We start from the raw sequence: 60948 nt of genomic DNA on the forward strand, positions 1-60948 counted from the left end.
CTCTCCCGAGGCATCTGGAAAGCCTTTGTCTGGGGTCTCTCTCGCTTGCCGTGTTGATACTGCCGGGACTTGCGGTGCTTTTTCACGCCTGCTTTAGAGGGATGGGGATTCCCGATGGTGGAGCGGGTCCGTGATGATGTTTGACTGCAGGATGTGCTGACGAGGGAGGAGAAAAGAGTGAAGAATGAATCAAAGGATGGTAACTAAACCTCAGAGGTTGCTGCAAGTGTCTGAGTTTGTGTGTGTGCGCGTGTGTGTGTGTGTGTGTGTGTAAGGTGGGGGGAGATGATGGTGTATTGTTTACGTGTCTACAGTGACTACTACATCAGTGCACCATAAATCAGGAATTCTGTCAAAATCCGCATTTTCACTTCTGCCGCAGTTTCCTCTCTAATCGTTTCCTTTATTGAAAAAGTGGAAGAAGCTGGTCAGTGGCTGTTTTCCGACTCTGCGATCTGCCTTTATGTGAGCCAAGCAAAGGGCTTCGCTGAACAAAAGCCCCCTCTCGGCATGTAGCTAATGGATTAACCAAGCATGATAAACACCCACTTCTCTGCCCCGCTCTCCACTCTCCATCACAGCTGAAGCGTTTGTTTTGCACAAAAATGTTGGACGGGTCTTCTTTGAAAATTCATCTACAGGAATATGACTTTTAATTTTTTTTATCCTGGCATGCGTAGAATATTTCTTGGGTGTCCACCCAGTTTCCTCTCTGATCTCTTCCCTGCTTTTTTGTGATGAGGAGTGTAGCTCCATCCTTTGGTCCATGGTTGACCCAAAAACCCACGCGGCTCCCACCCCTCCCCCTGACCTCCAATCAAAACACAGCTCTGCTTCCCCTTCTATTGTTTCATTTCTCAGGCCTCTGCATCAAATGGCTATGGCCGTGTGAGAACTTATGTTTTTTATGCATATTATGTGACAATAAAATATCCTCGAAGTTCTAATCAGCTTAAGTTAAATTTGCACAAAGAGAATGAAACATAAATGTGTTTGTTGGCTCGATCCGTCTGATCATTTGTTGATGTGAGTTTTTAACCTGATGCTTCTGAAGAAGATTGCGACCCGATATACAGCGTGGGGGATTTTATATTCTGCGAATGTGTTGCATTTTATCAGTTGCCTTGTTTTTATTTCTTACTGTGATTTATTGTCACTGTGTTTTCCATGGCATGATTTTATTGGGAAAACTGAAGACAAATTCTTCCATTGTGGAAAAAACTATTTGTCTTTATATTTGCACTCTAAGTGAGAAGATTAATACTACTCGTATTTCTTTATTCTCAGTGCTGTGAGAGCAGTGGCATTAATGTTTTCAACCAGCCTTAATATTGAGAAGTGGGAAGACGCCAGAGGAGCGGAGAGGAAGTGTTGATTCCCATCACCAAGAAGAATGGAGATGAACTAAAAAACAAAAACAATACAGATAAATTGTACATTTTTGTATTTCCTAGAGGCTCAACAATCATGCTGTGGGATGCTTCAGCCTGAGTGAGCTCTGTCACTCCCTTTGGATAGAGCCAGCCTCACGGTTTCATCCTCTTTCCACTGTTTTGCAGTGCCAGGTTATTAGCAGCTGACATGAGAGCACTATTGATCTCTCAGCAAAGGAAGCCGACATGCATGTTTTTTTTTCCTTTAACACATGGAGTTTTTGATACATCGCAAGTTAGAAATGGCAATTCTTCAGCATTTTCAACAAGGTCTTCAACAGAGCAGATCCTTGGAGGCTCTCGCAGGCTCATTGTCAGTCTGTTGGTATTTGCTAATAGAGCAGAGGATCAGCGAAACCTTTTGCGGCTGTAGCTGACATTTCATTTCACAGCAAAGCTTTTTTTTTATGAGCTTTATCAGCTCATTTGCATTGCGTCTTTGCGTTTTATCTCAACACATCTTCGTTTCGCTGTTTGGTCTGTGTCGTCCTGCCGCGTCGTTTCGGTTTTTATCTTCATCTTGCATCACATTTGTGATTGAATCCTATCGTGGAAGAGGAATTGTGCAACCTGTCAGAGTTTTCCGTGAAATCTCACTCCAATTTCTCATGACATTTAGGAGAAAATACACTTTAATGAGTCAGCGATACAAACAAACAGTGTTCGTCCAGACTAGGGGGTCGCAGAGTGGGGGGAGCTGATCCCAGCTGGCGTGATTCCGAAGGCCGGGCACACACGGAGAATTTTGTGAGAAAGAAAACACACAATCACACCTACGAGCAGTTCAGGATAACCTTTTACTGTGATGTGCCGGTCTTTGGATTGTGGAAGCCTGAACAGGTGCTGCACTGTAAACCCGAATCAGTTTCCACAACTCAAAAAAATTGAGGCAAATGATTCCCTCAATTTTTTTGAGTTGCATTTACTTAAAAGTCAAAATTTCTCTTAACTTAAAAGGGTTATTGACTTGTACTTGTACTGTTTGATAACAGTTAACTCAAACAAAACATTCAGCTCAACTCAAAGACTTGCAGTTAGTAGGACTTACATTTTTTGCGTTAAGGTAACTCAATTCTTGTCAGTTATTTTGACTTCAAGTTTTAAGTTCTCCAAAAACTGGATTAAATTCACAGAACTCAGAAAAATACCACTTCATTACATGTTCCTCTAACTCAAAATTTATCTGTTTGTGTTATCAATGTTTTAAGTACACAGATCACGATCACATCAAATACACTGCGTTTGTTTCCTAAAAAAACATGCCTCTCCAAAAATGGAGTTTAACTAACTTCTTCCCTTTCGGGGTTGCGGGTGGCTGGAGCCAATCCCAGGTGCTGTGGGCGAAGGCGGGGTCATCAACTGACATTTACAGACAGACAACCATTCACTCACAGCGAGGAGCAATTTAGGGTAACCAATTAACCAGACAAGCCTGTTTTTGGACTGTGAGGAGGAAGCCAGAGTACCCAGAGAGAGAACACACACACACACACACACACACACACACACACACACACACACACACAGAACATGCAAACTCCACAGGCGGTATTTGAACCCAGGACCTTCTTGCTGGGAGGCACAAGCGCTAACCACTACGCCACCATGCAGTCTAAACCAACTTAAAGCAACACTAAGGAACTTTCAGTTTTCGTTGATTTTGGCGGCGCCAGTGGACAAAAGCGGTAGTGTTTTGCCTGAACGAATACTACAGTTCCCATGAGGACTAGCGCGTGGCGTCGTAAAATGCTGCTCCCAGTGGCGTGCTGTCGGACTGAACTCACCTACATTTGTTTCCAGTGGCTGTGTGAAGGACGGATAACGACGAGGCAATGAACCTAATGGTGGCTTAACAATGTTATATCATGATGTGACGCATGCCGTAAAGCAGTCCGCACATTTGGAGTTTTTTAGTGTGCAGGGTTCCTACCACCCTCCTCACAATTGCTTAGTCCAAGTGAAAGCAATACTGATGCCCTCAGCCCATGGCAGAGGGTCATTCAACTAGTTGTAAGTCGATGTATCATCACAAAAGATATTAAAATGTTTTATTAAGGTTGAAAAGTTCCTTAGTGTCGCTTTAAGTAACAACTTTAACTAACTGAACATTCCAAATTCCTTGTTCAGCCTTCTAAATGTGTCTGGCCACTTCAATTATCACAAACAATAATAAAGATTAAATAATGACAAAATTAGAATCTTTCATTACAGTTAAAGAAAAAGTGTGTGCTTTTAGCATCTATTCCTGAGTAAGGCAACAGAGCAGCAGTTCAGTTCAGCAGCAGTTTTTTTTGTTTTGGTTTGGTTTTTTTACCCTGTCGTGGTAGTCAGTGCACGGAATAAAAAATTCTGGATTGCCTTCAACACATAAGTAATTGATCATAGAAATCAATTGTAATCACAGCCTATAAAACAGTAACTGATTGGATAATGAAAATAAAAAAAATAATACAATTAATGCTTTCTCTTTCACTATCATCTATGCATGTGACACTTTTTCGTAATTGATTTGGAATGTTAAATTACTTATATGACAAAGACAATGTTTTTTCTTTAATTATCCGTATTTAAAACAATATAAATAACAGGATTTTATAGCATGTAATTAAATTACTTTTTTTAAGTTGACCTTAAGCGATATTTTTGAGTTATGCGTACTTATATATAAGTATAGTTCAATTAACTCTAAGGTTATCAGTTAGAGACACTCAAAAGGAAGAACATGTTATACCAACTTAATACAATTAAGTCAGAACAACTTTTTCTAAAACTTTGAGTATACTCTACTTAATCTATTTAATTATTTTGAACATTCGGGTTTACAGTGTGCTGTGAGGCTCCGCTGTGACGTCCTGAATTACAAACATACAAAACACAGCCTGCGCTCCACAGTCACTGGGTTCTATACTCAAGCGGTCTCTTCCTGCTCAGATTAGAATGCGTTAATCCCAATTAAGATCAACATTCGCTCAGGAATTTGCTACTTCAGGAACTCCCGGTTTCGGGCACAACGCTGACTCAGATTGAAGGATGAGACTGATGTGAATGTGGTTTTCAAAGGTTGAGATGACTGGCATTATCGGGATGAACATTGTATTCTGTGTTCACAGTGTAAACAGTGTGGTAGCATTAGCTTGTAATAAAACAGATCACATTTCAATACTGGTTCATCTGGACTACCATTTTTTTTTTTTTTTTTTTTTTGTTCAAATGAATGTATTGACTAAAATAGAGAAGACATAAAAAACAAGGAGTCTCTGAGTTGGTGTCTTCACATTTCAGTGTCTGTGAACTAAAGCTGAGGTGGTGGGCGTTGTCGCTGAACACCTCACAGCCTGGATGAATGGATAGATGGAGGGATATAGTTTCATGCTGCCCTCAGCTCTTGTTTCATTTTAATAATCATGTCACAGCTATTGATTTCTGCAACAGCTGTTCCTCTCGGGCCTTGAGTAGCATTTAGCTGACCAGACTGGGCAAAGATTACTCTGCAATTAGCTAACGGAGCTCTGGTGAAGGCTGACTTGAGTCGGTGCTGCTGAAAATTAATAGATGGTCATTACATCTATTAACAGCGTCGTCTCGGGGGAGCGGCGAGGCAGACAGCTGGGAACGCTCCAGCTGTGAGGGTGATTGTTCTTCAAGTTGGATCTCACCTGATGATCATTGTGGAAGGCCTTGTGTAACTTTTTATATCCACCAATAACCTTCAGCCTGTCACTGACCCTTCACTTTGGACTCTGGAATCATGGATTTTACCAGGTTGCCCACAGGCCGAGCATGTCAGTGTCTCCGGTTGAAAGGATGTTTTTGGTTGCATCAGCTATTTGGTTTTTGCATCTTGTATTGTTGCTTCTTTTATTCCAAGCAAATTACAGAGGACATTTGTCTCTGTGGTGCAGTTAAAATGAAATATTTCTATTCAGCAGTGACTTGACTTTTCTTTATTATTCTTTATACTTTTTAGTATTTAATACTGATTTAATCTTACTGTACAGACAATCTCATAATATAGGCTACGTATAGATGTTGTGGACTGTACTAGTTGTCCACATTATCTACTCTTGTGCAAAAATCAGTTTTGCTGCATTGATTTAGAGTTCTTTATGTCCTCTAATCATATTTTTTCGTTGCACAAAAATAAGGATTACACAAATTACTCATACTGCAGTGAAGGGCTCCTACTATCCATCCTGATTTACATCAGGATGCCGTAGCAGCACAATATACAGTTATGCAGGTTTGATTTTTTTTTTTTTTTTTTTGTGAGAGTTTTAATTCCTCTCACGTATCTCACCGATCACACAGCTCCTGCTCTGTGTTTACATTCCTCTGTGCTCGTCTTCTCTTCCAGTGCATGAGGAACATTATTCTGCCGCAGACCACCACAGCCTGAAGCCACCCCGCCAAACTCTGGGACCATGTCTGGAGCCTACGACGAGTCCGCCTTCCAGGAGGAGAGCACAGACAGCTTCTGGGAGGTGAGGCCGCGGGAACGCTGTTTGACGCCGCCGGCCGATGAAGTCTCAGCGAATCTGCCTCGTCTCGTTTATTGGCCGTGCATCGACGCGCGTTTCCACGTGAATCAGGGATGTTAACAGGCGTCAGATGACTCCACCACAGATCAGTTAAAACTACCTTGTTTTTCATGCTTTTACTCAAAAGTGGAAGCCAAATAAATGCTCTTTTTGTAGGATTCAGCTTTTAAAAACTTGCTTGTCTTACTCTGTCTTTGTCTCTTTTTTCTGGCAAACGCGTTCAATCGCTTGAGTGGTTCGCATTCCCTGTCTTAATGAAACTTGGATATTTTTTTTTCTGACTGTTTTAACTGGAGATCTTGACAGATGAGTTGGGATTTGTCTGCAACATGCTTTCATATTGAACTTTGGCATGAGCTGTACGCTTCAAAAAAAAAGAAATTCCTCCCACTTTAGCAACTATATGGCACTGGTTCTTTGCATGCTTTTATTTTTGTGGCTTTTTGTAGACTGAAGTGCTGCTTGCAAATAACAGGAATCACTCCATCGTCAAAGGGAAATAGTACCAAGTGGATAATGGGCACATTAGAGAGAAGGTGAACACAGCAAGCAGATATAAGAAAAGTTCAAAATGGAGGTTCGTTTCTCAGGGGCAACACCTCAGCAGCCGCATGTTATAAATCACATGACCGGGAAAGGTTATCGGGCCTCGGATTTCTCCAGAGCAGGTGGGAGTGGCACGATCCGAGATAACATGCTTCATGGTTGCATCAGACGATATATCAGCAGAAATAGTCGTGTCAAACAAATCAGATTATCTCATGCTATTCCATCTTCAAATTTAAGACGGGCTAAGTGGCTTCTCGTGTAGGTCGAGTTTGTGAGTGTATGTGACTGGGAGAATGTTGCTAACAGTGTAATGTACTTATAAGATATGAATGAAGCACTAATTGAAGTCGTCTGGAAGTCCTCCGCTCCTTTCTCACAATGAAGCATTATTAGATCGTCCTTGTTTGATGTAAAGATTATGTTCTCCTTATGAATTGTCTGTTTTGTTTACAATTTATCAATAACTTGGAAAATATCAGTTGCAAGATTCAAACTCCTGCATGATGTTGGGATTTACTTGTCTAAACTGTTTGAACTTATTTAAAAAAGAACTTACACATCACATTATTACAGCTGAAATTTGTAAGTTTTTTCTAAATTATTGTGGGACTGTCAAAGAATCCATTAGCTGTTTTTTGTTTTGTTTTTGTTAGACTTTTTGTCCTGAGATAACAGGATGTGGAGCTCGGGTTCTCCCACCAGATTACACCACCACCGACCTCTCACAACACAAACGGCGCTCCGTAATTTGAGCAACAAGTTCCCAGAAGCCCATTCATTATATATGAGAGCTTCTAACTCTTTACGGCGTTGAGACAGGAAACCTCCAGCTCACCTCAGGCTGCAGAGAGCACAGGCTGTCGTGTTGCTTTATCTCCTGCAGCGCTGTGAGTGATGAGTGTGCTCAGCAGGCTCTTTAGACAAAGGGGAGCTATTGTCACTTCATACATGCGTGGCTTATAATCGATCTCCTCTCGGAGCGGCCTGCGGTTCATCCTCATCGTGCCTTCCCCGGCCTGCCTGCATGCTGAGGAATCAGCTGGAGCAGCAGAGGTGTTTGCTTGCAGCTCGCCGCTCACTCCATCACCGTCAGTGGCTGCGTTAGCGCCGAGCTGCTGCAGTGCTGCCTGCTGATCGCTGACTCGGCTGGCTGCCGCCGCTGCCGGGGCTCGATCAGGCCCTGTGTGGAATACAATCAATTTGTCCCACAGCTGCTCTCATTTGGTCCAAGCATCAGGTCTGTTGAGTGTGAGTTATGGGTAAACATCTGTCACACACCCAGCAAAGATCCCGCTCTTTGTTTGCCTTCATAGAGTGAAATGGTGGTAGTAACTTGGAGTTTCAACTTCTCTCTCTCTCTCTCACTCTCTCTCTCTCTCTCTCTCTCTCTCTCTCTCTCTCTCTCTCTCTCTCTCTCTCTCTCTCCCTCCCTCTCTGTCTTCGGGCGAAGCGCTCAGCTCCCTGGGAGGCTGTCGCTCCGGTGTCAGAGGAGAGTTGTAAATTACGTGACATTAACCCACCCCCTGCTTTCATTGCATAACTCCACGAGCAGCCGCCTCCTCCCTGCTGCTCCCTTTTCCCCGTTCTACTCCCCACCTGCAGGCTGAGACGAGAGTTTAGCTCCAGCAGCTCTCACAATCATGCAGCCTTAATGTTCTGACAATAGAATACAAAAGCGGCTGTTTCCTGTAAGTCCAAACAGAATGCGATTAGAAGCTATGCAGAAGCGTATTGTAATCACATAAGAAAATATGCTGGTTCTGTTTTCTTGAAATACCATGATTTATTCATTTTTCCTTGAAAAACAAAACACTATTTATTTATTTTTTTTATTTAATCTTATGTTGTTTGGGGAATAAAAGATCTGTCCATCCACTGGAGCCGCTGCCATATAAATGCAGGCAGTTTTTTTTCCCATAAAAAGCTTAATTCAGTATTAAAAAGAGAAAAAAGGAGACCCTGTATCATTGAAAAAAAAGCTAATGCAATGCAACTCATTCAAACTCCTCAGTGTTCCAATTCAACAAGATAGTGAAGCATCGCTGTTGTCGTTTTCAATTAAATGCCTTTATATCTATCTTTTAAATGTGTCAAAATTGCAAATGCATTGTTTTAGGATGCAAAAGGTAAAATAAATACACAGGTTAGAAAGTTGTGAAGTTAGTGTGTTTTGTTTTAGCGGCAGCAATCAGCTGTTTTGTCCCAACAAAATGAATTCTATAGAAACCAGTAAGTAAATGCATGAATCCCCTGCTACTTTTGCTTAACCCCACTGTATTTCTGTCTCTGTCTCTGTTTCTGTATCAGGTTGGGAACTACAAACGCACGGTGAAGAGGATTGACGACGGTCATCGGCTGTGCAATGACCTGATGAACTGCATCCAGGAGCGTGCCAAAATTGAGAAAGCGTACGCACAGCAGCTGACCGAGTGGTCCAAAAGATGGAGGCAGCTGATAGACAAAGGTGTGGCTCACACACACCGTTTTTTTTTTTTTTTTTTCTTTTTTTGCCATATGCTTTTGTCATTCCAAAAAACACCAGGGACATAGACAATAAAAAAACCTTAAAGCCTTAAAAAGTGGTGGCTGTGGCTTAGGCTGTTTTGTTCAATCCCATCTCCATCTGTCTACATGTTGAAGTGTTCTTTGGTAAGATTCCTAATCCAGATTTGCTCCCAGCAGTGGGTAAAGCACCTTTTGCGACAGCCTTTAGCAGTGATTGAGTTTGAATTGGTTAATGTGAATGATCAGTGTAAAATTCCAAAACAAACATTGAAAAAACTATTTTACCTTCTGCCTTCTGCAGATGAAAGCTTTTGGTCATTCCTAGGTGTGTTTGGAGCCTCTCCATATACGGCGCTAGATCTGAGCTCAAACTGCCATGTGTCCTCCAGGGCCTCAGTATGGGACCGTGGAGCGAGCCTGGGTAGCGATGATGACGGAGGCAGAGAAGGTGAGCGACCTCCACCATGACATGAGGACTAACCTCATGAACAACGACTTCGAGAAGGTGAAGAACTGGCAGAAGGAATCGTACCACAAACAGATGATGGGGGGATTCAAGGAGACCAAAGAGGCGGAGGAGGGCTTCAAGAAGGCCCAGAAACCCTGGGCCAAAAAGCTAAAAGAGGTGAGGGAGTGTGTGTCGCTGGAAACATGTTTTTGTACGTCAGTGGTTTTAAAACTCCATATTTGGGGTGAAAATTTGAGAGTGGTATCGTTCTTTGTGTTGACAAAGCTTGTGTTATATGCTATATTTTGCAATACTGAGCTTAAATATCAGTGTTACTTCATTAAAACTGAAATAAAATGGAATACGTGACCAGCAAAATCATAACACTGTCAGCAATAGAAGCTATTCTGTTGAAAAAAGAATTACTTATTCCTCTGAGACTTTTTTCATTTTGTTGACTTTGATGCCCGGTTCAACTGGAAGCTTTGCTTAATGTCTGTGTTTTCTGTTCCCTTCAGCTCGAGGCGGCCAAGAAGTCGTTCCACATGGCTTGCAAAGAGGAGAAGCTGGCGTCGGCCAGAGAGGCCAACAGCAGAGCAGAGGCCTCGGTGACGGCCGACCAGCAGAAGAAACTGCAGGAGAAGCTGGAAAAGTGCAGACAGGACTCCCAGAAGGTAAAACCAAGCAGCAAGACTCTAAAACTCTGATTATCATTCCCTCCCTCGATCCTTCACAATTCTGAACCTATTTCCTTTTGTTTTTTTTTAATCATTGCTTCATTGTCTCTTTGTCAGGGTTGTTTTCCAGTGTCTCAGAGGGGCAGAGGCAAATTTCTCATCTAATGTTGGACTGGAGCTGCTAAATAGTCCCCAGTTTAGTTTTATGATGCATTAAAGTGTTTCCTCTCCAGGCCTTTCCTCAGATGCTCCGAATTGATTAGTTTTATGTTCTGTCTGTCAGAGATTCGCACTTTTATGATGAACATTTTACTGAAATGGCTCTACAACATTCAGATGTTGGTTTTTTTGTTTTGTTGCTGATTGGAAAAGCTGTTCACAAGAATCTCCCTTTTTCTTTTTTTCTTTAATATTCATTTCACATTACTGATCTGAGCGTAATGGACCTAAGTGGATGCGAAGTGCTGTTGGTTTTGTACATGCCGCATACTTTCCATCGTAGCCGTCAAATTCAAATAAGCTATATTTGCATCTTTTTTAGATTTACACGTTGCAACCAGAAAGTCAGATCTGAACTGAAGTCCAAAGAGATCAATGAGAGCCACGTAAACTATGAAAGACAAGAAGAATCTACCTGCAAAGTGAAGTGAAGTCAAAACAGAGAAAAAAGAGTTCTGGGGCTGATTTCAATAAAATGATTGATTTTTCTTCTTTTCATTTCTCTTGACAGGAAATAGAACATATTCTAAAGTGATCCTCTGAGAGTGTGTTCTTGTTTGTGCTTGATTCCAGGCCAGGGAGAAGTACGAGCGGTCTCTGGAAGAGCTGAATCATTGCACCCCGCCCTACAAGGACGGCATGGAGCTGGTGTTCGAGCAGTGCCAGCAGTTTGAAGACAAGAGGCTGGACTTCCTCAAGGAGGTGCTGCTGGAGGTCAAAGGCCACCTCAACCTCGCCGAGAACCAAAGGTTTGACGGCTTTTCGGAGCTCCCTTCGTTAGATCAGACGCCATCAGCCGCGAGCTGAATCCTCACCGTCTGTCCACAGTTACGCTGCAGTGTACAGAGAACTTGAACACACCATCAAGTCGGCCAGTCCGGAGGAAGATCTCAAGTGGTTTGACAGCATGCACGGCCCCAGCATGCATATGAACTGGCCGCAGTTTGAGGTACAGCAGGAAAAGCCTGCTCCACACGCTCCAGAAACACAAATAGGAAGATTTCTCCAAACGTATTGTTCATATTAAACTAGATTTTTGACAGTAAGTCGTACGGAAGTATTTATAGATGCTACAATTGAGGTGTAAAAATTGTCCAAGTTCTGATGTTTGGAGTTTACCTAAATTAAAAGCAGCGTCTGATCAATGCCTCTAACTCAAACGTATCCGTTTGTTTCGGTATTTCCACAGGAGTACAACCCAGACCTCGCACACCACATCTCAAAGAAAGAAAAGTCCAGGAAAGGGACTGACGGCATCATGCTGACTCACGTCACCTCCGCGGTGGATCACGCTCAAGCAGGAGACCGGGGAAGGTGCCGTTTCACCACTTCACTTTCTCTCAACAGCAAAACTCACTTTTGACTTGTCTGACATCACCATGAAATGTAAAATGTGTTAACGACATCCTTGGAAGCACATGCAGGTGTTAGTAGATGCAGCGGAGCCGGCAGGAAGTTAGACAGTCACCGTCTTTCCGAATGATTGTGGTTTCAGTGTGAGCAGCTACGAGAAGAACCAGGCGTACACGGCCTCCACGGAATGGTCGGACGAGGACCAAACGGCCGCCGACTCGGGCAACGACACCAACGGAGGGTCCAACCCTTTCGACGAGGACGTGGGCAAAGGCGTGCGGGTGAAAGCGTTGTACGACTACGACGGCCAGGAGCAGGACGAGCTCAGCTTCAGGGCGGGTGAGTCAGATTTCCACCTTTACGTGAAGAGATCGGCAGAACAGAGTATTGCTGTCTCACCTCATTCCCCACCGTTTTTTTTTTATTTGCTCCTCCCGAAGGCGACGAGCTGACGAAGCTGGAGGAAGAAGACGAGCAGGGCTGGTGTAAAGGCCGCCTCGATAACGGGAAGCTGGGCCTCTACCCGGCCAATTACGTGGAGCCCATCTAACTGAGGGCAGAGGTCAAACCCAGACTGAACCGTCCGCTCATGCCTGCACATTGCCAGAGACTTCAAAAGCAAAGCTTCCCTTCCCTGTCGGGCACCGTGAGCTGTCTTCAGCTTCACCGCGGAGACGACTCGACCCAAACAGGACCACGTCACCTCCAGACACTGCAACTGAAGCAACACGTTCCACCCTCCTCTGTGTGTAGCTGTGTTTGAGATCAGCCGTGACGCTAACATGCCATGAAGTATGTTCTCTCATCATGATACGGTATCATCAGTCGTGCCTCGATAGCGAGAATGAGCTATGCATCGTGCATTTCATGTATATATTTTAAACTTTTTTTACAGTCTGGATGCTTGTACAGTTTTTGTTTCTCAATGAATACAGTGTTTTTTTTTCTTTCTCGGTATTTACATGTTTAATCTTAAGGGAGTGTTTCGTTCGATTTGGGAAATGCACATGTTGTCCTTTTTTGAGAGATGGATGCAAATATTTCTATCACTCTGATTTTAGATCCACAACACACTTGGTATGTAATGAACTTATCTCAGCACGCTGATTTGAAATCTGTTGTGCGGCCGCCCTTTATTTCCATGAACCTGTAAGAGACAGAGCGTCGGACCTGAGCCTGAACAGAGCAGCGTTAAGCCCCGTTTTCCTCTGAAAATGCAAAAACTTTAGTTGCTCCATGATTCGTTTCAACTTTTTACTGGATTAAAAAAACTATTCTTCCAGCCTCTCTTGATCCAACTAAAAATGTGTTTTCAGTGTAAAAAAAAACCCCGAAGTAGTCGTTGGCTGAAGTGACAGCAGAAGCAGAGCCACTGAGACGAAGGCTCACGAATTGAATAAAGCTGCTAAATATAGCCGAATAGATCTAGTTACATTTTAATAAGCTAATTTACTGAGTTAAAGTGACACGGTAGCACAACAGAAAACCTAAATGTACTAATTGAGAATTGAAAGCTAAATTTCAGAATTGTTTATTTAATTGAACAGGAAATCAGCAAGTTAAATCTGCAGCAGGCTAAGCTGTAGTTATCTTCCAGCAGTGTGTATAAACCAAGCCTGCTGAGAAGGCGGACTAGTCTTTAAATCTCAAAGTGTGTTTACTGGCATATTTCATGTTGTAGAATCAATTGGAAAAACCTGTTAAAACCTGTTAAAGCTGTTTTTTTTGTTTTTGTTTTTATGTTCCCCTGATTGATGTTAAGCTAACTGTCTACCTGCTGAACTCTAAACAGAATATTGTCAAAAAGTTAATTTTTTTCTCTTAATTTATTTCAAACAGTGGAACTTCCATATATTTACATATATTTAAATTTTTATTGTACAAACTGAAATATTGCAAGCCTTATTGGAGGGATTTTTTTTCCTTTTGTAATATGAGCTTATAGAAAGCAAAAATATCAGGTGTTTTTTTTTTTTTTCATATTTATTCACCTGGAGCTCACAATTATCAAAATTAGGATTCAAAGATATTTGAATATATATCACAAGAGTGAAATTACTTGATGATTTTTGAGATGCACCTGGCATCCAGAGTTGTGTTTGTCCTCATCTACTGTTTTTTTTTATTTATTAACACTACAAATTTCCCCGGAATGCGGCTCTATTGCTTCAGTGGACTGAGTTGTTTTTGTTCTTCTCCACAGCATAGCGCCGCATTAGCATTTTGAATGGAGATAAAAGACGGCCCTCCATCAGTATAAAAACACACACAGTGGCTCTGAGCAGAGCTCATCTTTGAAATGGAAATATGTACTCCACCCAGCACTGCAAGCTTTGTTTACATTAACCTCTGCTGTCCCACCCGTCTGTGATAACGTGCCTATTACCCCAAGTTTGGCTCTTTTTTTTTTTTCTTCCTGTGTGTTGATTGAAAATCTGCCTGGAAACCCAAATTTGCAGCTGGTTGTCGAGGAGATCGGCTTGATTTCACATCCAAGGTTTTGAATTCATCTAATGAGACTTGTTTGCTACGGGTGAATGTGAGTGACTCTGCATTATGGGCCCTCGGCCTCTCCTCTCTGTGATTATGTGCATGCTGATGCTCCCTCACACTGTTTACCGCTCTGATCTGAGCCGATCCAGCGCATGGCCTTGATTTGTTTTCACCAAATTATTGACTGAGCCTTGATGAAAATTAAAACCCCTACACTATGATGGTGATGATGATGATGGTGATGTACCAAAAATACAGACTGCTTCAAAACAGGGGGTCTTTTTTTTTTTTAATGTGCATTTGTTTGCTTTAATCAGAAAATGTGAATCAAACCTGAGAGAGCGGGGTGTGTGTGGCTGTGCGGTACGTGTTAAATGAGACTCCTGGTTACCACATGCGCAGATGAAGCCTGGCAGGTGTTGTCTTACTGATGCAGACAAAAAAACTGCAACAAGAAAAGCTGAAAGAGAAGCCGTCTCTGAAATATTGATGAGGCGATTGCCTTTTTTTTTTTTTTTCTGCCCGCAAGAAGCAAGTTCACTTTTTCTTTTTTGACACGATCCAGGAGGGAAATGTCTTGTTTCTGTTGCTGTTTCTGCCTCTGTATGCTTCCTGTAAAAGTGTTGCTTGTATTAGCACCGGATTCAGAGTGGAGAAATATATATTGCCTTATGAAAAGCCGCCACAGAAAAGGCTCCGTAGCACCAACTTGAACAGAGTGAAAGAGAGCTCGCCTGCACAGAACCTGACTCCAGCTTATCTGGATCGGTTTACAGCAGCAAGGCAGTGCAGGCCCTGTTTGACTGGAAACGACATGAATTAAAAGACTCCAGCATCTTAACTGTGTTAATGACTGTATTTGAAACAAACTGGGACTGTTTATAGTGTAATAAGAGTGGCATCCACTGTGAAACTCCTGGAGGATGGGAAATCATATTTAAAAAGCTCCACTGCTTATTTTCTTCTTTTTTTTTCTTTCTTCTGATGTACATGCTTGAAACATTTATCTACAATGTGAAGGAGAACTTTCAAACTCACAGGGATCTCTCTCTCTCTTTCTCTCTCTCTTCTTCTTCTCTCTTGTTTTTAGATTAGCGCTGTAATTTCCAAACTGTAGTGCCTGTTCATCTGCAAATGGAAAATAAACGATGTCATCATGAAACTGAGGAGCTGAGCTTTGAGCTTAAAATGAGGAAATGGAGTGCAGATAGTGATTTCTAATAATCAGAAGGATTTAATGAAACGTAATTTCAGGTTTTCAATTAAAAATAGTGTTAAGTGCAACTTGAACTTTTTGGGAATAAAGTTGCTGTTGTGAAACTACTTCATGGTTTGAGCACCTTGGAACAGAGTGAGGGATTAGTGACATCTAGTGACATTACTTCAGATTGCAAACCAAAATATAGTTTGTGTCATACAGCTGCAATTAACATGATTTTGCATAGTTGAATTTCTTGGGAACAGTGTCATTCAATATAAGGCCCGTGGGCCAAAACCAGCAAACACGAGGATACAGCTCAGGAACCGACCAAGCAAACACAGCGTTGGATTTTCAACACAGGTTTATTAAAGAGTATAGTGAACGGAACTCAACACTGAGATCCATGAAGACGAGCACAGCCATGCTGTCAGGGTGAATCTGTAAAAACATGCAAAATACAACAGTTGTAGACGTTTTTGTTTTTTTACATTTCATTGTTTTTTGCATCATTAAAATTTACTTTATGTTGAGATTTCAGTATATTCTTTTTAAACTAATTGTCCAGATTTGGAAAAATATAGAGTTTTAAAAATGGCATATTCTGCACCACAACAAAGAAAAACGTTACAATGTAAATTTACAGGTTAATATGTCAGCCCACCAAATATGGACAGAATGTTGCTTCAGAACTAAAATGGGTTTGACACTTCTGATTTAGATGCAATTTCATGAAACTTTTGCACTTTCTAATCTCAGTGTGGACTCTGAGTTTCCCATCATCATGACTTGTTTTGACAAAATCCATATTAAATACATTTATTCTATATATGATTTTGAAGCATTGCTCCAGGGATATGTCACTGACCATATGAAGGATTAAAGATTAAATGAAACTGAAACTACGTCCATCGTGATTGTTTTATTAAAAACATCGATCGATATTTGATGTGCATTAATACTTAGTGTTCATTCGTGGTGAAGCAGTTTGAACATATTGAAGACCATTACTGTATTGATGTGTGATGCCGCTCCAAACATTAGTATCACTTTATATCACTGTAAATAATATGTTGCATTGGACTGGATTGAGCTGAAGTATGAGCTGCATCTTATTGTACTTCCTTCCTCCAACCAGAGGCTCCACGAGACTCAATGCATGCAGCCACTAGAGGTCACCATAGGCCAACCCTGAGTCACAAACCACAACAGCCACAATAGGTCCAGTAGATTATTTAATAGCGAATGATTTCATTAAAAGCACCCTGTCAGGTCAGAAGATTGCACATTTTCATTTCCATAAAACATTTGGAAGAAGACTTACTATGAAAATGATAGAAATTATTCATCAGAAGGTTCAAGTGACGAGATGGTTGATTCAGCGGTTTGCAATTCTGAGCAGGAAGATTAATACACCAACAGCTCCGGCTCAGAGAAATGTTTCAGTTCTACGCTTCCATGAGTGGGTGTGTAGCTTTCTTGGAAAAACATTCATCCATTTGTCAACTGGAGACTTTCCAGATGATGTGAATATGAGTGTGTTTGCTCTGTGATGGCAGTTTTTTCATGACCCTGCAAGATAAATGAAAGACATGATGCATGTCCCTGACACGCACTGACGTTGTTGCCTGTGTAATATTTCTTCACCGTGCCGCTTATGCCTGACATAAGGTCAGATGTTTCACACAGTGACGACCTCTGACCTCAGGCCTGACATGTTAATTCGTCTTGATCCCCGTGAGCCCTGTTTCCTTCAGGAGCGAGTGTGGAAATGCTCAGATGAGTTTCGCTCTCCCTCATTAAGAGCAAAAAAAGAAAAAGAAAATCCGTGAGATTAAAGTGCCGCAGACAGCTCCGGGCCACCTCGAGTTGGCAGATCTTCGCTCTCTGACTCACACCAGGAGAAAAGGCAATCATGACACGTTTTAAAAGCTGCTGGAACAGTTTGTGTTGGGGAAACATGAAATGTCAATAAAGAGTCGGGCCAGAAAAGACTGCACATTAGAAAAAAAATGATTACGTAATGATTGTGGAGGCTTACAAAAAGTCTTCTTTTATTACATGCCTCAGCTCAAAATGTTTAAGTTGCTTCCAGTTCAATAAGTGGTAAGAAAAAAAAAAACAAAACTGCCACAAACACTCAAAGTGAAGATGAAAAATTGACTTTTATGATAGACTTCTTACCACACATGTTCTCCCTGTGGTTTCTCTCTGCATTGGATTTTTTTTTTTTTTTTTATGAGTGTGATCTCCTCCCATAATCCAAACACAGCTTGTTGGGTAAATTAACAGCTGTAAATGTAATTGTGCGTGCGTGCATGTGTATGTGTGCGTGCATGGAGCATTACAGCTTGATCTCTATAAGTTTTACACTCATAATTGTGTAAAGCTTCTCAGCCCGTGCTTTCAGTTTTGAGAAGTTGGTGTGGAAACCATAGTTAAGGGATGTCCCTAAAACAAACTTCTTGAAGAAAGAAATGATTTAAAACTAACAACTATTCCAAATTAACAATCCATGTTTTCATAACACATGTATGTATTTTTGAATGCAATGTGAATGTATTTAGAATTATAACATGAGCAGGTTCAGCTGCTTGAATACATTTGTTTGGTTCTTACCGATTGAGAAGATGGATGTATAGACAGCTCTCTTAAGAATTTTTCTTTTTAAAAGAGATATTAAAATGTGTTTCATTGTAGAGATACATTTATGAATTGCATGGGAATTAGGGGAGCATGAGCGGTTTCCATGCATCCATGTTGTAGATAAGTAAAATTCATGTTTTGTTATGTCAACATGTTTGATGGTGTTTAGAAGAACATCATCGCTTTATTTTTCAAATGTACACAGAGAAAGTTTGTTGAATGACACGGAGACGTGCTGGTTCCATTCTGCTGTTAAAACTTTCATTTTAATGGTTTTATCACATATTATGTCGGTATTTATTTACAGAATTTTTTTTCACTTTCTGTGTATTTTTTTCCTCACTCTTGAGTTTCTCACTGCATAGAATGCCATGTACAGGTTTATAAACCGAGAGAATAGAACATGTACAAGCAATGCATTACATCTGTCTTTACCAAAAGAAGCCCTGGGAAGAAAAAAAAACAAAAAACACAGATACACAGAAGTGATGGTCCGGGCAGGCCACAGAGGGTTTGGTTGTTTCTTTCCTGTAGTTTTCTCATGAGACAGAAGAAAGTCACTTTGTACTGTGGTTTAATAAATTCATGTCGACATCCTGAACCACATTTTGAAAAAACTGAAAGATAAACTGAGGGCAGCTGTAAGAGGGGAGTATTGTTTAAGAGCAATCAGCTGCCACTGACCAAGGTGAAGAAAACTGGAAATGACAAAGAAACCAGGCAGACCATGCATATGGCAAAAAAGAATATAAAAAAGGCAGTTTGTTTATTGTATTTTAATATGGGTTTGTTTTGTGTTTTGCTGTAGGGAAGAGGCCTGAGCCCAGACAAGCCATGTTTGAATTTAAGTGGTTTTTTTTTTCTGGAGATTAAAATATAGTCACTCTGTTTCAGTATAAATGCTGTTTACACGTTGATGCTTCACCTCAGCTGTTTCGTTGCTGTTTCTCCTCGATCTGTTTCTTTCAAAAAATGGGTGTAAAGTGATAATAATTGCATCCCTCCGAGCCTGTGCAGCTGAAACTCTCATGAGCCTGATTCAGTCAACTTAAACAGGTCAAAGTTCACAAATCCCCAACAGTTACACCAACAAATAACTATTTACTTTATGTTTAGATTAACAGCGAAGTAACTCCACTACTTCTTTAAAGAAAAAAAAACTAGCAACTGTAATCCTTTTTTGAGTTTTTGCAAATTTCCCTACTCAGACATCTGCATGTTGCTCATCATGCAGCTGCTGCCAGCTGCTATTTCACGTGAAGCATTGTGAAGTTTGTGCTGTCAGAATCGGTCAGTGCACTTGTCTTGTGTCGTGTTTTCAAAGGCTTCAGCGCTCAAGTGCATCGTGAGAAAGTCAGTCCTTTTAACTTCTGTGAATTTCCTCCGTCTGCTCCTCATACTGGGTGGACGAACTGGTACACCAGTCTCTGAGACACGTCGGGCTTGCGGATGATGCCTTTCTTGTAGTACTGGCGTATGGAGCGGCTCAGCTTGTCATAGTTCATAGCAGGACGATTCTTTCGGAGTCCCCAAAGTCTGGCAACGTGAGCCGAGTCTTCGATTTTGAAAATACCTGATGGGAATCACAAAGAAGTGTAACTACACTTGGGCAACGTTACTCAAAGTATCCACAAAAACACATCTTAGGGAGCTTTTATTTCATTCCCTTACTTGCTAAAAAGACCCCATTTGGATATACTCCTCAAACCTCTTTAGAAAATAAATCTTTTGAAAATTATACGAGCAGAAAGAGTATAAAAGATAACTTTCACACACTGAATATTTGTAAAAGTGAACATACTATTGATAATAAAATACACTTACAGTCTAGAAATGCAATTTTTTTAACCGCTTATTGTATAAGTGCCTTTCCACATGATGGTTGTTTAAGGAATACTCCAAAGATTTTTGACCCACGCCCTATCCCTGTCATTGACAAAGTTAAACAACCTCATAAATGCCTTTTTTGTGTCTGTGTGTCCAGTGGCTGGTTCCCAGCTGTTAGCATTGTAGTTAGCTTAGCTCAATTGTTGGAAGTCAATAGAAAACAGAGCTGGACTGACGACAGTAGACAAAATACTCCTTCCAGTGGTCCAGGGGATGGCGTACTAGCATGTGAAGCAAATCCGAATGGTTATAAAACATTTTAAAAGACGTGTTTTCTTTTCAATCCGTTAAAATAACGTTTTGATACTCACAGACCTGTGCATGCACAGTGCTCCGCAGAAGGATATACCGGAGCACAGCAGTAGAAGCCATAGACTCAGCCGCTGTGCGCCGGTATATCCTTCCGTGGAGCACTATGCTTGTGCAGATCTGTGTGTATCGAAACGTTATTGTAACGGATTGAAAAGAAAACATGTCTTTTAAAATGTTTTATAACCATTTGGATTTACTTCACGTGCTAATACACCGTCCTCTGGACCACTGTAAGGAGTATTTTGTCCACTTTCGTCAGTCTGGCTCTGTTTCCTATTGACTTCCAGCAATTGAGCTAAGCTAACTACAATGATAACAGTTGGGAACCAGCCACTGGACGCACAGACACAAAAAAGGTATTTATGAGCTTGTCTAACTTTGTCAATGATAGGGATAGGGCGTGGGTCAGAAATCTTCGGAGTATTCCTTTAAAGAGAAAAATGTTGAAATCAAATTTTTGTGGAGCCCTTTAACAGGATTAGTTGCTTAAAGTGATGTATCTCTGCAGATGACACTCCACATGTGAGGAGAGGTAGATGTCCTGAAAACAGACAAACTGCGATTTGAGAAGTCTCACTGAAGAAGTTGAAGTTAAAACAATTGAAATGTTTGATAATTAGATGAAAAAAGTGAGCTGAATAAGAAAGATGGGAGTGTTCAAGAGGTGAGGTGACATGTAGCCCTGTTGGAAGGTTAAATGAAGACTAAAAGCACCTTTTTCCTTGTTGAGCCAGCGGATGCAGCGTCCGTAGCTGTGGGGTTTGAGCAGCAGCTCCCTGAGGAACTGCCACAGATGAATCGGTTGACCCGAACAGGAGGAGTCTGCCTCAGACCACAGCTCCTCGTTGCCTGCTCAAACACACAGAAATATGTGGTCCGTCGGGTTATTGTATGGTGATTTATCTGCAGCGTATGACACATACTGCCTCAGGGAGCGATTTCCAGCATTCTGAATATACACGATGCAAAGCGTTCTGTAAATCAAAGAGCATGGTTTGTAGTATAAATATGACTATTATCACTCACTAGAGTTCAGTTAAACAAGTCATCAGAGGTCAATTACTGTGATTTATAGGCAATGGGTGTGAAAACTGAAGGCAGCAATGAGCATTAATAGGTTGTTGCATTTTCAGAAAGCTTTTATTGAAGATTTATTAGAAAAACAATCCAACCTGCAGTTTTTGTCTCTCCGACTGAACACCTCTCTTTCATCCAGGCAGCTGAAGAGAAAAGACACATTCCGCTGCTCTTAAAGCATTTGTACTCAAGTGATCGCCTGCGAGATAATAAAGTCATCCCGGGAGGTGATGAACTTGTTAAATAAATATTACCTGACTTCCATATGTCCAGGTGAGCGTGCAGGGTGTCTCCACACTGTGGCGAGCGGTGGCGGAACTCCTCCTCACTCATGGCACACAGGTCCTTTCCAGTCAGCTCCTGGAAGGCCTTTCCCGCGTGAGGCAACCTGTACAGGTGTTCAGTCCACAGGAGCCACTTCTGGACGTTCCCCGTGCTCCACTCTATAGGGTCTGCAGAGACAGAAAGATGCTGGGAAAAGGTCCACCTGCCACCGCCATAAATCAGCATGCATGCGGCAATTGCTTTAGAGAGCCTGAAGCCACTTTTTTTTGGACTATGTTGCCAGTATTGTGTTCTGTTGCTCTTTCAGATCTACTAAAACCTCAAGATAATCTCGCTTTTATGCCTCTATAATTCTAATCAGTTAAACAAAGGACCAGAGACTGTGTAGGTTTATGATAACCAGAAGTTGTAGGATACATAAAAAAATGCTTCCTCTGTTTGCTTTATGAGCAGAGGAGACCTCGCCCATAAGACTGTGTACACGTGTGCTGGCAGAAAGAGGGCCGTCGCTTTCAGAAACCAGGAGAACTTTTGCAAAGGTCAGGATTAAACAGATCCTGGAGGAAGCAAACACAGCTCTGCGTCAGTAAGGAGGTGATTAAAGAGATCTGTCAGCTCGCCTGGCCTATCCACACGAATACGTGTTGATTTTAGGAGTAAGACCCAGTAGCTTAAGTTTCTCTGAATCAATATTCCTTTATTTGCGAGTTATGAGCGACACATTAGGGGCTTTTGTTGTCTTGAAAAATGTCATGTTTGCTTTTAAGGTCAGTTTCTTTTGTCTGTTATACGTCCTGATGCATGTAATGGAAAGCAGCCTACCTGGAGTGATGTTCAGCAGTTTGCAGGCTGTTTCGATGTCCTTCAGCACTTCTCCCACCACCATGCTCTGCACCTGCTCCAGGGATCGCTCCTCCTCCTGCCCCTCCAGCCCGGGAGACAGTCCCTGTTCCTGACTGTCGATGACGGGACACTGCTCGGGCTCCTCCTGGGGTTCCATACGAGCCATGGGCACGGGCAGCGTCGGGGGGGCCTCCGAGACCTTCACCAGCCACGTGGTCTCTTCTGTGAGCAGCATGTCAAAGCAGGAGAGGTAGAGGCCCGGCACGCTGCGCTCCAGGGCCTCCATGCTGGGCTTGGTCTCCGCCATGTCCCACAGTTCTGCGGAGCCCCGGTTTCGATCCAGGAGGGAGAGAGTGTCCTCCGTCATCCCCATCCTGGTCCCATAGGTTCCTTCTAATAAGCCTTGACTTGACATAGCTGTGACCTGATGGATGAATGACACGAGAGAGCCCACATGAAATGACCTGAACCTGAACAGACATATGTTAAAAAGCTTTGAAATGTTTAAAATGCATCAAAATATCTCCGATTCAACAACCTTGAACAGCAGTCATGTGAAAAAATTAATAGAGAAAATCACAATCAGTTAATGCAACAGACACCGTCTCAAAGACAACAGACGAAAAAACTGGTGAGATATGCAAAACATTAATAATACAAGATCACAAGTTTGTCAGTTTTTGGTAAACCTGCAAAACTTCAGCACTATTTCCAGAGTCTCGATAAAGCGATGGTTACGGTACCTTTAAGAACAGCTCCTTTGTTGCAATGTTCTGCCTGCTAAACTAGCAACTGTTTTCATTTTGTGAGAGACTCCGATTGGAGAAGCCGAAGGCAGGAAGATGCTCTCTGCGTCACAGAGGTGAAACTGCGCAGGACGACGCTCTTTTAAGAACCCAGAGTCTAACGCAGATGCCCCTCACGTGGGAAATGACCCTCACGAGAGTGAAAACACACACAGCGGCGGCAGGCGCGCGGAGAAGTGGATTTGACTGAGTCTCTTACTTGTGGGTCAGTGGCCCAGAATGATACGTGTCCTGCGGGTGGGTGACTTGTATTGAGGCCCGAGGCAGCTCTGTCGTCTGCCCCGGCTTTCAAGGTGCCGTCTCCGCAGCCCTCTGTCTCCACTGTCAGCTGGAGATTTTAATCAAGTGGAAGTTTGGATAATTCGGAGAAGAGCACAACGTGCCCTGAACTGTGTTTTTGAAAACAACCTAACTTTTTGTTCAGCAGACTGGGCTGACAGATGTAAGTGTGTAAGTGTTCCTTTAACAAATATACAGACGTCGGCTCTGGCTCCGGTGTAATCTTGCACATAGGATAAGATGTAAGAAGATAAGAAATGCTTTATTCAGAGCGTCATAACTGCACGGGCCATATGGTGGTCACAGTGTGTACCTGCCACAGCTGGCATATGAAAAGAGACTCTGCCGTCATCCGCCGGGTTATCAGCGGCTGAGGCTGGTGCCACTGTAAAGGAAGTGTGGAATCTGACAATGGACAAACAATTTAGGTGTCATAAAAATGACAAAACTATAGACTACACCCATCAGGCCAAAATCCACAAGAAAAAAGAAGGTTTAGTATGAAGAGAGGAGAAGGTCTGCAACAGGAAACACACCACACTTTTGTATTCAAAGTATCTTTCAAAATGCCTTTAGCTTCTTGAAGGACAAGTTAGTTTGCAGCAGATGACAATCATGAAATGAACGAATTGAACATTTTAGGCCTGATTGCTGTGTGTCGTGTTTATCTTCATGTGAATCTTTCGTCGTGATAATACATCTGACTCTCGTGGCAAAAAAAGGAGAGGAAAAATTGCACCACATGTTGGAAAGTTTTAATTCATATTTGTAAAAAGCATATTTCACCTCAAAGAAATATGGGATACTGTTAATATTTCTTACACCCACCAAAATGTAATTACTAAATGTATTCTTTCATGATTATTTAGGAAAGAGAGCCATTTCTACATTTATTGGGATGTGAAGTGATTGGAAACATAACATTGAAAGTTGAATTAAATTCAGTGAACTGAAGAGAAAATGCAAACATTGTTCAGCTGGTTTCATTTTTCATTATATCCATCTAGTTACTAAACATGGAACAGGTTCATTTGGTCATCTGAAGTGTTTTTTTTTTAAATATAGGACTTTTTTAAATCTAAATAGTTAAAAATCTGTCTACTGTCTTCGATATATAAATTAGAGTGAATTCAAGTTCTGTCTCTTCTTGAAAGCGATGTTAAGTTATCAATTCTTCACGATTCTCCTTCTCGCTCTTGCTCCCCTCTCCCTCCACTTCCCTTTTGTAAACGCTCCCACCCAGCCGTCTTTTTATCTCCAGACTTCTCGCAAAAACTCTAAACCACCCTGTCTCTCACTCCATCAGGAGTCAGATTAAAAGCCACTGGCATCCCAGGCCGCTGCTGCGTGTCAGCTCGGCCCTGTAACAGCTTGCACTAAGCCCATTAGCAAAGCAAATTTAGCCATATTACCTTCTTCCAAAAGGAAGAGGGGACACAAGTAAAAGACACAAACACGCCCCCCCGGGGAGAGGGATTAAGGCCCTGACTGATCTCTAAATGAGTTTGGTCAAGACGCTGATATTCATTTCAGGAGCATTAGCGTTTGCTCCATTTACTCAGCAAAGTCAGCCTTTGACACTGAGAGGAAAGGACTCCCTCCACGCAGGCGTCCACCCTGGGAACCACACTCTCTTCTGCATGCTTTGTCTCATTTAACATGAAGGAAGCGAATACTTCAGGGAAAGTCTGAATCTCTTTTTAAGACTTCATACAATTGACAAAGGAATTGAACACAAAACTGTAAAAAAAAAAAAAAAAAAGGTGGTTGATGAAGGAAATTTCCCACTATTTAGGCTTTTCCTGAAGTAAACGCTGCTCATCAGGCTTAATATTAACCCGAGACCTAATTCATCATTGTCGCTGAACAGTTATGTGACAGAAGGCAGCTGAGTGTTTAAATTAAAGTTAATGAGTGATTCCTTAAACCCTAAAGGAGTTCAGGCCTGTTTAACATGGATTCTTCAGTCCGGCCTGAAAAAGAAAAGGTCACAAATGAGATCTGAAGCCATCTATCTAACGGTGACCAGCATGTCCACCGAGCGGCTGTTTGAGTCTAGAGTTGAAGGAGTGTGGACAGCCAGGCGTGACTGTTTGCCATGCCAGAGCTCCCCCTCCTCCCTCCTCATTGTTTGTCATGGGAAACCTGGATGGACGAAGGAAAGCATTGTTCTGAGAAGAAGGAAGAACAAAAGCGTTTCCTTCTTGTTTCTCCTCATTCAGTGTGACTTCACTGCTCGGAAGAGAGTCTGCTGCTTGGAGGAAGTGGTCTGGGACCATGGATTGCTACCTGAGGCCATTTTTTTATGGCAGGAGTGACAAAGTGCAGGTGCTCGGTTCACATTATAAATCAGCTTCAGGTGTTACGAGCAGCATATTTGTTGGTATTGGCTTTTTTTATGAGTTACACATAAAGGTTTTATGTGACTGAGACGATAATACCTTGAAACGCTCAATCTAACAGGTCATAAGGAATGTCTCATTAACTTAATTTGTCATTATATTTTATTATATTATTTTTTCTTTTCTTATTGTTTTTTTTTTTTTTTTTTTTTTTTTTTGCTCACCCCTGGGCAGGTTATAGTAACTGCCATTTGGGATGTTGGTACATGAGGTGATTCATCCCTGCTGTTAGTCAGGTGCACTGGCACACAGCCAGTCACCAAGGAGACTAAACCTTTGCAAATGTTTTACTGTTGGTTGAAATTAATTTTCCACACAGAGCTGTACTTTCAATAAGATGGGTTAAAAAAAAAAAAAAAGGAGAAAACAAAATGAAAATAAAAACACTGCAGTAAAGATTGGAGCTGGAGATTGCAGGCGTAACACAGACAGATGGAAAAACAGGCCTGTCACCTGCGTCTGCAGAGATAGAGGTGATACGAGAGCCACTTCATAGCTTCAGGCTGGTCTAGCGTAATTGAGAGTGCTTTTTGTCTCGAGATAAAATAAAAAAAAAACAAATTTTCACTATCATGTCAGTTATACAACGATGAATATGAGTCATCGCTTTAGAAAATGCCACTTAAAACCTGGATATTGTCGATAATCGTGAGAAGAAGATGACTTTTTACATCGGCAGATGAATACAAGGGTATTGTGGTCACAATTCTCCCGTCATAGCAAGACGCTCCCCACACTGGGCTAGGACATCATCCTGTGCAGAGTTTGCATGTTCTCCCTGGGGATGCATCTGGAGGTTTTTGGTGTGTAGTGTGAGTTGAAATAACACGTATGTGAGGCTAATGTGAGTGTGCTTCACTGTGACGGCCTGGCAGGCTGTCCAGGCCATCACAATCAGTCAGCCGGGATCACTTCCAGGTACAATTTCACTTGACTTGATGTAAGATGCAAGTTTAGAGAACATGCATGCCCAAGCATGATTTTTTTTTTTTTTTTTTTTGTTTCGGGGTACTGGGTTTGTGTGGAGAATCCTTAAATTTGGTGGTTGTACAAAAGTGTCACGGTTCTCCCGCTGAACCCTGACGTGTAAACCGTCCCTGAGTCTGTAATAGGAAATTAAGAAATATAAATAAATATAAATAGAAATAGAAATATAAATAGAAATTTAAAAAAATAGTGAAACTAAACATAAATGGAAACATTACAAATTCAAAAAAATGGCCATAAATTTGCAATACAATTTTTACACTTGGAGGGGGTGGATTCGTCTGCATATTGATGGTGCATAAACGATGGCTGGACCAGGTATCGCATCACACGTATATATTGTGGACACAATAAAATGGCAGCGGATGATAAAGTCAGATTTGTTTGGAGGAATGAGGAAATTGAAATTTTTCTACAAGAAGCAAGCATTAACGCGTGACGTTTGCTTTATTGCAGAGAGACGCTCTCTGATAACGTCGTCTCAGGGCGCACTCCAATCTCTAGGATCACAAAATAATAACAGATGGAAACAGGCATAAAGCCACATTTTCTTTATGCGGTTTTACACTAAATTTGCTCAAAAATTTGTTTTTTGATGGGAACCTTTTTTGTGTCATGCTTATGGACCTTGTGTGTCGTCCCTCCTTATTTCCAATTATCCAATTACCCTCATGTGATTCACCTGTGTCACTCCACTCCCCTTTCTGTGTACCTGGTGCCAGATTGTCTTGCTTGCATGCTGATATCCAGCTCTTCCTCGTGCGCGCTCCTTTATTCTGTGGATTATTGGTACTGGATATTCAGCTGTTTTTTTTGGTTTTGCCTCTGCCTCGCCCTGTTACCACCTGTGAAATCAGTTTATTGTAACATCATAAGAAATCTGTAAAACACCCCATAAGTCAGTGCAAAGAGGAAGTTCTCCTCTCATGCGGTGCTTTGCAGCCGAGCCTTGCCTTGTTCGGTTGCTCAGGTTCAACCCCAGAAACTGAAGACTGCTTGTGGATGACACTTGAACCTTCTTTAGCATCAACTTGATAGGTAGTACAATTAAAACTGAAGTAAATATTCTCACACCAGCAAAGGATCTGAAGAAGCAGTTTATTTTCTCAGTAGATTAGTGTGGATTTGTTCAAAATCTAAAGCAAATGTGATTTAAAGCTTGTTTGAAGTGGATTGGAAGCTCAGTCTTTTGATGTGTGCATGTCGTCCACAGGACCAAGACCACAAGACCCCCCCCCCCCCCCCCCCCCCCCCACTGACTCAGAGATAAACGAGTGGAGCAATACAGCATCAGGAACAAAGAATCAATCTGATCAGTTTGCCTGCTCACTTTAAAAATGTCTTTAATTTCTGTGATCCATCCATTCTCTGTTATCCATAAAATGCTGAGGCTTCATCACACTTCACCACTGTCACCGCAGCAGCTGAGAAAACCAGTCACATGTTCGGTTTCTGAGCGAGTCCTCAAACATGACTTTGAAAAAGTCCTCCCTTAAACTGACCAAGTACACATATCGTTTTTAGAACCACAGGTTTTAGTAACTTTTATGCAAATTGACTCAGAAAGTGAGCTTCCAAATGTATTTTAACCACATTTCCCAACAAATTGACAATTTATGCAAAAACAAAATGAACTGCAGTATTCTGTATTAATTCATTCATGTCTTTTTTTGTCTTTTTTTTTCTTTGAGCATCCAAAAGTTTTATAAAGCACAAAACTGGCATTTATAGTTTAATTCATTTAAGAACTTTATTAGAAGAAATGACTAATGTCCCTGCTCATATGACATTATCCAAGTCCAGAAAAGGTTTCGACGAAATGATTCTATGATTTCCAAACCTGCATGTCATTCACAGTTTTACAAATATCTACAAAAACATAAGCTTATTACATTGCAGCTTTATATTTTCCATGTTTACTTCTGAGACTTTGCCTCTGATTTATGCCTCTAAACCTAACTCTAAACCTAACTATTTGCATTTTTCACGTGCGCTGCTGCCTTCAAATTCTAAATGAGCCAAATAAGCTTAAAAATGGTCAAATCTTATTCCTTACAAAATTCACTCTGCTGTCTATAAATGTGCACTCAATAACGACAGGATATCATCGCATTCTGATTTCATCATTTAAACAGTGAGGAGATGATATTGTTGTGAACAGACCTCAGATCTATTCAGTAGATTTCTTCAGGCCCAAAGAGAACTGGAATAATGTGGTGAAATGTGCTGACGCTTGTAAGAGTGAGCTTTCAGAAATAACAGCGTACACCAGCCACGTCTGTTATTTCTGCATGCAATCTCTCTTTATGCAGACTCTGGGAGTTGCCCTTTTAGGGAATATAAACCTTTGATCGAAGCCATATTTAAATCTGCAGTCTTTTCCTGGACAGCAGTGAAAAATCAGCTTAGATAACATCAATTTATTGATAGTGTTTTCCTTTTGTTTCCTTTTTTTGTTTCTTTCTTGCCACAGAAATGTGAACAAACGTCCTCAAGCATATTTAATCAGACCACAATTTGAATATTCCCTCTTCGGGTCAAAGCTAATGGGGATGTTGAATTCATGTGTGGAACAATAAAACAGCAGTTGAACAAGAATTGTGCTGAGTAACCACAAACTAAGCAAACGGAAATGAAACAGTGACTTAATTAAAAACAGACACACACACACACACACACACACACACACACACACACACACACACACACACACACACACACCCTTTATATCTGATGACATATCAGATAAAGTGGAAACACTGTTTTGCCTAAAACAGCTTTACTTTTAAATCAGCACAGTTGTTAACCAACTGGTTAGGTTTCATGCAGTTCTACACCGGTTTTAAAATCTTGACTGTTTCTGCTCATTAATGTTCTTTTTTTCTGTCATTGAATTTGTGTGAGGCCAACAGTTCCTTATTCTCCATTTGTGGACAGTGAACCTGCATGCTGTTACCTGCATCTCATATTTTTTTTCCTACTTCAGCTCAAAGTCTCTGCACAAATTGATTTTTATTTATTTATTTTTTTAACAAATAACTAACATCTTCAACCACCTCTCATCCTGATCTGCTTTGAACACTTGTTGTATGTTGGCAAAAAGGCAGGATGCTGATGATGTTATGAACAATACCAATGGAGAAATAGATCAGGGTGGCTGTGGCTCATTCGGTAGAGCGGCTCATCTTCCAAAGTCACACGATCGATTTCCCATCACACCGTGTTAGACAAGACACACACAAGAGTGAAGGAATCCATGGATGGATGATTGTGATGGCTCAGTAAGATTTGCTGTATAAGTAAACTTGATTCATCAAAGTTTTCAGGTGAGTTTTTTTAAATGTAAAACCTTACAGGTGAAGTAAATAAATAAAACTTAAAGCAGTAATTTACATAAAACTCAAGTCAACAAACAAACATATAGTGTCCTTACCTGCTGTCAAGATGCCCTGATGGCCAAACGGAGCCGTGTCCCGTGACGGGCAGGATGCTCAGGTGCCACCTGAAGACGAAGCTGCTGCGGGCGGCCGCCGCCTTTCAGCCTCCCGAGTGACTCAGTGTCACAGAACTGACGGCCCGAGGCCGCAGACCTTCCCTGGCGTTTATCTGGGAGTCACGGCCCTAAAGCACAACTGCAAACTGAACCAGGAGAGAAAGCACCTGCTGGGGGTGTGTGCAGAGAGGGAAGGAGCGAGGGCGACGGACTGGATGGCTGAGTGCAAAGGAATTCTCCCACCATGGAGTGCAATTTATATTTATAGGGCTGATGTGTTTACTTATGCACACACAACCCGCTCGCTTTGTGTGTGTGCGTGCGCGCTCGCGTGCACGTGCATTTACTCTGGGGTTTTGTCCTCCTTGTGGGGCAAAAAAAGCAAGTCCTTATAACAATTATTAACTTTCTTGGTGAAGACTTCCTTCAAGGTGGGACTGAGGACAGAGTGAGAGTCAAGATTAGGCGAGTAAAAGTTACAAGAGGATGGTTCAGAGAAAGTCTGAAGGGAATTAATGCCTGTAATGTGTGTGTGTGTGCGTGTGTCTGTGTGTTCTTACAAACTACTGCAACCCTCTTCAAACTTTACGAGCTGATCAGCTCTCAGGTCAGAGACAATTCAGACTAATAATAAATTGAAGAGTACATATTAAACAATCAAGATTTTGTGAATATTGAAGACGGAAAGTTGAGCTATTCTTCACAGTATATCATTGTGATGCAATGTTTACTCTGCTTTTGATCCTCTAAGTGTCAAATGTGATTATAATATATGAGCATTTGAAACATGCTTTTGATTCTAAGCTTCTCAGTTTATTTAACGTAATAGCCACCAGGTAAAATGTAATCAATCAAATGTCATCAAATAAATGAATGCAACATCGCACCGATCCCATAATATCTGGAATTCGCAGCTTTTAGTTGAAGTCTTCGATCAAAACAGTTCCTTTAAAAGTTCCTTTAAAGCATTTTAACTGTTTTGACAACGGCTTGTTGTGTGAAGCTCGTCATTTTAAAATATGTACCAATATTACAAAAATAATTTGAGTTGCTTGAGATTTCTGAATTTAAATTAAGTCTTATCAGAGAGGCTTCATCATATCTGAACTAAAACTGACAATATAATAGAAAACATTAGACTCGTTTTTCATTTGGTTTTCCAGTAAGATAAAAATGTATTTCTTTAGCTTTGCTTTTTTTTCCTGACCAACAAAATCACCTTCAGAAAACAATAAATATGCTTTTAATTAGCTAATTATAGTGCAAACAGGAATCCTAACATCTGAGAAAGTTCATATGTAAAGTAGTAAAGTGAAATCCATCAGAGAGTTTGGCGTTCACCCAGAGATTACCACGTGAAGTGATGAGAAATAGACGCTGCTGTAAAACAGGCTAAATGGCAGAAATACTTCAGCTTGACAACAAACGTAACTTCTGCCTGTATGAGGTTTGTTTCACTTTAAATTGATGTCTGATAATACAAAATCACCTCTGTTGCTGCAGCGAGTCGGTCTGAAAGCCATCAGAGTAGTCACTCATGACAATAAAGACAGCTGAGAAAACTTTAGATCCAACTGATCATCTTGGTCTTTTTAATCTATCTGTAACTGTTCTCTGATAACAGAAACCAATGTCAAAAGTTTCTTGTTCTTTCTCGATTCCAGGATGGAGTTTATTATAATGAGCAACAAAGTCTGAATGTCAGATACGAAGAGGGCGTTGAGTCATCTACATCAAGACGTGTCCGCAGCCCAGTGTTTGTGGACACACCAAATCAAACTGCCAACAATGACAGCCTGCTTTCATTGGACAATCCTGATACAAAATTGGAGATTAATGTGTTCATTTCTGCCATTGCAATCAACGTGCATGTGAGGAAATTAACAGAAACGAAACCGGCTCATAGAAGCAAAGCAAAGAAGTTATGAATTTAAAAAAAAGGAAAAAAAAAAAAAAGAATTTCTTTGAAAGGCAAAGGTTGGTTTGCTTTGAGCTTTTCTCACATCCATGCACATGTACAGAAATTTGCATGGCAGTTACTTTTTTTGGGTCTGACCTTTTCCTGGCGCTGGAACAACAATCTCATGGTTGAAAGACAACAAGCGAAAAGAAGCTAACAGACCGGGTGCCAAACGCGAAGCCACAATTGGTCCACTGTGATCTTGATATGAGTAATGATTGTGCAGGTGTCTCTTTTGTAAACAGGTGTCCCTGACCCACCTAAGTTGTCTTAGTTGTGTCAATAAACACCTATAGTTGGTATCAGTGTAATCTTTGTTAAAGTCTTATTTTGTCAGAATGAATATGAAGTCTGTTATCTGGTTTTCTTCAAGCGTTTGCATCCCTGATTGGGATTTTGTTGTTGGTTGTTAAATACAAAATGTGGAATTATGTGGTCCCAGCGACTGTGCTTTTATAATGTCTTATCTCGAGAGAGGAGAGATGTTTATCCAGAGCCACAGATGCATTCACCGGCTACGTTTCAAATTAGGATCCATTTCCTGGAGATGTCTTGCAACAGCCTGGCAGCCTGTAAACCTCATTCCACCTGTAGAACAGTCCGTGCTGCGGAGACATGCCTGATCCTGCAGATGTGCTAAAACCATATGCTCTGAGGTTAAAATATGGTGACAAGTGTTATGTAAAGACTAAACAGTGTAGGTGTGAAACCTGAGGATGAGAAAGCTCATGGCCCACATGAAGTATCTTAAAGAAGGGAACAAAAGCTGGATCATAAACTAATGATAGCTGATAATTGGCAGGTTTCCTCGCTTCATTCACGATTGCCAAAAGGTACGCTCATCTATCAGCATGTTGCAGCAAGACAAACATCAAACCTCTCGGATAGCATTGTTCTCTGACCTCAAACCACATTTTGGTCCCTGACACTGTCCCTTTGTTTTTTTCCTTCTTTATTTATTGTCTTTTCGAAATGTCATGTGATGTATTTCCATCCAAGGAAACCAGGATTTGAATTGGGAACAGGATTTTACCGGAGCTTTGGATGATTGACTATTTTGCTAAAGGAAACAAGCTGCTGTGTGCGCTTAAAAAAAAAAAAAAAAAAAAAAAAAAAATATATATATATATATATATATATATATATATATATATATATATATATATATATATATATATATATACATATATATTTTTTAATTGTTGCTATAGTTTTTAATTCTTTGGTCCACATTTGAAACACGTCTGACACCAATTGAGTACTTGCAAAAATGTATCCTGATCATGACTTCCTGGATATGGAGGCTGTTTGAAACTTGTTTGTGCAGAGTGCATGTCAACAGACATAAAGGTAAAGGTAAAGGTGAATAATTGTATTTAATTAAAAAAAAAAAATCCTTGCATCAACTCCTCCTACTCCAATGTCCGGTAGACAGAAAACAATACAGAAGTTGCTCACTCACCAGGGGAAGGGTTAATTACAACAGTCCTATTACATCCTTTGTAGACTTTCATCTGATGTGTGTGTGACAACACTCATCCAGATTATTTGCTGGTTGCAATATGTTTTTCTTTGATTGTTCTTCTGATCAAATTTTCCAGTTCAGCGTCACTCCCTCCCAACAATGGACAGCTCCCATTTATGCATTTGTAAGCAAAAGAGAGCTGCAGTTCATCTTATTCAATTAGCGTTTTGAACTCAACCTTGGGTACAACTTTGCATGTCAATGGGCAGAGGGCTGAGTCAGCAGAGCAGTTCTGGAACACCTGAGACAGTTAGAATGTTGGGTTTCACACACAAGAAGGGACACGTAGAGACACTAAGACATCACTTTCTATTTGATTGGCAAATGCTATTGCAATGCTGCGAGCTGATGTCAACGCCTCGTCAGTCCGAACGCTGCAGCCTGAATATCACCCGGCATGAACTAATGAGATGATAAGATGAGACCATTAGTGAGGAAATGAATACAGGAAAGGCAGTAAATAGAATGCAGAATAACACCCTCACCTCTATCCGGCATTCATTAACAGTCGATGAAGTGGCGTGTGTGTGTGTGTGTGTGTGTGTGTGTGTGTGTGTGTGTGTGTGTGTGTGTGTGTGTAAAACCTGTTTTTTTTTTTTTTGTCAGTTCCAAACAGCTGTGTGATGTGGAGCCAAAGAAAACTGTTGCAGCTTTTCACCCTTTCAACTGTCTCCGTTTAAGAAACAACTTGATTGATTGGTCGCATCCTGTCAAATGAGTGAGACTGATCTTTGTCCGATATAAGATTTATGCTTTCTGGATGTCAAACTAATTGTCTTTTGGTTTGACTGCTTGGCTCACGACTCACAGAGAGAACGTGCAAACTGCACACAGAAAGGCAAGGCATACATTTGAACCGATGACCTTCTAGATGTACCACTGAGATGCCATGCAACACCTGAGCCTGTCATTTTTTTGGCAGATTCAATTTATTATCATTTTTTTAAATATTGAGAAGTGTCAAAACACCATGTCCTCCCTTGGGGAAAACACTTTCTCTTTCAATTTTTCTACAAATCATCTCTGAAACACTGTCTGTCCTCAGGCTGTTCTAAAGAAACACTGACAGCATACATGTTTTTTTTTTTTTTAAATTCACCTTCACAAGAAAAACGGGAGCTCAGTTTGATGTCTGATACTCCGGCTGCAGCTCCCAGTTAATTAACCAGAAACAGATGGACAATCTGCTTAAAATCTGCCATTTCTGCACTTTGCAAAGTCATCACCTGGACCTTTCTTTGAGCCTGATGTGAATCCACCTCTTCCAGAGCCTCTGCCACTGTTTGAGGGTTTGACGCCGCGATTCCTCCCCTCACAGAACGCTTGGCTCGCGTTCCCTGTCCTTTATGGCGTCTGCAGCATTCTCCACCCAGACAAATACAGCCCCTAATCTAATCACACTCATGCCTCCAAGCGTGTCCTCTGTTCACCAGATGGTGCATTAAAAAATACACATACACACACAAGGTTGTTTCCTGTCTTTGTTACACCTACTGTACACGGTTCATGCAAGGGATTGAAAAGTGAGTCATCCTTTAAAAACTTTAAATTTCATCTAAAAGTGCTGATTTTGAAGAGAAACATCCTAAGTCGCTGGTGTTTTTTCTCCGGTGAGTGATGTTTGTGGCCGGGGGCAAGCCCCAGATTTTATTTTAAAGTTAAATATGTCCCAGTGAGACTTACAGCAACCCGTTTCTTATTGAATATTCTCTCTGAGTCTGAGTTGCGCAATTTTAATGAATCGAAGATCTACTGTCTAAAAAGCTCTGCGTTGCTGCACTTCTACGACGACAAGGAAAAGCTCACCCCCGCTATGAACGTACAGTACTTTTCCAGAACGGTGTGTCCGTCTGTGATGTCTGTGTGCAATTCCTTCACTCCGAGGCCTGCAGCTATTTGATTTGACAGAGATGATGAGCGGTCGTCAAACAAAACAAACCTATTGACTCAAGTGCGCGGAGAGATGGCAGCTATGATAGGAGCTTTGCAGAATTTCACCGAAACTAAAGTCAATATTTGTCCTCAGTCACCCTGTCACACAATATCTGCACAAAGCCCATTCAAACAATCACCTCGGTGCTCACTGCCAGCGTGCACATGGATGCTCCGTGCACCCCACCCTCACCCCCCCTGCACACAAAAACAAACTGATAACACAGTGCATCACTTTTTGCTCATTCAGACTCATCCTGTTGCTGTAAGCCAGTGATGTGAAGATAATGAGAGGAGGAAGCAACTAATCTTAATCGCCATATTAGAGTTTAAAACAGCAGGTGTTGATACCTTTACTGCACAGTGGTGCAGTGGTTAGCTCTCTCTCCTCACTACAGAAATGCACTGGTTCAATTCTTGTTGCTCACTGAGGTCTGTCCAGGGTGTGCACTGCCTTTTCAGCTTTTCAGCCTTGCTCTTCTCCCCAATAAACCTGAAACCCTCCTCGATGAGCACAGATAAAAACAAATGCCAACGATGATCTCATTTTAATACACGACGTCCTGAAACAGACTGGAAGTAGTGAACAAACACAGCAAGTATCCCCGACCCATTTGGCAGATAATTTGTTAGTTCTCTGGAAACGTGGAGCCTAAAAACAGCAAGTAAATAGAGAAACTTGAATAGCTTTGCATTTTTTTTTCATAGGCTAAGGAAATACTCATCTATTTTCTGATCCCTACAATGTAACAGACTGATTTAAACAACAGCTTCTTTGAGTTATGTACCAACAAAACTGTTTGTTTGAATATGTGTGTGTTTGTGTGTGTATTGACTGATTTTTTTTCCCCTCCATTTTGTGTATTGGTGCTCACACATTGTTTTAACAATGTATAAACGCAATCAGATTTTTTTTTCATGCCAGTTCATTGTGTGTAAACACTCAGTTACATCTTACATTTCACTTTATTCATGCATCATGCCGACACATTTCAACACTTATGCCATGTGTTCTGATGAATATCCCCCTTAGGATAAATATGATCTCATTTCTCACTTATGCAGCTTTACGGTGAATGCCATAGATTTCTACCAAGAGATTTACCTCCAACACCCAAAACACACATGTAATACTATCTGTGAAACTGAGACGGTCCTCAACTGATGTGTTTTTCCTTGTTCCTTTCTTTTTCTTTCTTATTTCCTTGTATTTGTCCTGCAGGTGTCACAGTTTGGGTTTCACCCAAATTTTCAGTGAGGGAGTCAGTACTTTTACAATAAGTCAATATTTTGGTGTCATGTTTCTTTTCTTGCTGTTCAATAGAAAGTCAGAGTTAATGAAAATATTTGTGCACAAACTGAGAAAATATCTGAGATTTTAACTGACATTTCAAATGTGCAGATTCTCCACCACTTTTCAAATTGATTAGTGTAAATTAGACACTAATCAGTCAACAAGTGACATTTATCAAATGCGATACCACCATGGCTCACTGATGAATCCTCAAGATGCTTCACTGTATTTTGCACCAGATGTTTCATTCAAAAAGGATTTATGTTGAATTTGCAGGCATTTCCCAAAGTAATTGGTTATGTTAGTAATTTGGTTTTGCACTATTTTACCCTTCTGGCCCACTCAAGATGAAATTGGGCTGCATATGGCTCCTGAATTAGAATGTGTTTAAACATCCATGGTGTTCTTAAGGAAAATGTCTTTGCCTGTAGGGGGCGCACTTTACATATTGCACCTGCAGGCCTTCACTGCTCCTGCTGCATGCAGCATCTGAAGGGATGAGGCTTCATTGGAAGTCTAACATCATAAAAAGACAGGAGAAGTCATTGTTTCAGTGTTAATTTAATCATACAAATGCTTAATCATAGATACAGGAGAAAAAAAAAAGCTTTATTTTGACAATTTCTCTTCAGATAAATGTGCTATTTTAGGACTATGTAAACTTTCATCTCATCCACTCACCATGCCACCCGTCTCATGTCCATACATAGTCGCAAACCAAAACTAGAGAATGAATCCAGCAATATTCAGACTTTCTCGCCATCTGGCTCACTCTCTCAAACTCTCACACACACACACATACAGACACACGCAGGCCCACGAGAAGAAAGCACGCACAAAAAGGAAAGAAAAAAAAAAGAAAAAAGAAAAGAAACCCTGGTGTGGCTAAAAGAAGTGATGCACAACAGTGTATACTGTTTGGGAGGAGGACTCATGACTTTCAGTACAAACACAGAAGAGATGAAACAGATGCTGGTGAACTGTACGACCTGGTGAAATCGAGGCAGCACTAACTATGAAAAACATTCATTTGCTCAAACTTGGAGAAATTATGATGTATTAAAATAGCCCGACTGGCTTGGGGGAAACAGGTCTAATACTGATTACATTTTGATTTTTATGCTCAATACATGAAAATTACTGAAGTGGGGAATTTATTGTAACAAGAAACAATCTCTTCTTGCGCTGAAAATAAACAAGTACACTTAAAAACTGGTGCAGATAAAATGGGTTCGACAATGAAAACTTCATGAAAAACAAAAAAAAACAAACAAAAAAAAAACTGAAGCTGTAAACAAACTGGGAGTTTTCTGAGAAAAATGCTGGTGTCACAATCCACAAAAAAAAGCTCCACATTTTCTTCACTTTCCACATCACAGGTGGCGGTGGTGGACAGCGCTGTGCAAATAGCAGTAACAGAACATCAGGGCTGATAAGGCTTATCAAAATTTCATAACTAGATAGACAACCTGGCTCAAACCACCATTCATTGCTTTTTTTTTTTTTTTTTTTTTTTTAGTGCACCCAGCATTATGTCAAGTTTGAGTTGGTCGTCTGATTTTTAGCACCACCTGCTGGCTGCATGGAGAACCTTTTAGAGACAGCAAGAACAGAACCATTATTCAATCAGTTCATCCAAACGCTGCAGAGTTGCTCCAGAATACTTCATACTTCCCATTAAAGCTCGTAAAAAGGATCAATGCATGCGAGTCAGGTCATCCTTCTGTCCCCAAGTAGTATACACCATTTAATGTCAGTTAAATCCAAAGAGAAACCAGGAACGGACATGCACAGGCAAACGGCTCGCGCACGCACACAAACACACACACACACACACTAACATATATATTTATATATACTCAGTACGCATACTGTGGACACAGATTCAGAAACTACAGTCTCTCACCAGGCAAAACAGATTTAGATGGCTTTTTCAACCCTCTCCTCACACCTCACTTTCTCAAACTCACTCGAAACATTTTTTTTTTTTGCGCTTCAGCATCTATTTAAAGCGAAAACCCACCCTAAAAAACACACACACACACACACACGTACGAACAGACGCACACCTTGTCCCATGCAGCCTGAATTGGGCCCTGCACACACCGGGTGGTCTGGAGACGCAGTGCAGGTTCGTTTCTTTGCTCTCTGGATTTTATCTTTGGAAGAAACGGGGCTCCTACACAAGAATCGACAATATGTTTTTGCTTTTTTTCCCCCCTCCTGTAGTGTAAATCTAAATCACTGTTTTAATGTGTTAGGAGCGATCAGATCTGGACGGGAAGATTATGTTAAAGAAGGACAGGCTTTGTGCTAAATTTACCTGAAACTTCTGTGAACTGAATGTTTTTTGTTTTGTTTTTTTAAGGCTCATCATAAGCTTTTTTTCTGCTTTTGCAAAAAAAAAAAAAAAAAAAAAAAAAAAAAAAACAAGCACACTTTCAAGTTGTATGAGACTAAATAGCTGGCGGTGTTCATTTAAACATGCCAATTGTTCTAGAAAGAAACAAAACACGTATCTGTTCCTTTGAAGCAAACACTTCCATCTTTTTACCAGCATTACAATCAAAACTAACCAGAGGTGGAATTCCTCTGAAAAATAAATCTGTCTTGGCACTTCATCGTCAAACCAAACAAATCCACAGGACAGGAAAAGACACCTCGCTTTAGCCGGATTTAGACGTTAAAAGGGGGCACAAATTTAGTAACGTGACAACGGATCCCAGACATGAACCCAATGGCACCCACTCCTCTACAGGTGAGGGCGACGCGTCTCTCATGAGTGAAAAATGACGACGCGATTTGTGAAACTCATGTAAGCCTCTTCACTATTCTGAAAAATCCATTATGCTATATGAAAGACTCCACCTCTTTTCCAAGGCCTCACAGTGATCCGCGCTCGCTGTTCAGGTAAAACATTTCCATGCCTGTGTAGGAACCCCAGAGAGAGGACTCGGTATTCAGTTGGGAACATCCAATTGTAAAGCAGACTGTTTAGGGTGGCTTTCCCTTTAAGTAGCCGTGTTTTGCAGAGCAAGTCAAACAGAGCCGTGTGTATCTGTTTTCCAGGGTTTTACAGCACTCTCAAATGAAGCGTTCACACATGCGGATCCAGGTGTCGATGTTCAGGCGGGGCGCTTCGCTGCTTCGCTGCTTCGCACACGTCATCCATCACCTCACTGCGTTTCTCTGGAAAGGGCCGTGGGCTGTTTTTTTTTTTTTTTTCTGTTTTTGTTTTTTTTTAGGGAGAGGGTGGTCATGAGTCAATATAAAATAACTGTTCCTCCCCCCCACCACCCCTCAGACTTCTCTTTATGTAAGGACTCCCGGGGTGTCAAGCTCAGCGTTCAGCTTGGAAGGGTTCGGTTTGGGCAGGGGGGGGGGGTCTTTGTCATTCTAGCTCTGTCCAAACGGATAGGGTCCATGAATACCCTGGAAATACAACAGAGAGGGTGTTAGTTTACCGTGAGGAGGCAGCAGACGTCGGGGAGTGTGTGTGTGTGTTTCAGTTTCAGGGCGGTAACAAAACCTGCAGGACCTGCCAGGTCGCAACTCCGAGGCTCATTTAAACAAAAGTTACTCTACCGAGCAGTTCGGCCACAACAAGCGCCTCGCCAGATCATATCTGACTAAAAACTCAGCTATGATCAAGAACAGGTATGACAGGAAATATCCTCGGATTTATCATGAATTAACTCTAAATTTCAACTTTTATATTTGAGCAATGAACTAAATCACTCTATTATTTTGACACATTTCTTCAATACGTACCAATACGGTGATTTAAAAAACACAGGATGAGAGTTTAAAACAGTACAAGTCATTAATGTGAAAACTGGCTTCCAAAACCAAAATAACTCTGGTCAGTCCAGTTTATCCACTGCACCCATGGCTTTGAAGACAAAAACAGGTAACTTTCTCCCGCGGTGGCACGTCGGAAACAATGAGCAGCATTTTGAGTTATTGTGGCTGAATCCATCACTGAATGCTGAAAATACTCATCGCAGTTTCTTTTTTCTTTTAATGTATTCAAGAAAAAAAATTGGTTCAAAAGTAAATTTATAGAAAAAGTGAGTTATTTATAGATTTTTTTTTTTTTTTTTTTTTTTAATGGAGTCCATCCTTTTTTGGCCAAAAAGCAACAGTTTCTTTTTCATTTTTCGATGGAATTAATAACAAACGGATAAAATGACTTGCTCGTCTTTTAGCATTGTAACTCGACCACATCAAAACAAGTGATACAGAGACCCTTCATACCAACTACAGAGGTGGATGGACAACTTCATTTGCCAAGAGATTCATTATAGAAGTCATATTTTAGCCTAATTTCTTCAGGTCTGAGTGTCACACAAAGAATTCTTATAATTAATAATCATCTACAACAAATCCCACTCATACGGACGCATCTGAACTAGTTCAATACCGTGATTTTTTTCTCCCCTACAACTGAATTAAAACTGTGAAACATCCACATAATTTAGATAATATATGAACTGAAATATAAAAACAGAAAACACATACATCATTTTTATGTCAAACATGTTTCTGAGATGAGTTGCCGTGTATTCAATGATTTAGATTTTCAAAGTGTACATACCTGCCCATAAGTCACCACCGAAAGATTGGTTTGGAGACCATTTGACGCCCTATTTACAGCATTGTGAGACAGTCCATTCTGATCTTGCTGAATTGGCTCTTGCGTGCGTTCCCACGCTCCCCCGGGATCTCTGAAACTGTTGTCGGTGGCGTCATGCTTGTTCTTCTGCGGCGAGGCGAAGGGGTTGAAGTCTCCCTGCACGTTGCGCTGGGGCTGGGTGTTGAACTCCGTCTCGAAGGAGGACAGCTGCTGGGTCACGCCGAGGAGACCGCCGATTTCTACGCTAAGGATCACCCAGATTACATCTGTGGAAGGCAAAAGAAGCATAACCCAGACAAATTAACAACAGCTAACGTACATTCAAGCAAAAAATTTAACATCACTTAAGATACAACCACTGGAATTACAGAAACTTGTATGAGAGTGACTAAAAAAATCACCCACAAGTGAACTCGTTCCTACCTCCGTAGAATAATCCGGTGGCTGTGCACATCCTCCACTGGCCCTGGTACATGCCAGGATTTGTGGGGCTTCGCATCTGCACACTCACATCTGATATTTCTTGGGGATCTAAAGACTTCACCATTACTGTGTTTACGTGCCCAAACTGGTCCCCGCCGATATACTTGAGACAAACCCCTGGAGGCCATGACTCTGCACCTGCAGGACACGAAAATACAGCCACAGTTCAGCACGATGCCACCGGCTGCATTCCCGTTTATGAGCGACTGAAGATAAACGAAACGCACCCGTGTTTTGTATTCTCCAGGTCTTTGTGAACGGCGTGTCTGGAGGGACGGACTCTCCCTCTCCGATCGTCACGTCCTCCACGAAGGACATGGATGGCGTGTTGACGTTGGGACTTTCAAAGTCGTAATATGCACCAATGGCGGCCTGCAGGTTCCTGCGCACACAGAAGAAGACATCCATCTTCAGCAAATGACACCAGCATCCGATATGCGGATATTAACATTAAATTTTGCCAATACAGATATTGACAGCAGTATTTAATACCGACGACATTAAATCACAAATAAATGACACTTTTGTCAACATGGTGATAGGACAGCAGTCGTTTTGTAGCAGCTCACAGATCAAAAGAAGAAAACTAATGCAACTCACATGTAAACCACATTTATGCTTTGTGACTTTTTTTTTTCCCAAGACAATACTGTAAACTTTTCTTAAAAGAAAAAAAAAAAACGCAGCCTGAAAATAAAAATCAAATTACATCAAATAGCTGACCGCCCTAAGGTCTATGATACCATCCTGGGCTTCTGTGTGCATGCGGGGGTTTTCTTCAGGTAGGACTTTTTCCAGCTGTTTCAGGTTAAGCGGTGTCTCTAAATTGCTTCAAGGTGTTGATGTGTGCGATTGTTGATCTCTGTTTGTATCTAGAGGTAAAATGTATCCTGATCTAATGTGCTAATCACCAGCGGCATTGCTACTGTCAACGCCTTCACATTGCTCCCATGCTGTTGACAATGTGTCCATTAATTCATTAATCTCGTCAAGTGTTGACGCTCATACAGGAGTGGAACTGATGTATTTGTTGTCAACAGAAACAACACTGTCATTACTTTCTTCCCTCATCTGCTCTGCTTTGCTGAATGCGACAGATCGGAGCCTCGTCCTCCGTGAAGAGCATAAAGAGCAAAGCAGAAACTATAGCAACTGTGAGCGACAGCAAAACAAGGAAAACAGAAACAGATGCAGTTGAATTGGCTTAAATAAACAAAGAAACTGGGAGCACAGCCCCAACATAGCAGGCATTCCACTCCTCTGTCTCCGGTAAATCTGCACGCACTGTATGCGTCTTGACAATTATGAATCAGTTCAATTTAATAAATTAACTAAGTCTGCAAAAGAAAAAAACCGAAGGAGCCCTATGACATGTGCTACACCTTCCACCATGAGCAGAGAAGAAACTGTGTTCATTTTTTTCCCCCTGGACACCACGATTACAGAAAAGCAAAAACAAACGCTGTCTTCTGTGGCGGTAACAGAATTGTGGCGTACATAAATAGGGGAATAAAGCTGAGATCCTGTTTTACATTTAATTAAAGGGCAGTATTTACAAATTACACTTCAGTCTGTATGTATCATACTGTCAGTGGATAGACCATTAAGGGACTGACATGAGAAACGGTTATTTTCCAAAAACTCTGCTTCACCAGCCGACTGCTGAAGCAGACGTATCCAACCGGGGCAGATTTGAGCTTTTTTTAAATGATCCGAGATCAGCAAATTGATTTTTTTTTCTTCCCCCCTTTATGACAGCCTTCATGAACTGAGCAGTAAACAGCCAAGTAGCAAACGCACCGCAGCAGCATCAGCAACACACCGGCTCACATGTCAGAGGTGTTTCTCAGAGGAGAAAGTGAAACCAGGCCAACGGCCACTTACAACATCTGCGACGGCGTTTCAGGCGCTGGATGCACCAGAGCTTCGTTTCGAGCTACAAATTTGATGCGTCACTGAAAAAGTGGAATTTCAGCCGAGTCCATAAGGTTCAGTAATGACACTCCTGTATTTAGGGGCCCAAAGGGCCTGGTGCTTCTTGAGTGGAAACAGTCTGCTTGGTGCACCTCTGAATTAAATGATGCAGCTGAAAGGAGCCAGACTGATGATTTGGTTTTAAAGACACTAGAAACATAGACGAGGAGAAGGACACCCATTGGGACACTGAAAACAAGATTTGGCTATGCTGTTGCTGTTGACATGCAGGAAAATCTCCCAGAACAATAAAAGGAAGCAGTCAAATTCAAAATTTACCAAATTATGAGTCTGTTCAACCCACACGAGCTCCTTTCTTGAGGCATTTTCAATATACGCAACAATATAGGAGATAATTTAAAACAGGCAGCAACCATGATCGGTTTCACTTCAGACATTTGGAGGTCTGATTCCAACACTCAATTCCGAACACATCCAGGAGATGAACAACAATTCAGGAGTCAAAGAAAAAGTTTGTGTCGCTTTGTGTAATGAATATACATAGAAAATACACATATTGGATCAGGGAGTTATCGGGATCAACCGATACTCAGATAAATAAAAACTGGATCAGATGCTAAGTATTTTGATCTGATCCAGTCGTCCATTTCGAGAAGCCGTGACATGATCCACCTGTTTCCCTAAAATATTTAAGACGCTGATTCCCAAACTGCTTTTTATTACACTAATATGAGACAGTAAGATCCATCTGTACAGTCTCACACCTTTATTTTTATACATATTTCAATAAATAATGCTTTTCTCTTCTTTTTTTTTTTTAACAGGCAAGGCAATGACAGGATTTACAGAGTCGAAATTTAATCTGCTACTCTGTACGCGAGTTAACATCCATCACTATCACAAGACTAGGTGCAATAATTTGATCATCACTACACCCCTAACTGTAGATTTGTGTTGATTTGTTTATTGTGGCTTTTGTTCAGAGTAGTTGATGTTCCAGGCAATAGCTGTGCATCTGGGTAGGCGGGGCTGTTGGTCTGAATGCTATCATGTGAAAAGCTATTTTAGTTGTGTCCCTGTGTCACCCGATGGTTGTGTGGCAGCACGCTCAAGCGACATTGTTTTTTTTTTTTTTTTTTAAGAATAAAACATGTGACACAAAGCGGAGGCTAAAAACAGACACACTCAAAAGCTTTAATGATGTGTGGGGATAGACCAGCTGAGTAAAATTAACAGATACGGCTGCATAAGTCATGAATATTAGATAATCTCATTAAATCCATTCATTGTAAACAAGAAAAAAACCTAACAGTGTTTTTATTGTTATTATCAATTCTGCAACCTGTGATTGTTATTTATCACAGCAGTGGTGTTATTACAATTGCTTCACAGAACTAATCTCACAGAAAGCACCACTGCATATTGTTTTTCACAAATACATTGGACAAACATGCGATAATAGAAAATTTGTTTCCTATAAACCTTTCAGAAGGTTAAAATATGTGCTAGAAAAGGATTAAGGTCCTCAAAAGAAAGCATGTTGATGATGAGGGAAGACACACATAAACAAAATGTAATATTTTTTGGTTAATATATATCCAATACATGCCAGACAGTCTGTCTACTCTGACTTATGCTGGCATCAGTGACAGTAAAAGATCCAAGAGTTACTTTTAAAATCAGGCTTAGAAGTTTACTTGATGAAGCTTAGCTCAGGTTGGCGCAGGTCACCATGGACCATCTTCTAGTGAAGCTGCTGTTGGTTTAGACAGCTGGGACACATTTAAAGTACTGAGTTGATCTCTTTTCCACACTCTCCATACATTCAGATGTCCATGCATCTCTCTCCTTTCTGTCTTTACTCTCTGTACTCTTCTGCAGTGTGTCTGACTTTGGAGCAGAAAGTTTGTAATGTACATCCATCAACTCTGCCCCATACTTCACCTTGCACAGTGTTCTCAGTCCTGTTTCTCCATCTTACTATCCCCTAACCTCAACCAGTCAGAGGAGGAAGCCTACATCTCACCAATGTCAGTGGAGAGTAGTGAAAATGCTTTTTGGAGAGGGCTGCATGCTGGTTTGATGCACAGTAACTAAGCAAGTTCAAGTAGTGCTGTTTTCATTGGGTTTTATTTCAGTGTAAATGGTTTAGCTAAGAAAACACTGAAAAGGAGACTAGCCATTGTAGCTACGAAAAATGTTTAAGTATAATACTGTTCAGTGCACGAAGACGATACACACACCAAGCAATCATCTAATAAGATATGATCACTACTGCAGACCTGAGTTCCAAAGATTCAGAGACCTTTGGGGGAATAAATATGATCCCTGAACTAAATAGAGCACCCTGGTTTCAGCAGTCTATACAGAAAGTTCCTGTGATGCATCCGAATACCAGGACCCGGGCCCATAGAGAAAACTTAAACCATAGAAAGATCCGTAGACATGATGCAAAACTGGTTTGCTTTAATTTGGAAAACGCTTTACTTTAGTAAAATCTGCTGCTGCAGAACAGGAATGGCAGTACATCAAAACTATGGAACCCATTGACTTTCACTATGTGATTCATATATATATATATAATTTAAGCAGAACTGACGTAAGCTAATGGTTAGTCCCTTTACTGCAGTTTTTCATGTGGGCCAATTGATAAATGTATCATCTCTGCCAGCTGTAACACAGTTCACTGCAATGTCTCTTTGTTTGGCAAAATGATTAAATTTAGGTGTGCTGAATCAGAGCGGGACCTCAAATGTACAAGAAAGAGTTTCCCATCACTTTGCCTGATAAAGCATTTAACCAATAGATTGAGTGCTCCCAAGAAACATAGTACAGGGATCATTTGGAACTTTTATATTTGATTTTTTTTTTCCAGTCCTAAGTCTCTACAAAACTTGTCATTAATTTAAAAAAAAATAATTTTTACCAGGTTTTAAAAAACACCATCAGTAATCTTGGACACAAGCTGTATTTAGATCAACCTAGTTGAGTTTTTGGTCTGAGTGTAAGCAAAACTAAACTATGGGATACACTAATACAATGCTCTATAAAGCCAGGTACACACTACAGGACTACGCCAACCTTCCCCGATTTAGAAATCACACACTGAAGACAACAAAAAGCATGTCGCACAAGATCTTCCTCTTCTGATCTTGTAGGTACAGCACACACTGGCAGCAGAGTGTCAGCTTCTTCACGCTAAATATTCCAAATCGTCAAGCATGACTTTGAATGGTTTTTCTTCATTCAGGTATCCTGAAGTTTTCATTTATCTCCACTAATAACAATTTGCAAGGATGCTCATTCCCTCAGTTCATTCACATATCACCCCCGTCCCTCCGCAAAGCAGAGCAAACTGATTGACCAAATAGATTCACTCAGACTCGCTTCTTTTAGTTTTCTTTTTTTAGGAACTTTCTATGGTTCCTGGACAGCTTCCCTTTCTGCTCATGAGGAATATTTCTTTCCTTCTCTCGTAACTGTTAATAGTGGAGATGAATATCAGGATCCCAGAGAGTTATGGCATTAAAGAGGGAGATGCAGATGAATGAACTGAAAGTGTTCGGGGGGGAGTACAAGGTTATTACCATGGACAGGTGCGGACAATATGCTTCATAGAGAGGGGCTTTAATCAATCTGCTTAACAACCACACAGCAAAAATAATCTGTACAACCACATGAATTTGTCGAAATGTCCAATAATTGTGGAAACCTCTTAGGTTTGTTAACCATCTGTGTTAAAATGTGGGCTATTTAATGTGGCTTTCTGAAAGCTATATGAAGTAAGTAGTAAATAGTATAACTGGCCAGATTTGAGCTAGGAAAAATTGACAATTTGCTGGCAAAGGGTACAATGCAATGGATTTTAAGTGCATGGAAAATTGATGAATCACAATAGCCACAAGAAAAATCAAAATTAGACATTTTCCCAAATCAGCCCTGTTCATTCACACATTGATTGCACATACCTAGCAGCCCTACATGATAATGGAACATATTTCACCTGAATGTAAATACTACACGTCCTGTGTTGTGAGCCATGTTTGTAAATAGTCACCTTATGGGAACTTAAACTTTACGTGATGATGTCATCTTTCCAGTTGTGACGCGCACATTTCCACGCTCCAAACAGAAGCCACGTGAGATCTGCTTCGATCACAGACTATTATTTGCCGCCAGACGAAATGTAATTTGTCACAGATCAATCAAGACTAGCGTGGGAGCGCTCCCTCATAAACACAAGGACGTTTGGATCACGACCACTTGTTGTGGGCCGCCGACAGATCACGACCGGTTACGTCATCTGGCGAAGGTGACGAGCCGCCTTGAGTTGTGGCTCCGCGCGCTGTTATGTAACATGGAGGATAATCTACACCGAGGATTCCCCGTGCCCAAGATTAGCCTGCTAGCTCGCCCTCCGCTGCCCCGAAAGTTTATTCACCTCCTTAAAACTCGCGGCAAGAACTAACTCGATGGCTCCACTTCAGCTCGACCGTGAGGAGTTAACTACCATTTCCCGTGAGGAGATGATGAAATCTCCCGTTGCGTTTTTGAACCCCAGCTACTCGGCACCGCGTACCGCGCGCGTGTGTGTCTGCGGAGAGTCTGCCTCCATTTTTGGCCGTTTTAACGCGTGCTAACTGGCTAATTATGCAGCTAGGTTGGCGTCACGTTGCTGCACGACAGACAGGCCCTCCCATCCCCACACTCACCAATTGGTCATGTCCAGGAAGAAGGCGCAGCCGGCCGGGTTGAGCTGGAAGCCCAGCAGCCTCTGAAACTCCGAGATGAGGACGTCCTTGTCCGTGGTGCCCATGCAGCTGAACTTCTGCATGAGCTCCGCGTCCACGTCCATGTCCGTGCCCTCCATGGGTGACGGGAGTCCCGTAGCGGAGACGGGATGGTGCGGGGAGGGGGGGGTCCTCTCTCAGTTGGGTCCGAGGCCTGGTCCAGCCATAACAACCAGCTCAACAACAACAAGCGTCAGTGCGCATGGCACGGACAGGGAAACGGTGCTTTTGACGTCGCAGCAGCGCGCGCGTCACCTTCGCCAATCGCGTGGTGGGCGGCGACGTCATCTGTTGCTATTTGTAGCCACCTTTTCATTGGTTTAACAAAGAAGTGCATGGTTCCCCCTTATCACCCCTGTGCGAGACATACACCCGAAGATCAAGGCTAAATAAAATGATGACACATTATCTAATGTTTGCAATTAAGCATTTGGGCACATCTACAACGTATTATAACAAGCAGATCTTCAAATCTCTTACCTTCAGATATGCACATATGTGCTGCAAATATTGTCCAGACTGCAGACAGACTGTATTCTGGCTGACTTTTATTTATACATATCCAGATTTTACCTTGTTTCTTTTCATTATTTTAGCTCATTGTAATGACAATTAAAATGAATCTCATCTAATTAAGCTGTTTGCATTGGGAAATTAAAATTATATGTGTAAGGCCTTCTCTTTTTGGAGCATTATCACAAAAAAGAGCAAACATATACTTATTGTCTTTGGGGCACCCCTGAAAGGGTGCCTTTCCCTGATCTGTGCTCTAAATCTAGACCAGCAAAGCTGGCCCGTCAGAGGTTCCAGTCCAACATGAGGGATGACGTTTCAAATAGAAAGACATTCTCTGTATTTTTCTGTTGAATCAACTGCTGCTGCTGATTTGTTTACTTGGATTGATCTTGTTTTAGTGACAGTGGCAGACATGACAAAAGACTGAGACCTGACCTGACACACCAGTGATGGAGCAGTGCAATGACAGCTGTTTTATAGACAAAGCAACACGTGAATAAATTTGAAAATGAAAGCATTATATTAGCTGCAGAATGCCACACATTGATTACTATTTGACATTTTACTGTGTTAAGTCAGAAGAGACACCTGACACTATAAGCTATAACATGATTTTATTGCTTTCTTTTCTCAAAAGCATTAATCTATTATCATCTATGCCTTAGTTGGGAGAGCAGGTCATAACTCGATCAGAAGGTTGCAGGTTTTTCCACCCCAAATCTCAGAACATGTTCTTGTCGGGAACTGATCATGGTGTAATGTTGTGTTGTGTAGTCACTTTGGACAAAACGGGCTAGAAGATTGAAATAGGGTTGTTTTTATCAACTCTATTTAGAGATTTTTCTGGTGTATATGAGCCCTCAGAAGAGTACTGTTTGCTTTTACATGTTGCTGGTACAAAATACAGGTTCTCTTAAAAAAGTTGACCATCACGTGCAGGATAAAAGGTGTAAAAATCTATAATTTTTATAAACATTCATATGAATATTTGCAAAGAGTTGACTGATGAAATAATGTTGCCTGACAAAATCCATAACAAACATTTCTTCTTCTTCTTTTCTCAATGAATTTTTCAAAACCGAAAACAGACGCGGAACGTTATATTATGTCTCAGTGTCTAGTCGGAACATTAATTGAGGACACCGGAAGTGGGCTGTTGGCGGCGGTGAAGGGGAAAAATGCCGAAGTAAGTTTCTGTTTTTGGTTTTATTTAAAAATAAATCGTATTTTATCATTTTGCTAACGGTCTTAAATGTTTCCATTCCTGGCAAGTGACGACTCGTTTTAAGATGAAGTTTTGAACGGAGAGCACGAGGCCGGTTTGCTTTGCATGTGACGGCTGTGAGCTTTGTTTGGGCTCCGTCTATTTGCTGGAGCGATCATCGTTTCTCCTCATTCCGTTTATTTTACGTTCACGTTGAAACTAAGATGGCTCGTTGTCTGTATTTGAATTCATTTCTAACGATGTTTCCATTGTAGAGATTCTTGGTACCGACAAATCATGTTCTTGTACGGACATGAGGTGGACGTCCTCATATCTGGGACCAACATATAGTAAAGAGGCTGCAGCGACAGAGCTCATCAAATAAGTACAAATAAGCATCATAGAGTGAAGGAACTCTTATGTCTTTAAATCGTTTATTATTGTTAGATAATAAAAAATCCTATTGCACAATTACATCATGTTTGTTATATTACTGTTTATAGTGATATATTGAGATGTTTGTGTTTTCGTCTCATGAATTGAAATATTAATAAAGGTTAGCTAAGTAGCTGAAAACCTCCACAACCTGGAAAATTGGGTATATTCAGCAAAATATGAGACATATTACAGAACAAGGGAAACCATTTGATCATTAATACTCCTTCATAGGCCTAGCTTGCCAACACAATTCAAAATGCACAAAATAATTGGCAAACTCAGAGCACTCTGCTTCTTTCCAAATAAGACCCAGGCATTCAAACTGCAGATTAATCCAGCTAACACAATTATAACAATCCGTCTGGGGAGTCGGTACTTAAGATAAAATGTCCATTATATTTGGTATTTAATGTTGTCTTTTCTCGACACCCCCAGATAAAATGAAACCTTACGGATCTGACTGCATCTCGGGCTTTAGCAAAGACTCGTCAACTTTTTTCCTTTGTTCAGAAAAACATGTATCAATACATCTAGTATTTTAGAAGTCCAAACATGACATTAATGTTTTCACAACAAACGCATCATTTCTATAGAACACTCATTCAGAAATAAAGCCCACTTTTGTGAAGATATTATTTAAGGTTATATTTTACTTTCTGTGGCACAGCAGTTAAATGTGTGGACTGTTTCAATCACTGAACCCAAGCAAATAGATTGTAATTGTAAGGGTTTACACACACAATAGTGCTTTTGAGGAGGGTCTCAAATTTGTTGTTTAAAACGTTTTTGTCCTAAATCTTTGCAGGTTTTACTGTGACTACTGTGACACCTATCTGACACATGACTCGGTAAGTTGCGTTTGCATGAAACAAAATTACCAAACTATTTAAATTAACTGTCTAATTTTGTTGGTGATAACTTTTCTTAAAGCCGTCTGTGAGGAAGACCCACTGCAGTGGCCGAAAGCACAAAGAAAATGTGAAAGATTACTACCAGAAATGGATGGAGGAGCAGGCACAGAGCCTCATCGATAAAACCAGTAAGCAATAACTGTCTTTGTGTAAAGTGCGACGCTTTCCGGATGTTCTGGTCTTTCATAGATGTCTTGACACCTGGAAGATTTAGGAAGTTTCAAGTGCTTTGTCCAGTACGTGTATGAAATAGATCAGAGATAAAGTGCTTCACTTGGTGTGTACACTACACTTAACTCGAATATGAATGTAACTCTTTCCAGACACACTTCTAATGCGGCCATTGTAAAAAAAAAAAAAAATGTCTTTCACATATTTGTAGCCTTGGAAACAATAAAAGCCTGTTATATAACCCACATAAGACAGGCTTATATACATGTGTGGGATATCCAAGCTTTGCTTAAACACTCTACACACCAACTTACTCAGGCCCCCTCTCAGATTACAAACCACTAATCCACATACGAGAAGCAAAGCTCGTGTGTGGTATTGTCCACTGTGTAGGAATATGTTGTGACTGACTAAAGCCAAACTTAAACTGCATAAACAGCACAGACCCGGTGTTCAGTAGAAGAGCCAGCTTGTAAGGTCTTCCAAGACATTTGACTCATTCCAGTTGAATTGATTCAATCTGCACGAATGAGAATATCCATAGCTATTGTACATGATATGTCAGACTCGTTCTGTGTCCACCCTATTTTTCACCTGAAAACCCTTGAATGTAATTGAGAGGACAAATTCCACTGTGACACATTGAGTAACTACCGTACTTCTTTTTAAAAATGTTTGCTTTATTTGCAATTGCCTTCTAATGTTTTTCTTTCTCATCCCAACAGCGGCTGCATTTCAGCAGGGAAAGATTCCTCCCACGCCGTTCCCCGGTGGCCCTCCCCCAGGTGAGTCCACCTACATCTTAGAGTGCTGCCGTAATTTAATTAACCAACCATAACACGGCCACTGGGTTTTATAGCCAGATTTATATTCAGAGGGGAAGTGCTGCCTGCGTGTTTCTCTATTTATAGGTTCACTGAAGTGCATTTTATTGGAATAATTAGCCAGTAAAATATGGGAAGCTTAACGGACATCAAACTACAAGACATAATAGAAACCATTTGAAAAATACATCTAATACTCCTTTCATTTTATAAATTGCCTTTTTCTGACTTGACTCTGTAAAATTTGACCCAATTTGACTTTAATGGCAGTTTCGGTTTGATCCAAAATGTTAACTGAATGTAAATTAACTTTATTTCAAAAGAACAACCAGAGCTTCAAGCGGCCTGTTCAGATAAACACCATATTGTCCTCATTTGAACTTAGACATCACAGTATGGAATGGACGTCATTGTTGAAATCTGAAATGATTATTGAATAGATGCAATTTTAGATCGATCAAGAAGACACTGTGGACATCTGCATGAACAAAGAAAAACAGGACATGTGATCATGACTTTGGATTCCATTTGGAGCACTGAGTTTTTAAAGTATAGTGAGCATCTCTCTGCAGTCTGATGTTGTGCATTAAAGCTCTAACGTTGACCTCCACTGCCCGGTGTACAGGCGGTCCTCCTCGCCCGGGGATGCTGCCCACCCCGCCAATGGGAGGTCCTCCCATGATGCCCATGATGGGGCCTCCTCCACATGGGATGATGCCCGGCGGGCCCGGTAAGAAACACGCTTTTCCCCCGAAGCTCCGCTAACTCGCCGTTTGCATTTGGGAGCATTTCAAAGTGCTTTTTTTTAGAAACCGAATGTTTTTTGGAACTTCAAACGAGAGACTCCTCCGCTCGCATCTCCTCGTATCAGATAGATTTGCTTTAATTCCACAGCCACTCGCAGTGGTCACACGAACAGAGCAGCCTGTTGATGAGGCCGGGTTTCGTCTGATTAATTCAGTTTTAGATCTCCTGTTTTTCTGTCGCCACAAATGAAGCCGTTAAGAGAGAAACTCCGTTCACCTTGAATCCTTCTCGCTGATCAGTCCGCTTTATTGCAGCCGCTGTTCTGAGACTGCTAATGACTCTTTGTGTCTATCCAAACTTAGTTGGATCAGGGAGGATGGGTCATTAATACTTTTAAAATGATTGTTTCTTTTTAAGTAACATACTGAGTTTCCTTTTGTCCAAGTTTCAAAAACCGCCACTTTTTGTTCCTGGCTGTGATTTTATGTTTTGCAAATTTACTGAATGTTTCGAGTTAAGAGCGTTGCAGTAATGCAGGAACGGCATTTGAGTCAAAGCCATATATTTAATCCTAGTTTTCAGGAGCGCTGAAGTGACTTCTTTTATGTAAACCTGTTGTCTTAAATCAGCTCCTGAGCCGCCTGTCCCCTCACTGTCACATTTAGGAGGCATGAGGCCACCGATGGGAGGACCCATGCAGATGATGCCAGGGCCGCCACACATGATGCGTCATCCTCGGCCGATGATGATGCCAGTCAGGCCGGGCATGATGCGACCAGACAGATAAGGCCAAGTGGACTTTCTCTGCTTTGTTGCCACGAACAGACGCTGTCTTGTGAGGACTCGGACTTCAACATTTGGATTTTGCAGAATTTTTTTTTTCTTTCTTTCTTTTTCCTCCCGCAACTCATTTGTCATCTTTCAGCATCAGCCAATAACTGAAAAAATTTTTTCTGTTACTTCATTTAATTCCTGTTATTTATGCAGTCCACATCATTTGAATTACTTTTTGATCCTCACACCCTGAAATGAGTCTGGTTTGTCATTTCCAAATTGGGATTTCGGTTCTCACTGACAGTCTGTTCAGTGATCATGTTCAAAATGTTTCCAAAACTTGACAGTTTTTGTTGCTACATTTTATTTCTGTGTTGTTTTAGGTTTTTTTTTCTTTCCATTGAATTGTTTTCATGAATAAAAAAAGAACTTGATTTTAAGCTTGTTTGTTTTAGATTGTGGTTCATATCGAAGAGGAAGACCCTCGCTGGTATTGGTTCATATAAAAATGGATTGTATTAGATGTTTGTGTGAATTTGTAAACTTGTGGAGGCAGTGGTGATTTACCTGTACACACACTCAATCTTGACAAGAGCTTTAAAAATGATGATAAAACATGAGAACAGACGTGAGTGGGCCAAACATGTGACGCAAATGCTGACCGATTTCAGTCTTTACTTTCAGCACGAAGGCTCCAGATCGAAAAAGTGAGTTCAGATGTTTTCAGTGTTGCACAGTAACAACGGTACAAAGCTAAATATGTGACTTTATTGTGGCCTTATAGAGGGGAAAAAAGGAAATTGCTGGAAAATAGCTACATTAAATTTCTTGTTTTCATTTGAGTGTCCAGCTCGGGGTCAGAGGTTGCTGGAACTGAGACAGGGACAGAGCATCAGTCAACCACAGAACAACCACTCATATTAAAACAGGTGGGAACCTTAAGAGTCTCCATTAAATTGAAATAGTGAAGGCTGAGAGAAATTCCAAAGTCCCAACTCTGGATTCAAACCAGGAACCCTCTCAATGTGAGGCGAGAGTGCTACCCCTCACACTGTGGCCCCTGACTGTATTCCACTTTGGAAATGTAGTTTATCGCTTTGCTAACTCGCCGTCTTTCGTACCATTACTTTGTAACCAGCTCACAGATCATAATCACTCCACCGCAGTTCCCATCTGTTCCACAGAGTGTTTTTATTGTTCAGCGGTGCCGCCTGCCACTTGGCTGCTCATATTTTACTGTTCAATCACATCCGTCTCGCTGTTTCCGTGCAGAGCGGAAAGCTTTCTGAACGCGAAAACTCAATGTACAGCACATAAAGGCTCGCCGACAAAGCGAGCGACGAGCTGGTGAACACAGCGAAGCATTTGTCGACTACAAAGCCAGATGTTCCCCTCGGGAGTCGGTGGAGACCCACTAAAAGAGGAACAAATGGCCAGTTACACACTTCCCAGCTCTTGTATCACCGGGATGTTCGGAGCTACTGAATCAACTTTATTAGTTGATGGTGCGTCTGAATAGAGACTGAATTATAGATGCTGTTAAATTCGCCGCATCCTCTGAATTAAATCTAGCTGGCAGCTGGATGTAGTTTTAAGCTGTTGAGAAAATTGCAAGACGTCGTGTGTGCGTGTTTACTGCTCCCACAGGAAAAATAAACAAGCGACGTTTGAGTTTAATCTTCGCTGAATTGGTGTGTAATCTATGTGAACCTTAAGCATGCAGGACCGAGCTCGTTCTGCAGAAAATTTGGAGCATTTAGTGTCACCTCCCAGAGTGTTCATAAAATATTAAGCCCATAATTCTTGCCTGACTTTTTTTTTTTTTTTTCTTTTTTCTTTAAAGCAGAATTAGTAAAGACAAGACAGAAGCTGCAAAAGTCTTTTAAGGTTAGCACTGTCACTGGACAGCGTAAAGGTCCTTGGTTTGAGCCCAACTCTGCCACATGGCTTTTTTTCCCCTGAATTGAAGTGACATGTTCTCCCAGCCTGCAGGTGATAATGTGTTTGTCAGCAGAGTGTTTGTGATAGACTCACGCCCCGCTCTGGGTTTATCCTCATCTGATGTTAACATCAACCCTGAATATTACAGCAGATGGGATATTTCGAATATTGTTTTCGCTACGCAAATGAGAAAGTGGAGCCGGCCCCCTCATTAGTTTAGCCAGTCGAGCGTGTCTGAAGCATTACGGCTCTTACGTAAGAATCTGCAGCAGCTAGTGAATCATTATCTCAGCTGACATTTGTTTTTACAATGCCTTGCAAGAATTCACTGCTCTCCTCTCGCTGGGCTCCAACTTCTGTGTCTGCAAACCACAAACCCTCGCCCATAATTATGAAAACGTCTCAACAGATGGAGCTAGAGAGTCGCGAGGCTTTGCAATTAGAACCAAGAGGCTGGAATGATGTGGCCTGACTGATTATGTGCTTCCATGGACTGTCAAATTTCTTTGTATCTCACACTCCCAGAGGACATCTCTGTGGCTTTATGGTTTAGGAAATTTCTAGGCCACGTATAAAAAAGAAACAAATTTGTTGGGGGCAACAGCCATATGCTTCACGCTGTGTTTGCCAATTTATATGGAGGAGGGGGGGGGGGGGGGGGGGGGGGGGGGGGGGGGGCTGGAGGACGTGCAGCAAAGACCATCCAAACTGTAACTGTGCTGCTGTGCACCGGATCAGATAAGTTTTGGGAGCTGTTGCTCATGCGTGCTTTGGAAATACGATCTTTACAGAGAGTTTGGGTAGATCACGTGCGATCGTTTGTCCACTCAAAGGAACAAATTGTGTTAAATGTGTCAGAAACCTCCACTTTCTACATCAGTGTGGCAGAAATAAAAGCATGTTAATGCACATTTTATGCATATGTCGAGTAAAGGCGGATGCTCGTACGTCATCTGAAATTGGAAGAGTCTTTATGAATATTCAATCTGGCCATGAAGTGGAGCGCTGCCCTGAAGGGAGAAAAGTGGAGTGGCGCAAAGTGTTTATGATTAGAGCTCAGGAGTTGAGAAAATCATGAGAAGTGCGTCTCGCAATGACTCTCAAAGCCGGGAAACTGCTGGTGAACATCCACTCCAAGGTTCGAAGAGAGATCACTAAAAATGGATATTCACAGGAGAGGTGACCTTTGGGAGGAAGAATTGCCTTGATGTCTCCGTTACTGCTGCTAGGTTTCACTTTATAAAACACACATTTGTACATTACTTTGAATGAAAAAGGACACAGGTTGCATTGAAAGTGGCCTCTTAAAGCATATGTTTGAAATGGATTACAAAGTTAAACCAGTGGCAGAACTACACTATAAATGAACTTTTTTCCCCCCATTAAATGATTGATTTTAAGCTGGGTCTAATTGAAATCACTTTGCTCTCTCCTGACTTGTTACTGTGAATCAAGTCATGTGGTGAAACGATCAAGGTTCAATTCAAACCCACTTTTATAAGTGTATTCTTATTACATTATGTAATACTGGTTTCACATTAGAGGCATACATTTGTTACACATTTGTTTTTGAGGTGTATCACTGTCAATATCTTTAATTTCAGCCACTCCTTTGCAGACTTTCTCCACACTGTTAAATCTTCGGGGTTTACAGTTTGTATAATACACTGTAAATATGTAGTGAGCTTCTTTAGCACGTTAATTCCACATGTTCACCTCATGAAGCATGTCTGATGGTTAATTTATAAATTAAAATCTCCGATTTTGTTTGCTCTGCTTCCCAAAAACAAATTGTATAGCATCCAATAATGAAGAAAGTCATGGACACCAAACATCAGATGATCGGACTTACACACTCACACTTAACAGCTATTTATTGTCACCTATCAAACCTTGATTGTAAGAGCCTGTTTAAACTGGGTTGTTTATGCTGGATCATTAAACATCCACCAACTTTTAAGGAAATATTTGACTTATTCACGTATATATTCACCTTGGTCCATGTTGCTGTTTGGTGCTTCTTACCGCGCCCCCGTGAACCTCAGTTAGAGTGCTTTAACACCTGCCATTAGTGGTGTGGCAGGATGGGTGTGAACACGTCTCTCGCACTGTGATGCGCACAAAATCAACTTGGGGTGAAATTGACCAATTGGCCTGAAGCGGAGGTCCTGGTGTGTTTGCTCAGGTTCCGGTGTGAGTGCAGTGTGAAAGCCAGTGAGCCGGGGTGTGTGAGCAAAGTGACAAGATTGAGCAAAAAAAAAGAAGAAGTTGAAGATTTGCAATTTCAACTTATTTCTTTTCTTTTATTGCGCAGTTAGTGCCCGCCTCTTTGATATTCCGGTCACAAGCGAACACAATAATGTGTGGAATATCAACAGCTCACACAGAGGTGGTTGGAGAGCCTCGGTCTGCAGCCACAGGGCCGCGCAGGAGAGGAGAGGGGCTGCAGCGGCGCCGCTGATTGATTAACTGTTTACCACCAGCAGGTCCGACTGCAACCGACGGCCAGCTTCACCCAGCTTTCCATTCTGCGCCGGGATCATTTCAGTTCTGTATTCATGATGATGCATCTTTGCTCCCAGCATGCATTTGGCATTCTCGCCACTCAATGGCCTTGGCTGGATGGAAAACGATAATCCTCTCCGACTAACAATTCCTCTAAAGCCAATTGGCTCATAACTGCATGAAGACCGGGATGAAGCTCGGGAGCTCGGCATGCGGAGGATGATTGCAGAGGGCAGCTTGGTAGGATATTGATTGAAAGAATCAGGGAGAAAGAAAAAGCGGTCTGCAATGGGGGGGAAAAATAGTTGACTCTTTCAATACATTCCATCTCCCTTGCTCTTGCTTCCTCCTCCATGTCTTCTACTTTCCCTTCTCCTCCTCCTCCTCTTCCTCCCTCTTGTCTCGTTTTCTCTGCTGCCCTGCTACCAACACTACTTTGTAATTTAATCCATTTAGTCATGGCTCCAGATCAATATCCATTTTCCTTGGCCTAAGGGAGAGTCTCTTGAATGTGCTTGTTTCAAACAATGGTTGTGTTGGCCAGCAGGGGCTCCCATGGGCCCGCAGGCTGATACAGATGTACTACACCACAAGAAAACAAAGCAAGGCTTGTGTCTAATTGCTTACTAACCTGATGCTGTGAAGAATTATACTACTACTAATAATAAAAATCACACTTCTTTAAACTTTTCCTTCCATCACTTAAAGTCAGGAGTTCACTTCTAGATCTCAGTGAATCATTTTTCTTCACTGAGATGTTGAAATGCAACGCCTGGCTGGTTAGCAAATGAATGACATCAAATCGGATTCAATTAAGGCTAATTTGATTAGTGAGCCTTGTCAGTGACCAGGAAGAAAGATGGGATTATTATTTCCTCTCCCTCCAGGATTGATTTACTGTCAGCGGCGTGGAGCATACTGGGACGGCGGATGAAGAGTAGTTAGTTTTACTACTCTGAAAAGATCCAATCACAGCTAACAGCTTCTGCGTCCTGCCCAAGGTGTCCTTGAGCGAAACGACAACACGCCGTCAGCGAAATGTCTAAATGTGACTGTAAGAGCTGGTCACTGGCCGCCCCTGGGTGAACGTTTCAGCGCACATTGTTAGCTGGCCTACTTCAGTGTGAATTGTCTTTATCTGCCCCCCCCCCCCCCCCCCCCCCCCCCCCGGCAGCCTGCCATCGGCCAGCTGTACGCTCTGTGGACACCGATGCTGATTCTCCTTCACCTGCTCCACGTGTCGTTCCGTCAACATGATATATAAATAACAGCGCTAAATATTCATCCGTCACCATTTGCATGCAAAGTATTTTGAGCTTAACAGCCGAGTTTCATAAAGTCAAAAAGGACAGGCGGACACTTTGGGTTGGAGGGGTTTATTTCATGTTTTTAAATTGATAAAAAATTTAATTCAAATCATATAGTTTCATATAAACAACAGTCATCTGAAAACACCTTTACAGAACAATTCCACTTGAAGGATCATTGGTGATGATGGGAAATGAAAGGAAAAGCTCCCTTTTAACAGACAGAAACCTGCAGAACCAGGATCAGAGGTAGAAGTAGAGACTTAACTCAAGGTGGATAGAAAGAGATTAAAAATATTGGACAGAGACGAAACAATGAGCAACCAACAGAAAGATACAGCACACACTACTGAAATCTCTTTCTGGCCTGTGAATCAACAGTTACAAACTTGCTCCTTTACCTTGACTCCGGTACTGTTCTGAAAAGCACACTTACTTACTGTCATCTTTATGTGCATTTAATGGAAACACAGGTATCAGATGTTCAGTAAAGGATCACATCCTTTCCTACAAGTATGTGACATTCTGTAAAAGATTAACAGTTATCAGACAGACCGTTTATTCACAGAAGGGAGGGAGGAAGACAGATTTCTGCATTGCTTGCTGTTATGCACATCCTGGCTCC

The 60948-nt window shown here is 41.3% G+C and overlaps 4 protein-coding genes across 4 annotated transcripts; 2 read left to right on the plus strand and 2 right to left on the minus strand.

The window, feature by feature from the left end:
• The first annotated feature begins 88 nt into the window (after positions 1 to 88).
• Positions 89 to 12272, plus strand: pacsin1b (protein kinase C and casein kinase substrate in neurons 1b). The gene is made up of 10 exons (XM_030092172.1): positions 89 to 199; positions 5788 to 5914; positions 8828 to 8984; positions 9415 to 9650; positions 9992 to 10147; positions 10943 to 11118; positions 11198 to 11318; positions 11559 to 11683; positions 11865 to 12061; positions 12163 to 12272. The coding sequence occupies exons 2-10, from the start codon at positions 5855 to 5857 to the stop codon at positions 12270 to 12272; spliced, it is 1338 nt and encodes a 445-aa protein (XP_029948032.1). The 5' UTR covers positions 89 to 199; positions 5788 to 5854.
• A 6572-nt stretch (positions 12273 to 18844) lies between these two features.
• Positions 18845 to 30648, minus strand: spdef (SAM pointed domain containing ets transcription factor). The gene is made up of 6 exons (XM_030092009.1): positions 30371 to 30648; positions 22443 to 22887; positions 21590 to 21787; positions 21431 to 21478; positions 20973 to 21107; positions 18845 to 19632 (listed from the first exon to the last, which is right to left on the minus strand). Exons 2-6 carry the CDS (start codon positions 22876 to 22878, stop codon positions 19454 to 19456), a joined length of 996 nt encoding a protein of 331 aa, XP_029947869.1. The 5' UTR covers positions 22879 to 22887; positions 30371 to 30648; the 3' UTR covers positions 18845 to 19453.
• A 9676-nt stretch (positions 30649 to 40324) lies between these two features.
• Positions 40325 to 49202, minus strand: ilrun (inflammation and lipid regulator with UBA-like and NBR1-like domains). Its single transcript, XM_030092357.1, has 5 exons — positions 48908 to 49202; positions 42488 to 42642; positions 42201 to 42398; positions 41739 to 42043; positions 40325 to 40573 (listed from the first exon to the last, which is right to left on the minus strand). The coding sequence occupies exons 1-5, from the start codon at positions 49063 to 49065 to the stop codon at positions 40538 to 40540; spliced, it is 852 nt and encodes a 283-aa protein (XP_029948217.1). The 5' UTR covers positions 49066 to 49202; the 3' UTR covers positions 40325 to 40537.
• Positions 49203 to 50586: 1384 nt separating this feature from the next.
• snrpc (small nuclear ribonucleoprotein polypeptide C) lies at positions 50587 to 55021 on the plus strand. The gene is made up of 6 exons (XM_030091935.1): positions 50587 to 50687; positions 51949 to 51991; positions 52074 to 52182; positions 52951 to 53010; positions 53675 to 53779; positions 54462 to 55021. The coding sequence occupies exons 1-6, from the start codon at positions 50680 to 50682 to the stop codon at positions 54581 to 54583; spliced, it is 447 nt and encodes a 148-aa protein (XP_029947795.1). The 5' UTR covers positions 50587 to 50679; the 3' UTR covers positions 54584 to 55021.
• Positions 55022 to 60948: the final 5927 nt, after the last annotated feature.

This window comes from Salarias fasciatus, chromosome 5 (assembly GCF_902148845.1).
Source record: "Salarias fasciatus chromosome 5, fSalaFa1.1, whole genome shotgun sequence".
Classification (NCBI taxonomy): domain Eukaryota; kingdom Metazoa; phylum Chordata; class Actinopteri; order Blenniiformes; family Blenniidae; genus Salarias; species Salarias fasciatus.

Bases quoted from the DNA above. Each gene is read 5' to 3' on its own strand.
- snrpc (XM_030091935.1), top strand. The intron at 52,183-52,950 runs GTAAGCAATAAC...TCATCCCAACAG, and splicing joins GAGCCTCATCGATAAAACCA to CGGCTGCATTTCAGCAGGGA. The intron at 53,780-54,461 runs GTAAGAAACACG...TGTCACATTTAG, and splicing joins GATGATGCCCGGCGGGCCCG to GAGGCATGAGGCCACCGATG.
- pacsin1b (XM_030092172.1), top strand. From the start codon at position 5,855: ATGTCTGGAGCCTACGACGAGTCCGCCTTCCAGGAGGAGAGCACAGAC. The intron at 8,985-9,414 runs GTGTGGCTCACA...TGTGTCCTCCAG, and splicing joins GAGGCAGCTGATAGACAAAG to GGCCTCAGTATGGGACCGTG. The intron at 10,148-10,942 runs GTAAAACCAAGC...GCTTGATTCCAG, and splicing joins GCAGACAGGACTCCCAGAAG to GCCAGGGAGAAGTACGAGCG.
- ilrun (XM_030092357.1), bottom strand. From the start codon at position 49,065: ATGGAGGGCACGGACATGGACGTGGACGCGGAGCTCATGCAGAAGTTC. The intron at 42,643-48,907 runs GTGAGTGTGGGG...CTGTGTGCGCAG, and splicing joins TTCCTGGACATGACCAATTG to GAACCTGCAGGCCGCCATTG. The intron at 42,044-42,200 runs GTAGGAACGAGT...TGCCTTCCACAG, and splicing joins CACCGGATTATTCTACGGAG to ATGTAATCTGGGTGATCCTT.
- spdef (XM_030092009.1), bottom strand. From the start codon at position 22,878: ATGTCAAGTCAAGGCTTATTAGAAGGAACCTATGGGACCAGGATGGGG. The intron at 21,788-22,442 runs GTAGGCTGCTTT...CTGTCTCTGCAG, and splicing joins ACTGCTGAACATCACTCCAG to ACCCTATAGAGTGGAGCACG. The intron at 21,479-21,589 runs GTAATATTTATT...TTTTCTCTTCAG, and splicing joins CCTGGACATATGGAAGTCAG to CTGCCTGGATGAAAGAGAGG.